Raw genomic sequence first — 54,825 nt, forward strand, 5'->3', positions numbered from 1 at the left:
GAAGTCTGATATATAGTTCTTGATTACTTAAGACGCCACAAAATTAAAATTTAAAGTTTAAAATTATTATAACTCTATGGATGAATGGCGATAAAAATGAAGGAAATTAATGCCCTGGAATGAAAATGTGTGTCATGCCAGTTAAAAATAAATCCTCAGTAAAATCAATTATGGTATGTTTGGTAAGAATCATAATTTCATTGTTCACAGAGACCATCCATTCGACTTTATTGCAAGGTGTAAATGCAGGGCCGGATCCAGATAATTTGAAAAGGAGTGGTGGCAAAAAATGTTGACCTTTCATTTTTTTATGAATATTTATGAGCTTGCCGGGAGTACTCTTTTTACCTTGCTTTTGATAAGTTTGCTTTGCCAATGAAGACAGGGCCACGTGGTCTCTTTGCTCTATATTGCAATAAAATATATTAACCAACAATATGTCCTACCTTTGAAACCAGATTATCATATTCCTTCCTGAAAATTAATTTATGATCGTCTTATAGGATGAAAGTAAATATTGCAACGTACATGTAAATCAAACAACTTATAGATACATTGGAAACACGGATTACATGTTTAACATTTCATATAATGCTTATTATGATCGTATTTTATAACAGATTAATTAAAGCACTCTTCATTCATCAATTCCATAGGTGTGTGGCTTATTATTTGGATCAGAACCAGTCTGACTATAGTGTGAAGTAAAATCTGGTATTTGAAACAATGTAGAATCCACTCTAAACAGCGTGTGTTGTTGGAAGACAGTACTTACCAAATCTAACATCAGCTATATCTGGAATTTAGTTTTGTTTACAAAAAACAGCTCGACGCAAGTTTTATTGTATTGGTAAACACACACTTCATACATAATCAAATAAGACTTACCCTTTCTATATACAATAATTGTACTAATCAGGATAAGTAATAACCCAGTAGGTAACATAACGTACAGGTACAAATCTTCATTGTTTGCTGTAATTAACGATATGAACATGGTATATCCAGGCACTTGTTTTACAATTTATTACAAACATTCTGAATAGTAACATCAAGTAAATTTCTCAAGTGAACTTCTTCGTGCTGGATTTGGCTTTATATTTCTATACTTTTTGAATTCATTTTTATTGGAATTAAATGGTGCTGGTGAGATGTTACTTCTCCCCACACATACACAGCATATCTAAATTTGCAATATTATATCATTGGTATTTTTGTATTGTATAATCATGAATTTGTATTTTTTTGCAAATGACTTCGCCAAACTATTATTAGCTTCAGTAAAATATATAAACAATTACTTCAATAATTATTTTTGCTCAAATATTTAAAATTACTTTTAATTCAAAATTGAAAATACTAATCTTAATATATGTTTAAAATAAATGTAGTCCAAACAGTTTTCTATTGCATTGAGAAAAAAAAAACACCTGTCCTTCCAAGGAAAGTAGTACTCATTCGTCACACATTATTCCATTACATTAATGAAACATGTATAACGATAAATAATTAGTGCTACCATCTAACCTGAAAGATGAATTGAACACACTTCTGAAAAATTACTCATCCCGATTGCGTTATAAGAGTGAACCCGAACGCAATAGTTTGTGTCTTGTTTGAGATCGGATATTCTGTATGTTCCTGTTTCTCCAAAAATATCATCTATATGCCCATCAAGCGTCCATTCATTTGCATCGCTTTTCCGGTATTTAATTACGAAAGTCTGTGGTAATCCACCGGAAAAACTACGTTTAAAACTCAAAACAATATCGGTGCCCTCCACATAAGAACTTTGAATTGTTGGAACTTGAGGAACATCTATAAAGGACAACATGAAGTGGGAAAATGTGCTTTTGTTACTTTGTATGTACGATTTTAGTTATTTTATGTTCTTTGTTGTGTATGTTTTCCATGTCTGGTCTTTGTCCCTGGATTACATTCTTTTGATTACCGCTATAACCTTGGTTCCCTTGATTACTCTTATCAATTAAGAATATAGAATAGTTATTTATTTTTTTCTCCACAACTTGGTTGGCATTTGTTGTCTATTTTTTTCGATCCGTGTCTCTCTCGATCGATCTCGATCACCAGTATTTTCAAACGGACAAATCATATATTGAAACGTATATGTTTTATGATAATGCAGACGAAATGATAAGGGCCTTTATAGATGTCTAGGTGTATTGAATAAGTTTTACAATTCATAACTATACAATAACACTGTTACTGGCATAAATCATGATATACGTTACCGGCGTATATATATAGATGGTAACTAAAATGAAGATGATATAAAAATTCCTCAGCTCATAAATAAAACACACCTGTTCGAATTTCAACAGTTTGGTCATTCCTATTTTAGTATGCTATGATATTTGGAAATGAGATAAAAGATCTTTCAATGGGCTTGATCAAGAATTTTAAGACAATTAAATTGCATTTAGTCGTATACACACATTCGTGTATCTCATGTATGTAAATATTTAGCTAAGGATTAAAGAATAAACTTACCTTTTGCAGTTACTCTCACCGTGTAGCGCTTTGACCCATTACTATTTACCAACAGGAATGTATAATTTGTGAAATCAGTCTTCTCCAGTTGTATAATTTGTAGACTAACTACATATCCTTTTAGGGAGACAGTTCTTTCGTATATGCTTTCTTCAATAAGATGCTTGGTAAGATTTGTTTTCTGAATTTCTGTTCCATTCTGTAATTTACATGTCCAAGTAAGGGTAGGTACGCTGTATACAAATATTGTCACATCTATAGACGCTTGGTATTTACCATACTGTGTCAGTTGGGTTCTAGGTAGAATTTCAGGATCACCTATAATTATGTTTGAAATGAGTACACAATTTACGAGATGATTTGTCGACAAATTCAGCTTATGAATCAGTGACAAAGCAAAAAATGGAGATGATTGACAAACATATCACGCAAAAATAAACGATAAAATGTTCCTTTTATTAGAATCATTTAAATATATATATATTAAATTATCAGCTACTTAACAGTATTTGATAACAAATCCTTTCTCTTACCATGTAGTTGAACAGAGCAGTTGCTGGATTGTATGACATTCCCAGCCATATTCTGTATACCATTTGTGACCTCACATACGTACAATCCATTCAGTTTGTATCTACTATAAGTTGAATTAAGAGTGAGATATTCTGAACCCCTGAATGATCTAAGAAAATCCCCTTGTTCGGAGAAGTGTTTCCAGGATACATAGCTGCAATTGTTTGGTTCTCCTTTAGCATCACAGTGTAAAGTATAGTTATCGAGGGAAACGATTATATTTGGAGGATCTGAAAATAATTATGAGAGTGTTTTAGACTTTTAAGTCAGAAAATAAATGTTACAGTAAGCATATATATGCACAGGTTATTTTAAATAAGAAAGTTGTTTTGATATAATTGATTTGGTTTGTAATTAGCTTCCTGATTGGTTGGTTTGATTTGGGCAACAAAGATAATTTTGTATAAATTAATTATATACTGTGATGTCAATAGCTCGATTATACCATAGTCCGCGATTCAAATTTTCCAAAGCTTAATAACGATCTGTTATTAATCGGAATCCCTTAAAAATTAGGTTATACAGATTGTTTTAAATAGAGATAGGTTTGAATAACCGATAAAACTTGATTATATCACGCAGAATTGTACCACGTAAGAAATGTTTTTAATCAAAGAGTAATCAAGGGAACCAAGGTTATAGCGGTAATCAAAAGAATGTATTCCAGGCACAAAGACCCGACATGGAAAACAGACATACACAACAATGAACATAGAGTAACTAACATCATACATACAAAGTAACAAAAGTAAATGAGCAACTCGGACTCCACTAAAAAACTGGGAGCATGTACCAGGTGCACCAGTAGGGTAAGCGTCCTCTGCTTTTCTAGATACACCCGCCGAGTTGCTCATAAACAGTCAAGTCCGGGGTAGACAAACGAGGAAAGGAAAACTATGACCCGTTGAATAAATCGATGATGGTGCCGATGGATACACCATAACGATCCACGAGTTCATGATGACGACCATAAAACTTCTGTAGTGATGACTTCAATCTTGTAGCAATATAACCCTGTTCCAGAAGCACTCACAAATCAGTTTTTTTTATTTTAGATAGCAACTGTATATGATTATGAACTCGATCAAATTAAAATTTATTTATGTCCGCATAAAGATTCTTTAAAGTACTATTATATAGATATTAACATAAAACTCTGACTGTAGTTGTGCTTTTTCCTTCTCCTATCTCATTTTCGGCTGTGCATGTGTATGTTCCACTATCATTGCGCAATCCATCTAAATTAAAATTGCATTCTGACGATTCACAACTTTTCAAAATAGAACCAATGCCATCTTTTTTTAGGTACACGTGTGCTGCAGGAGGAATACTGTCAGTAAAACACTTTATTTCGTTTGAGTAACCTTCAAACACTTTTGTTTCATTGTTGACAAAATGAACAATAGGTTTGTCTGTAAAAAAAGGAAAGTATCAGTTATCAAACTACTGTGGTAATAACCAACCTGCTCCACTCTTAGTAAATTTGATCAATATAGACATTTTCAAGATAAGGCTCCCTGAGGAACTCAAAAGCTATCGGGACAACATTTGTTGCAAATAGATTAAAGTCACCATTTGGACATTCTACGGTCATCACAGTGATTTCAATTTTTCATACATATCCATCCTCAGTCATGGCATTAACGGTCATGAACAGTACGGTGGACGTTTTTCAATAATCAGAGAAGGCTTACCCTTAGACAACATCAAATTGTTTCTTGGTGTTCTATTTTTTTTTTATTCTTCGTGTAATATATATATATTGATCAGTCGGTGTTCCCACGTTTGCCACTTCTTAACTGGTTTGTATAGGACACACAATAAAGGAGCAGGTATGGTGAAACGCAACAATTGCGCCATTGTGTACATTTTATGCAAAATAGTAAATATTTACTGAGATATATAAAAGGTCTTCAACAAGTGTATACATAACTGTATGTAAGCTCTGAAAGACTTTTCGTGAGTATAACGGTTATAAAGATCATAAATAGTAATATTACCATATTTTAGGTAGATTTTATGCATTTAATTCTAAATTATGAACTTCCAGAAATTTGTTTGCATAAGGAAAATAATATGCACTTCTTTTGACAAAACAAACATGAGCAAAAGTAGATATCTTCCTTAATAGTTCCGCATTTAACAATGCAAAATTGTACTATTTATCAAGTTTGTTACTGTCATGTTTTAACATATCACATTGATTAAGGGAACGTGTGTAATTACATTTTATTTGAAGAGTCATCTTTTTTCTCAAAGGTTCCACAAGTGCATCTATCATCGCTACACAAGTCACTGACTTGTTGTGATCTTCACGTGTAGGGTAGAATTTGTAATGTAGCTTTCCTGACAGCCCATCTATAACAGTAACATTGTCTTTGAACCAGGATATTCTGCTCGGCTGTATTCCGTGAGAAACCTCACAAACAAGAACTAATTCTTTATCCTCAATTCCATAGATATAACCATCATTTGAGTTTTTAATGGTTATGATGAATGGATTACCTACAATCGGAGGAAGAAACTTTAAACATAACAAACTTAAGTTTTTACTAAACAACAAACTATATTGACTTATATTATAATGTAAATTTATAAAATTATAACTGTAAACAAGTAAATTCAAAACACAAATTAATTTATCTTTTGTTAGGGATGTCTTATTTGGTATACTTACGGTTATAGGAAAAAAAAACATTCGGGCTGTCACTAAAATCTACAAATTTCCTCCCGGAAATTACTATTTGTGACGATACAAAAAGAGGCATTTTTTTCTTATATTATATATGACTGTAATGCCTAGGCATGTTCTAAGATAAAAACATAATGCTATATTCGTTCCACAAACATTGAAATTATTCAAACAGGCTGTCTGAATGCTAAGTACGTCTCATAGAAAATGCATTTACGGACCTAATATACATACTTTTAAGCACGACAAGGTATCTCTTGTTACCAGTAATATTATATATTACACTATAACATTTATATATGCCTTCGTGGTCTTTGGAGAAATCAGAAACTATTAAATCATAATTTAAGTATCCGATTCGTTCATTTATTCCAGTCTTAAGCCTAATTGATCCTGGTAAATTCGGATATTTCATCAATCCGTGATAGTAAATGGTAGTACAGTCTGTAGAGCCATTAAAAGGTCCTTCCCATGAAGCAACTGTGATGTTATTCACAACACAAGGTAGTGTCACTGTCTCTCCATTATCTATATACACAGGCGAAAGCTTTGTAAACCTGGTCACTGGAATAAAACGACATTAGAGAATTCAAAAATAAAATCTATAAGAATTCGAAAGAACACAAAATTTACGAATACAATAAAAAGATATGTATATATAAAATGATCTGAAGTATTGTGTAGAATATGAATTTTGATAAATAAATGTGTTTACTTATCATTGTATAAGATATATAAAATCAATATCTAAGCGTACCAGTTAGTTGAATAAGTTGAAAATAGTTTCGTATAAAATCATTCCATTTAAAGAGATAAGGAAGTATTTGGTTGTCATGCGAAAAATAAAATAATGTGTAAATGTTCACTTTAAGTAATTATATGAGGAATTATATGTACAGTAATGGAATATTTTGAGCAATGAATGCATCAATACTCACTGCGAGAAGGACCGATGTTATTCATAAACGCAAGGAATATGATAACGACGAACCCAGCTGCAGAAAACATTTTATACAAATGTTACCACCATTGAAGCTAAAATAGGTTCAACAGCTCTTGGAAAATATCCGGTGGAAATAAAAGTTTCCGTCTGTATCTAAATTTGTTTTCGAATGTATATTCATAGACTTTGCACATTACAACGCATTTTAACGATGGTTTTAAAATGATACTGCTTAAAGTTGTTAATGTTTTACAAAATTGACATTTTACAAAGTAAAGTACAAAGTTACCATTTCTTAAAAAAAAATATTTGTTTCATTGAAGATCAAAATAAACATTTGCTGTATCAAGGACCTAATCTGAAGTGTCCTATTATGATGACCGCAGATAATGATTGTTTTATATACGATATTGGGCGTGATTGTATGAACAATGTCCAAAAACATGAAAAAAAAACGGGAAAATCCACAAAGTAGTTCTTGGACCAGAAGGTTTGAACAAACCATGCGTTTTGTCTTATTATAATGAAGCAAGGCAGTTCATAGTTATAAATAATGGGATGTTGATTGATTAATTGGTTGTGTTAAAAGCCAAAGCAGCAATAATTCAGATATATCCGGACGATGATCATAAACTTGATAATAAAATAAACAAGAAATGACTATGAAATGAAAAATGGGATAAAAAACAAGGATTATAGTGTCGACGAATTTTATACTGCGACTGGAAATAGGGAGAGGGGGTAGGATCGAGCAATTCAACCTCCTGTGGAAGAGCGCAAAGGTTTCACCAGAGCAGGCTGCACATTACATAATCAATGGAGCCTTGGTAATGTGACCATCTACACCAAAGGTTAATAAATATCCTGATTTAAACCTGGAAACTGATCCAGAGTCAAGTCTTTATTTTTACATATGGATGTGAACGTACACTTTATGGTATGTATTTTTTTTTCTATGGCACCATTGCCTTATCGTAACAAATATCACACGTGTTGATGCCTGAGTGTTAACATCTATCAGATGAGACCAAACGTTGAAAAATATAAAGAAAGCCTTAGATAAACTGTTCCAAATGTATTCCAATATTAAGTATGCAATAACTTTTTTCGGTACAATTACCAAAAATGTTTTTTTCTATCATAGTGAGTAATAGAAGTCAGAAAAGGTCTGGAATTATGATGTCATAAGTAGATAATTTCATCCATATTCACAACTAAAGCTGAAATCAATTTTACAATTAGTAATTGAGTCATTTCCTGCTGCATAATTCAATCTTGTCATTTTAAAATACACGTCTTAACCGATAAATTCAAAAATATTATTCTTATAAAACACTGAGCCAAGTTATGATTAAAGAATGTACAAGTCAAATTTGTTTTTAATTTAATGACTGTCATCTGATTGTCAATATAACAATGAGAGATGTGTATTCTAAACCGAAGTGTACAGCAACAGTAAAAGTAAGTTATTAAAGAGTATACGATATATGCAAGAAACACAAAACATTGAACGCCGAATGAAATATAGTACTACAATAACAAAATGGCAATCAAATAAAAAATATATATACGAAGACTACACCTGTAAATACGTAACACAGATATAAATACATGTACAAAATTAAAAACTGACGTATAGACAGACACAAAGGATGAGCAAACCTTAGGATGGATACAAAAAACAAACTGAGAATATTTCGATCAGACGGACAGATCAAAGTACGGATGATATTAACTGCTATAAATTGAAAGGCAGACAGTCCAATGGACGTTTATACGCCGCTCTAACAGACACATAGACAGGTAAGGGTGAAGAAGAGTTTGATTACCGATTTGTTATAATCCTTTTGTGCTGTGCACACAAAATCAAAAATGGCATCTTTCAACAACTCCGAATTATTTACTTGCTGCTTAATTAAGTACTGTTTTTACTTATATGAAAGTGATGTATCTAACAATATTCAGCTAATTTCATCACCAGATGGGATATTTTTCCTGGTATCAATAATAATCAACTACACATTTAGTAGAAGGGAATGTGTAGAACGATTCTTTATATCGTGCTACGTTGGCACAAAAGTATTTAAAGATTCCTATATTATCACGTGTCCTACTGAAGACGGTAAGTCCGATTTTTTGATGCATTAAAAATGGTTAAAGGCAAAGTTTAAAGAAATTGTTTTCGACATTTGGTAGGTAGTAAGGGTAAGGACAAAATGAGTAGTCGTACATATTACCAGAAAGGTTTGATGCCAAAAGTTTCTGTGGGAAGAATATTATTGTCACAATTCTTTTCAAACTAATTAACACAGAAATTCAGGACATTTGGTAGGTTTTAAGGACACAGTATCTATTTTGGCATATTACCAGTTACGTTCTATCTCTCATTTTTTTCGTTTTCGATCAACATACAATACTTGATATCTGTCATCGATCTGTTAATGATCATTTCTCCATCTTGACATTGTGACTCTGCTTTTCTAGAAACACCCGCCGAGTTGCTCATAAAAAGTCAATTCCGGGGTAGACAAACGAGGAAAGGAAACAATGACCCGTTGAATAAATCAGTTTTCATGGTGCAGATGGATACACCATAACGATCAACGAGTTCATGATGACGACCATAAAACTTCTGTAGTGATGACTTCAATCTTGTAGCAAAATAACTCTGTTCCAGAAGCCTATTTGTTAGAGTACTAGTGCGATACAAAATATATTCGTAGTTTCGGCAAGCTCTGGCATAACGTATGAGTTGTGATATGAATAGTCCATACGCAGGTGCTGAAGGGATGAAAGGAAAGTTGACAATTTTGAATGAAAAGTCATCACGTTTTCGTAACGTTTGGTCAATAGGTTTTCAACAAACTTACATGTATAGTAGACAATGTTTTTGCTACATCAGGGTCTTCAAAAACTGAAAGCCTTGACATTCATTGACCTACTTAAAACTTTGTTTTAAAATTAAATACCTCACGGCCTTTAAACACTGTCTACCACCACGTCTAGGCCATTCATAGTATTTTAGACAATTTTTATGAAAATACCAATCCTACAGCGTCGGTATTCATTAGCTACATCTATTTTTTTTTTTAGTAGTAGAATTGCCAATATAGATTGGTGTTAAGAAAATATTTTAAAATGTATCGGTAGTTTTTGAAATAGTGTGTGATTGAAGCGTACATTTATTTATAACAAAGAAATCCCTGTTATCTTACAGAAAATAGAAGTTGTTCCTGTAATAACAGATCCTGTCACCAACCAAAGCAGTCCAACGAAATTGCGATCTCTGAACCTCACGTTTGTGAATGAAAGTTTTTTTTTGTTTTGTTTTGTTTTTTTTTTTTGTTTTTTTTTGGGGGGGGTCCTCTTCTTAGGACATGTATTCAAGAAAACATTTTCATTCGTGCATTTTGATTATAATAAATAAACAATGTATATTTTAGTTTTTTATATGCCTTATCGATACAAATTTTCATCGATTTTTTTATATGACCGCATTTTTTTCGTCATCGTCGTTTTCATCGTCGCCGGCGTTGTATTTTTCTCTCTATGCGATAAATTTAGAAGTAGTCCACCAACTGTCATGCAATGTTGATGTATTGTTAAATGCGGCTCGAGTAAGCTAGCTATTTAAAATGGGGTCACTGGCCCCTACCGATACGCATAAAAGTTTCTTAAGGCGTATAATAAGTCTTTAAAACTTATGTTGAAAGTTTATTTCTCATTCATTTCTAAATTTCTTTCTTATTTAGTAATAATTAACAAATGTTAAAAAGAATCCAGCATTGTCAGTCAGTGAGGCCAAATATGGGGCCATATCGTAGACTTTTTTTATGTCTGGTTTTGAAGTTATTAGATCCCTATTGAAAATCACTGCTTTCATTTTGCAATCAGATTTAGAATATTTTTTATGTTTTTCGTTTTATAAAGAGCCCAAATGGGACACGCCCAAAAAGCTGACTTTTTCATTTTTTTTTCATGGAAATATGTGCCTGCATTGTCAATCACATTTAAGATAGGATAGCTATTAAGGAGTATAAAGGGGTCAAAGGGGATATCCCCCAAAACATCGACTTTATTTTTGGTGTGATTTTCAAGAAAAGAAATCTTGAATTCCTTATGAAAAGCTCTGCCTAAATACAAGAGATTTTTGAAGAAAGCGTTCTTAGAAAATTCCCATCCTGTATACAATTTATTTTGAAATCTTGAACTTTTCTTAATATTGGATTTTAATGCTGCTGATGAGAGGTTACTCCTTGAAATAGGTGTACAGCATACCGATGTGGTTGATAATTTTGTAAACAAATTTGATCTCGTTTGTCAATTCTATTCCTTGAAACCGGCTTAATATTCTTCAAAAATCTTTGGCGTCCGATCGAAGAGTTGCTTCTTATATCGAAGCTCCTTGTAAAGTTTACTTAATATATATTGCTTAATCGGTTAGTTATTTCTTATCAAATGCGATGTGCGACTATATGTTAGTTTTGAAAATCACATCGTAAAATCTTTTTTCGTTCTTTCATTGTTGTTTTTGTGATCAATCTACTTGCATAATTTAAAAAGAAGATAATAACATCAAGACCCATGAATTGTCAACTCTTTATTATACTACATTTTGTATTCCAAATATTCAGATAAACTTTAATATACCCGAGAAGATGTCAAAATGCAGAAATGTTTCTATCAACAGCATATTTACCCAGTGTTGTGAGTATGAACAGGATTTTATACATTGCATCTACCTCATAAAACTTACGATAAGAGACGCCACAGATACTTTAAAGTCAGTCGTATATATGCACATTATTTAAGAGATCGATTGAAATGAAACTTAATGAACAAATATACTACAAACGCAACGACTTCTCATTTCGTTTCGTCAACTTTCCTTCATCAATTGCAAGATAACTTAAACACCCACCTACGTCTGGAGTTTTCATTTTTTTATTCTAGAGCTTGCCATAACTACACGGATGTTTTGAACAGTGCTAGACTACTGACAATTTAGCATCGTCATCATGAACACATGGATCGCTATGGTGTATTCATGGGAACCAATTTGTTCACACTGTCTTAGTTTTCTTCCTCTTCTGTCTACACAGGTCGTCACATTTTATGGTAAACTCGGCGGGTATTTCTAGCAAAACACAGACCACGCTGACTCTATCGATGCATATTGTCCATCTTCCCGGTTTTCAGTTGATCAATTGTAAACTCCTAAATATATCGTGAACCATGTTCCATGGAATTAAATTGGAATTGTCATTTTTAAATGTTAGGGATGATGTGGAGAAATATGCAAGAATGAATCAATTAGTGGGAGTTATAAGACTAATACTACTATTGCACTATTTACACGAGGAAGAGTTGACAACTGAAATGTTAATTCATGTTATTCTCTTTTTCGTTCTTTTTTTCAAAAGGCAATAATTGGGATAACTATGATTTTCTAAACCCAACAATTATCATAAGTAGATCTGCAAAATTCACTACCAAATAATTTTCGAAATTATCATATAATTATATGTATTGTATCTTTAATATTAGACACAATGATGCAGCCTAATATTTGGACCTGCATGAGATCGATGTCAATGGAACATGCATGAAAAAACCGTACGAGAACGCAAGACATTCTTGTTTCGTCTTGTGAACTTTTCATCCATTTGTAGCAACATTTCATTATCACCTATCTATGGAGTTTACATATGTTAGAACGTGCCCTGAGTTCTGGTTGTTCGGGTATTTATTGGTGCTTTGTGTATGTTTAATTGCTTTCGTTTTCGTTTTAAAACAACAGTTTAAATCTTCAGCTTTTCTATATTGATGCTGAAACAAATTGATATCTAATGAGCAGTATTTTTTTACTATTCAGAAAAAAAAACAAAAGTACATCTTCTTTCAAAATATACATACATTTCAACACAACAAAATAGGATTGGTATAATACATAAACATCTCTTATACTGTGGCATTTATATATCCCCTCCTTATCTATTGTGAAATTGGAAACAATTAGATCATAGTTGATGTTTCCCAGTTGTCCTTTTACAATCTTCAGACTTATTGAACTTGGTAGATTTGGATACTCTATCAATCCGTCATAGTACGGTGTACCAGAAGTACAGTTCCTTAATTTAGGACATGGCCCTTCCCATGCGGCAAGGGTGGTGTCGCTAACAGTGCAAGGTAGAGATATATTACCCCCATACTCTAAAATCTACGGCAGTAGGACTTGTTGAATCGGTCACTGAAAAAAAAAACCTAATATAATTGTTTTTCTCAATCATTTCATGGGTTTATTAAATCAATTTATAGTGAGACGGGATCGACATGATTTAGGTGTCTCGTATGCAATTGCGATTGAGTGTTTTAATAAATGTTTATCTATGTTCCATATTCCATTGGTTGATTTGTTCATATGTTAACCAACACAATACCTTAGAATGTAATACATAAGCTTTTATGACGAACCACATTCTACCATATCAAAATGTGGTATAAAAAAATGCAAAACATGCATCATTCTTATTACCGACTCTTACTTGTCCAGTTCCCTTACAAACAAAACCTTCTATACAAGAAGTCACGATGACTTAAGTTGCAAATCAACAAACTTAATATATGAATGCAACTTATGTTGTTTAATATATGTCGGAGAAACTCAAGAAAGATTAAATAAAATAATGTACGGTCATCGTTCGGGACGCCACGACATTTCCGATAGTTTATCAACACTTTAATCAACAAGATCATTAAATCCTCTCTATGAAAGTAAGATATTTTAGAAACAAAATTAGGGAAAGAGAGGAGTACTGGATACGCAGACCAGATACTACAATGCCTTACGGATGCAATGACAACATCAAAAGCAGAGGAAATCTTTTCAAGCCAATATAACAATAGCATAAATGTGATGAATTTATTTGACAAAAATCCAGTACCGGTAAGGAGTCATGGCCATCGCCACTATACGTCACCTAAGTTACATGATGTCTCCATAGATGGTTTCCTTCCTTTCATACAAACACCTCTAGGACTTCATCACATCAGAACCGAACTTTATTCTATACCTCTCACTCTACTACACTCCCTTTACAAAATAAGTCTTGACATTCCTGTTTCTGACCCCACCTCATCATTATACAGACTTGTTGCCATCATTTTGGATATTGGTTTCCAAAGGCTCTTTAAACCAGTTTATGTGAAAAGTCAAGATGAAGATAAACGATCATTTCTTCCACTACAGTTTGTCAACACAAGTATAGATGCAATTGATTTGACTAACATTCTCCATCACAAAAACGTTACCAAAAAAATCCCCCATATTTAAAAGACAATCCATACCAATTATTTCATATTCCTTTTCGTCACCCATGGCATCCAAAATTTTCAATTATGAAAGGCTATTGCAGAACCTCGAGATTGAAGACTTCAAGACTAAACCACCTGACAGTTGTTGCAAAAACTCTCCATTCAAATATGGTCCTTCTGGTCACGCCGTTACAGGAGATTTAACCATCAGAGAAAACGAATCTCTGCGTAATATCCTTGCTGAAGGTCCCAAGTACCGTGAACCACACTCCATAAATTGGGATTATAACTTTAAAGTTCTTATAGATGCCGTCGATGACTATGCAAGAAAATGGATAAAACGAGACATTGATTCTCCGTCTGAGTGTAAAAAGGCCGCGATGTCTTTAATTTTAAAACGAATGAAAGTTTTAAGTAGGTCAATGAGTGTCAAGGCTACATCGGTTTTCCAAGACCCCGATGTAGCAAAAACGTTGTCTACTATACATGACAAATATGTTGTCGTACCAGCAGACAAATCACAAAACAACATTGTTTTTGCTTGAAACACGTTTTACATCCAATGTTTATTTTCAGAGGTAGACGTAGAATATAGTAGCAGTGATAAGACCTATACTGCTACCACACTCTCCAAAGAAGAGATTGTGGAAAACCATAAATCTGTGCTATCCTCTGTTGGTCTCTCTACCAAGGACGATGATTGTGATTTACCGTCGATGTACTGGATTCCAACCTTTACGGTCTTTTTTAAAGTGTATGTATGATGCAGGTGGGTTACCGTCTGCAAAACACCATATGACGTGAGCGTTGCCTTCGTTTAATGTGATGTCTGTTTCAACAAAGCTGACAACAGGACGGTCTAAAACAAAATATGGTAGGTATATATGCGGTATTTAAACACTTTCAGTTTACAGATATAATTAATTACAATGCAATTTTATTTTAGCAGTTGACATAATTTTCTGTCGTGACCTTAAGCATATTTGTTCCAAAGTGTTATGAAGATAGAACCCGAAATTGGCAATCTCAAATGAATGAAACTTGACTTCACTTAAATATGACATTTAGAATTTTAACTGTTAACGCTGTATAGATTATTTATATATAGCGGATGGTCGAGTTGCGAATGTTAAATTTATCTCAACCAACTACATCTACCACAGACATATTAACGTCACATAGAATATATAATGTGTGGATAAGTCAAAACATATGATCAACAACAATGAAATATGTTATTGTCAAACAAGTCGCTTGCTTATTAGTTAATATTACATTTTACATTAAGAGTGACAGCTTTCCTCAAAGGTATGTCAAGACTTTTCACCGAAATCGCACAGGTAAATATCTTTGTATGATCTTCTCGCCTTGGTTTGAATTTGTAACGTTATGTTCCAGTAATTCCATATTTGACATTTAATCCGTTCCTATACCAAGACATGTTCTGAACAAATATATTGTTTGAAACGTTACAAACAAGTCCTATTTCCTTATTTTCAGTTCCATATAGTTTGCCATTAGTTGTGTTACCAATATTTATGATGTTTAGATTTGCTAAAATTAAAACAATATATATTTAAAGTATCAGTTCCAAAAAAAGTATGTACATCACGACTATAGTACAAACAGTTTTGTTCACGTGGTTTCTAAAACAAATTTCGTACCAATAATCCCATTTTTACCAACTAAATTCAACATTTTCAACCACAAAAGCGTATAACAAGACCTCATGGCTTACCCTGACCTTTCCCGTAACCATTCTATGTTCATATATTGTCCTTATGATCATGTCATCGCAGCTGTATGTGCTGTAGAAAACGAATCTTCGTAAACTCCTAAATATATCGTGAACCATGTTCCATGTAGTTAAAATGGAATTATCATTTTGTAACTGTATGGATGATGTGGCGAAATATGCCAGAATGAATCAATTAGTGGGGTTTATAAGATTTATACTGCTATTGCAATACCTAAACGAGAAAAAATTAAGCATGTACTTTCGTTTTCTCCTCTTTCGTTCTCTTTTTCAAAGGGGGATAAACGTGATAAATTTGATTTCTTAACCAAACAATTATCATAAGTACATCTGCAAAATACACTACCGAATATTACCCGAAATTAACATATAATTATATGTATCGCATCTTTGATATCTTACATGATAATGCAGTCTAAAATCTTGATCTATATGAAATCAATGTGAATAGAACATGCATGACCAAACTACACAAGAACGTGATAAATTTACGTTTCGTCTTGTGAATTTTTCATCCATATGTATAACATCCCTCCAGCACCTATGTATGAAAATTTATCATATGTTATGCCAGAACGTGTCGATCGACATGTAATTTTTGTTCTAAACTTCCTTTAGTTATGCTTGTCTTTAGAAACAGAGTAATACTAATATACGATTAAAGTCATTACTACAAATATTTTATGAAAATCATCATGGATCTGATTGGTGTATCAATCTGCTTAATGGGGTACGATTTTTTTCCATCTCACTTTCCCTTTGTATAAAAGCAAACGATAAAATTGTTTACGATGCACTTGGCTTATTCACCTGGTTTTCACTGGTGTTCGTGTTGTTGGTGTATTTATTGTTGCTGTGTGTATGTTTGATAGCCGTCTGTTTGTGTTTACAAAAACAGCAGTTAGAATTATCAGCATTTCTATATTGACGCTGAAACGAACTGATATCTGGTAAACAGTAGCCAAATATTTTAAATATGCTTCAGTTTTTTAGATTTTTGCGACAACGTGATTCGAAAATGGAAGGTATAAGGATAGTCGAAAAATGGTTGATTAGTGGGAAGTGCATGGAGGTTATATCAGCCCACGTACTATCTTGAAATATCAAATCCAAAAAATACAACTAATACATCTTAAAAAAATATCCGATTTGTTATGTACAACATTGACATTATTACTGCTTTGTTTTTGTTGTTGTTGTTGTTGTTGTTGAAAACCACCAGTTGCAGACAGTTGTTTTTTATTCATTCACTCTTATTAGACTGACTTTGTAACTGATCTGATCAAAAAGAAGATCCGTTAATCTCAGTTTCTTCTATATTGATGATGTATTATAGTTAAACTATCCTAGATTCGAGGATTCGGTACATCGCATCTACCCGCAAAGAAATTGAGATAAAAGATGCTAAAGACACTGTGAAGTAAGCATCATAAAACGTATAACAACAAATAGTCAAAATAACACATACTAAGAAACAAATGTAACAAAGACTCCACTTCAAACAGAATGAACCGGTAGGGTAAGCATTCTCTGTATATCAAAATTAGTAACGACAGCTTTTTAGTATTTTTTTTTCATCACAAACGATCTTTTGTCCAGCATTGCCGATATACTCTCTATTTATTGATCCATATTTACGCTTTCAGACAGAGATTTGTTACCGCCGAATACATACGACATTTCGTAAGCATTCGTGCTTGTCAGGGCAATTGCCGTAAACAACACATTTCCATATTTTTTTTTATTACTTTTGTTTTAGTTCCAATTTACAAACAATCATTTATCTATATATTTTTCGCCTTCATTGGATCAGTAAATCTGTTTGGATTTTCTTGTATAACGTTTTTGCCACACTGAGCCTCAGTATTATTATTCCTACATTGAAGTATTTCATGATTATTTTTTTTTCTGAATGGCTCTATTACAAAGATATATATTAGTTGTACATAGGCTTCTTAGAAAGCTTAACAGTACGCAAATCGAGTCTTAAAGTATTGACAAGAACACTATTCAGTCGGTGTCTCAGGGAAAGTCGATGTCATTTACGTGAAAACTGAACAAGGGATAATTTATTTAACATATATCTGTAATAAATCGGTTCTCTATAATTATAGTTTGAGTTAAACTGCATTGATTAAAAGTTTATACAACAACATCGATACATTACTAAATATACCACAATTAAAATGTGGGGAATTGTTATTTTAAATGCAGCATATCGGAGGATTGGGAACAAAACGTATAGAATAAAGAAGAAAACCAAGAAACATAGGAAACTAATATAAATGTACAAAAAGACCAATGCAGCGGTTACTGTAAAATAATAAGCACTTATTATAACTAACACATACTATTTAGCATCACAATGTAACTCCTGTCAATTTCATAGCAATCTCTTATCCTTTGGCATGTATGAATACCAGCCGTCCAATTCTTTAACACAATTGAAATCACTAAATCATAGTGACTTTTTCTTTGTTATTTATATCTTCCCGTCTGAATTCTAACAGAGTTTGGAAGATTTAGATACTCCATCAGTCCGTCAGAGTAAATAATGAACACAATTAACTTCATGACTGAAACAGCGCAATGCCAATCGTCTAAAAGTTGAAAACTTGGCAATTTCACACCGTACCCTCAAGAAATAGAAATAAACAAGTATATTTGTATCGTGTGCGTGTCTTTGTTTATGTCTATAATTTCCGTTTTCTGTATCGGCATAATACAAGTATTCAGGTTTCTTGTACATATTGAGTGATACAAATAATGTTTATAAATCATGCAGTGACAAACAAAACAGAGAGCAACAAAATTTAACCAAACAAAAAGCATGCTAACACGAAATATATTCGTCTTAAAAGGTTTAAAAAAAACTGGGCTAAGGCAATATATATGTTCGAATAAACACAAATATGTGATGCACAATAGAGAATGATTTCCGTCGTTTACAGATATCCGTTTCATCAAGACTTAAACCCTGTTTTTGTGGAGTTCGTGTAGTTCAATCCAATGTATGTGTGTATTTTGTTTTGGATTCTACGATTTATTGCTCGGGCTTTCTTTAATGTTCCAGGAATTGTATATGAATAATTCCCCCTCATTCATACTTTCCAAATGTCGCTTCTTGGTTTGCTTGTATAAGGCTTGTGGGAGGGTTATTAAGAATATATTAAACACAAACGATTTTTTGGCCTATATTTTCTCTAGTCTAATTACTGATTCATATTTAGGTTTTTTATATAGAAATTCGTTTTAACCGAATACCTTATTCACATCTCATAATCTATTTAGTTGATAAGTTGTTATGTTCAGGTTATTGATTTTTATAAATTTATTATTTCGAAACGTGTTCATGAGCGGAATTACCACTTATTGCATTTAGTTTATTACAAAAAATCAATCGGAACAGGATGTTAACATTTTCTATATATCTGGCATTCCCGCGATAAATATTTAAACAAATTATTCCGGGTTACACATATATTTTAATTGGTTTATTCCATAGTTTACATTGTGATACGTGACTTGATGACATACTTCCTCAAAATCTGATATGATTTTCATTTCTTATAATTCCTTAAAAAAGTAATAAATTCTTCACCAAAAAAAATATAAAGCTGTTTAGGCTGAATTCTATAATATTTGTTTTCGATTCATAGAATTTCATTTGAGTCTAAATGGTATAAATAAAGTTAAATCTTTATTTCCGAGGTTTTCTAGGGGGGTAATTTGTTTCGTTTTGTTGTTTTGTTTTACTGTGTTTGTTTTGTTTTTGCTTTTGTTATTTTATCATTATCATTACTATTTATTAATATATTCCTTTTGTTCATTCCAAACTGATTTTCCATACCCCTCGAAAATTCCTATAAATAAGTATTTCCAGTGTTTAGATCCCATGTATATGTGTTCTTCGAAAAAAATGACTGAATTGGTATGGATATATATGATTTGTTGCAATGTTTTCCTAACCATATCAAATTCAAAATCAGGCATAATCAGAAGTACAAAATTAATATAACAAAGAACAGATTTCATCATTATTACATGCTAAGAAAAAAAGGGAGGTTTAAAAAACCAGACTTATGTGGGTAAGCAATCTTTCAAGCAACAAGCAAAAAATAAATAAGACTTGTTGATGTTTTTGAATATTTTTTTGCGAATGATGCTAATAATGCACGTGATAACAAAACTTATTATAGAACAATAGATTGCTCTAAAATTTATCAGCGTTGCTGGAAACACCAAAGTATTAATGAATGGCGACATAAATAAATTTAAACCCCTAAATTAGGTTTGAATGTTGACTGCAGTAACGTGGTAAACAGTTATTCACTGCATATTTGCTTTCCTGTATTTTTTTAGATTTTTAAATTTTGGTAGTGAGTACCAGGGTTGCCTTTTTTTTAAGTTCATCATATGTGTAGGTTCCATTTTCTTCTGAACTTCGAACCACCAAAGACTGATAGAAATGATACTCCTTTGATATATTCACATACGAATTTCTTTGTGCTAAGACTAAGTCTTCACTGTTTGAGCTTGAGTCGTCATATATAGCAGGAGTGTCCTCATCATCGTTGTTGTCAGAATTTCTGTTGTCGAAAATGTTTTCTCTGTCATCGCCCTCCTCATCGAATATTTCATTGCGATCTTTTGGTTCTGATTGATCAACAATGACTTCTATTGATTGGGTAATAGGGCAGTCATGTTCATGTCTCCCTTGGCAAATGTTTTGAGGTCGGTTAATCCTCGTTGATACTGAGTTACTAGCATTCATGACTCCATACTCTGATATTGCATCTCTGATTGCGGTTTCCGTTTCAACTTGTTGATTTCTGTATGACAGTCTATCTAATTCAGTTTCATTTATTTCATCATAGTGAGTTTCATTATCATTGTGTTCATTTTGAGGAACTACGAGGACATTCGACCTCGTCTTTCTTAATCTATATAAGCAAAACACAAGGGTGGTAAAAATGACTCCGAGAAAAGCTGTCCCGACAGACCATGCGACAAGATGTAGTGGTTGAAAAGTAATGTAGTTATTGTAGCTTACTTCGTAAATTTCTACAATAAAGAATTGAATAACATATCCATAATCATCATGTAATGCCTTTTTCTTTGAAAATGCATAATATTTAAATCGAAGATAAGTTTATGCTTAAAAAGATTAGGGGTAATTCATTTACAGTTAAACAATGTTCATTTCTCTTAACATAACTGCACTCAAGCGTCCATTCATTTGCATCCTTTTTTTTTGTATTTTATTACAAAAGTCTGTGGTAAGCCACCCGGAAAACTATGTTTAATACTCAAAACAATATCGGTGTCCTCCAAATAAGAACTTTGAATTGTTCGAACTTGAGGAACATCTGTAAAGGAAACATGAAATGGAAAAATGTGTTTTTCAATCAATTTAGAATATGGAATTGTATTTTATGTATTTCTCTGAACTTTGTCGGCATTTGTTGTCTATTTCTTTTGATCCGTGTTATTCGTCTGTGACAAAAGCAATTGTGTATTCAGTCTCTCTCTCTCGCTTTGTCTCTCTCATAAGTGAAATTTAAAATTATGAATGCGAGTTATCATCAGTATGTACACATTTAACACCGAAGTTTATGTGGAAAGTTTTGAAGACAAAAATTCAAAAGATATAACCAGAAAAAATGAGGGCAAAAAATATAAGTTACCGGTGTATATATCGATGAAGATGATGTAAAAATACCTCAGCTCATGAATGAAACCCACCTGTTGGAATTTCATCAGTTTGGTCATTCCTATATTAGTATGCTATGATATTTGGAAATGAGATAAAATATCTTTCAATGGGCTTGATCAAGAATTTTAAGACAATTAAATTTCATTTGGTCGTATACACACATTCGTGTATCTCATGTATGTAAATATTTAGCTAAGGATTAAAGAATAAACTTACCTTTTGCAGTTACTCTCACCGTGTAGCGCTTTGACCCATTACTATTTACCAACAGGAATGTATAATTTGTGAAATCAGTCTTCTCCAGTTGTATAATTTGTAGACTTACTACATATCCTTTTAGGAAGACAGTTCTTTCGTATATGCTTTCTTCAATAAGATTCTTGGTAAGATTTGTTTTCTGAATTTCTGTTCCATTCTGTAATTTACATGTCCAAGTAAGGGTAGGTACGCTGTATACAAATATTGTCACATCTATAGACGCTTGGTATTTACCATACTGTGTCAGTTGGGTTCTAGGTAGAATTTCAGGAACACCTATAATTATGTTTGAAATGAGTACACACTTTACGAGATGATTTGTCGACAAATTCAGCTTATGAATCAGTGACAAAGCAAAAAATGGAGATGATTGACAAATATATCACGCAAAAATAAACGATAAAATGTTCTTTTATTAGAATCATTTAAATATATATATTTTAAATTATCAGCTACTTAACAGTATTTGATAACAAACCCTGCTCTTACCATGTAGTTGAACAGAGCAGTTGCTGGATTGTATGACATTCCCAGCCATATTCTGTATACCATTTGTGACCTCACATACGTACAATCCATTCAGTTTGTATCTACTAAAAGTTGAATTAAGAGTGAGATATTCTGAACCCCTGAATGATCTAAGAAAATCCCCTTGTTCGGAGAAGTGTTTCCAGGATACATAGCTGCAATTGTTTGGTTCTCCTTTAGCATCACAGTGTAAAGTATAGTTATCGAGGGAAACGATTATATTTGGAGGATCTGAAAATAATTATGAGAGTGTTTTAGACTTTTAAGTCAGAAAATAAATGTTACAGTAAGCATATATATGCACATGTTATTTTAAATAAGAAAGTTGTTTTGATATAATTGATTTGCTTTGTAATTAGCTTCCTGATTGGTTGGTTTGATTGGGGCAACAAAGATAATTTTGTATAAATTAATTATATACTGTGATAGTCTCGATTATACCATAGCCCGCGATTCAAATCTTCCAAAGCTTAATAACGATCTGTTATTAATCGGAATCCCTTAAAAATTAGGTAATAGAGATTGTTTTAAATAGAGATAGGTTTGAATAACCGACAAAACTTGATTATATCACGCTGAATTGTACCACGTAAGAAATGTTTTTTAATCAAAGAGTAATCAAGGGAACCAAGGTTATAGCGGTAATCAAAAGAATGTAATCCAGGGACAAAGACCCGACGTGGAAAACAGACATACACAACAAAGAACATAAAGTAACTAAAATCATATATACAAAGTAACAAAAGCAAATGAGCAACTCGGACTCCACTAAAAAATTGGGAGCATGGACCAGGTACTCCGGTAAGGTAAGCGGCCTCTGCTTTTCTAGACACACCCGCCGAGTTGCTCATAAAAAGTCAAGTCCGGGGTAGACAAACGAGGAAAGTAAAACTATGACCCGTTGAATAAATCAGTTTTCATGGTGCTGATGGATACACCATAACGATCCACGAGTTCATGATGACAACCATAAAACTTCTGTAGTGATGACTTCAATCTTGTAGCAATATAACCCTGTTCCAGAAGCACTCACAAATCAGTTTTTATTTTAGATAACAACTATATATGATTATGAACTCGATCAAGTTAAAATTTATTTATGTCCGCATAAAGATTCTTTAAAGTACTATTATATAGATATTAACATAAAACTCTGACTGTAGTTGTGCTTTTTCCTTCTCCTATCTCATTTTCGGCTGTGCATGTGTATGTTCCACTATCATTGCGCAATCCATCTAAATTAAAATTGCATTCTGACGATTCACAACTTTTCAAAATAGAACCAATGCCATCTTTTTTTAGGTACACGTGTGCTGCAGGAGGAATACTGTCAGTAAAACACTTTATTTCGTTTGAGTAACCTTCAAACACTTTTGTTTCATTGTCGACAAAATGAACAATAGGTTTGTCTGTAAAAAAAGGAAAAGTATCAGTTATCAAACTACTGTAGTAATAACCAACCTGCTCCACTCTTAGTAAATTTGATCAATATAGACATTTTCAAGATAAGGCTCCCTGAGGTACTCAAAAGCTATCGGGACAACATTTGTTGCAAATAGATTAAAGTCACCATTTGGAAATTCTACGGTCATCACAATGATTTCAATTTTCCATACATATTCGTCCTCAGTCATGCCATTAACGGTAATGAACAGTACGGTGGACGTTTTTCAATAATCAGAGAAGGCTTACCCTTAGACAACATCAAATTGTTTCTTGGTGTTCTATTTTTCTTTTTGTTCTTCGTGTAATACATATATTGATCATTCGGTGTTCCCACGTTTGCCACTTCTTAACTGGTTTGTATATAACACACAAAAAAGGGAACAGATATGGTGAAACGCAACAATTGCGCCATTGTATACATTTTATGCAAAATAGTAAATATTTACTGAGATATATAAAAGGTCTTCAACAAGTGTAATCATAACTTTATGTAAGCTCTGAAAGATTTTTCGTGAGTATAACGGTTATAAAGATCATAAATAGTAATATTACCATATTTTAGGTAGATTTTATGCATTTAATTCTAAATTATGAACTTCCAGAAATTTGTTTGCATAAGGAAAATAATATGCACTTCTTTTGACAAAACAAACATGAGCAAAAGTATATATCTTCCTTAATAGTTCCACATTTAACAATGCAAAATTGTACTATTTATCAAGTTTGTTACTGTTATGTTTTAACATGTCGCATTGATTAAGGGAACGTGTGTAATTACATTTTATTTGAAGAGTCATCTTTTTTCTCAAAGGTTCCACAAGTGCATCTATCATCGCTACACAAGTCACTGACTTGTTGTGATCTTCACGTGTAGGGTAGAATTTGTAATGTAGCTTTCCTGACAGCCCATCTATAACAGTAACATTGTCTTTGAACCAGGATATTCTGCTCGGCTGTATTCCGTGAGAAACCTCACAAACAAGAACTAATTCTTTATCCTCAATTCCATAGATATAACCATCATTTGAGTTTTTAATGGTTATGATGAATGGATTACCTACAATCGGAGGAAAAAACTTTAAACATAACAAACTTAAGTTTTTACTAAACAACAAACTGCATTGACTTATATTATAATGTAAAATTTATAAAATTATAACTGTAAACAAGTAAATTCAAAACACAAATTAATTTATATTTTGTTAGGGATGTCTTATTTGGTATACTTACGGTTATAGGAAAAAAAACATTCGGGCTGTCACTAAAATCTACAAATTTCCTCCCGGAAATTATTATTTGTGACGATACAAAAAGAGGCATTTTTTTCTTATATTATATATGACTGTAATGCCTAGGCATGTTCTTAGATAAAAACATAATGCTATATTCGTTCCACAAACATAGAAATTATTCAAACAGGCTGTCTGAATGCTAAGTACGTCTCATAGAAAATGCATTTACGGACCTAATATACATACTTTTAAGCACGACAAGGTATCTCTTTCCAACAGTAATATTATATATTACACTATAACATTTATATATGCCTTCGTTGTCTTTGGAGAAATCAGAAACTATTAAATCATAATCTAAGTATCCGATTCGTTCATTTATTCCTGTCTTAAGCCTAATTGATCCTGATAAATTCGGATATTTCATCAATCCGTCATAGTAAAGGGTTTTACAGTCTGTAGAGCTATTACAAGGTCCCTCCCATGCAACAAGGCTGATGTTATTCACAAGACAAGGTAGTGTCACTATCTCTCCATTATCTACATACATAGGCAAAGGCTTTGTTAACCTGGTCACTGGAATAAAACGACATTACAGAATTCAAAAATAAAATCTATAAGAATTCGAAAGAAAACAAAATTTACGAATACAATAAAAAGATATTTATATATAAAATGATCTGAAGTATTGTGTAGAATATGAATTTTGATAAATAAATGTGTTTACTTATCATTGTATAAGATATATAAAATCAATATCTAAGCGTAACAATTAGTTGAATAAGTTGAAAATAGTTTCGTATAAAATCATTCCATTTAAAGCGATAAAAAAGGAAGTATTTGGTTGTCATGCGGAAAATAAAATAATGTGTAAATGTTCACTTTAAGTAATTATATGAGGAATTATATGTACAGTAATGGAATATTTTGAGCAATGAATGCATCAATACTCACTGCGAGAAGGACCGATGTTATTCATAAACGTAAGGAATATGAAAACGACGAACCCAGCTGCAGAAAACATTGTATACAAATGTTACCACCATTGAAGCTAAAATAGGTTCAACAGCTCTTGGAAAATATCCGGTGGAAATAAAAGTTTCCGTCTGTATCTAAATTTGTTTTCGAATGTATATTCATAGACTTTGCACATTACAACGCATTTTAACGATGGTTTTAAAATGATACTGCTTAAAGTTGTTAATGTTTTACAAAATTGACATTTTACAAAGTAAAGTACAAAGTTACCATTTATTAAAAAAAATATTTGTTTCATTGAAGATCAAAATAAACATTTGCTGTATCAAGGACCTAATCTGGAGTGTCCTATTATGATGACCGCAGATAATGCTTGTTTTATATACGATATTGGGCGTGATTGTATGAACAATGTCCAAAAACATTTAAAAAAACGGGAAAATCCACTAAATAGTTCTTGGACCAGAAGGTTTGAACAAACCATGCGTTTTGTCTTATTATAATGAAGCAAGGCAGTTCATGGTTATAAATAATGGGATGTTGATTGATTAATTGGTGGTGTTAAAAGCCAAAGCAGCAATAATTCAGATATATCCGGACGATGATCATAAATTTTATAATAAAATAAACAAGAAGTAATATAATAAATAAATAAAATAAATAAAATTAATAAATATCCTGATTTAAACCTAGAAACTGATCCTGAGTCAAGTCTTTATTTTTACATTTGGATGTGAACGTACACTTCATGGTATGTATTTTTTTTCTATGGCACCATTGCCTTATCGTGACAAATATCACACGTGTTGATGCCTGAGTGTTAACATCTATCAGATGAGACCAAACGTTGAAAAATATAAAGAAAGCCTTAGATAACTTAAACTGTTAAAAATATATTCCAATATTAAGTATGCAATAACTTTTTTCGGTACAATTACCAAAAATGATTTTTTCTATCATAGTGAGTAATAGAAGTCAAAAAAAGAATTATGATGTCATAAGTAGATAATTTCATCCATATTCACAACTAAAGCTGAAATCAATTTTACAATTAGTAACTGAGTCATTTCTTGCTGCATAATTCAATCTTGTCATTTCAAAATACACGTCTAAACCGATAAATTCAAAAATATTATTCTTATAAAACATTGAGCCAAGTTATGATTAAAGAATGTACAAGACATATTTTTTTTTAATTTAATGACCGTCATCTGATTGTCAATATAACAATGAGAGATGTGTATCCTAAACCGAAGTGTACAGCAACAGTAAAAGTAAGTTAGTAAAGAGTATACGATATATGCAAGAAACACAAAACATTGAACGCTGAATGAAATGTAGTACTACAATAACAAAATGGCAATCAAATAAAATATATATATATGAAGACTACACCTGTAATACGTAACACAGATATAAATACATGTACAAAATTAAAAACTGACGTATAGACAGACACAAAGAATGCGCAAACCTTAGGATGGATACAAAAACAAACTGAGAATATTTCGATCAGACGGACAGATCAAAGTACTGATGCTATTAACTGCTATAAATTGAAAGACAGACAGTCCAATGGACGTTTATACGCCGCTCTAACAGACACATCGACAGGTAAGGGTGAAGAAGAGTTTGATTACCGATTTGTTATAATCCTTTTGTGCTGTGCACACAAAATAAAAAAGGCATCTTTCAACAATGGTAAAAGGCAAAGTTTAAAGAAATTGTTTTCGACATTTGGTAGAGAGTAAGGGTAAGGACAAAATGAGTAGTCTTAATATTACCAGAAAAGTTTGATGCCAAAAGTTTCTGTGGGAAGAATATTATTGTCACAATTCTTTTCAAACTAATTAACACAGAAATTCAGGACATTTGGTAGGTTTTAAGGACACAGTATCTATTTTGGCATATTACAAGTTACGTTCTACCTCTCATTTTTTTCGTTTTCGATCAACATACAATACTTGATATCTGTCATTGATCTGTTAATGATCATTTCTCCATCTTGACATTGTGACGCGGATCAGTTAAGCTTTTGAATTTTGTTTTATTTGCAGGTCATGGCAATGTTCAATTTATAATAACTGGAGTTGTTATCCTGTCACTGCTATCTAGGGATGGTTTTTCCCATTCAGCCTATAAAAAACATGTTTATATCCCTGTACAAGCTTTTGATGAAGTGATATATTGTAACCCTGTAACTCATAGTTTAAATTACTAGCGTTTACCGGTGTTGGTAAATGACTTAGTACCTGTGTAGGCAACTGTTGTTTTATAGGAAAGTTGTGTTGCTGGACCTTTGGTGGTGTGAGCCTTGTATTCACTGCATTGGTAACGTGCATGGGGACCATTGCCGAAATGACAGATGTGTTTGTATGGGCAAGGTCTTTTGCATTGTTGTCCTCTGTTAAAAAAATGTTAAAAAGTGTTGACCCTTGGTGGAAGTGGTGTTTTTGTTCCAGCATTACGTTGGTGGTCAGACCTAGGTTTTGGGCAGATTGTTCTTCATTTTGTTGGCGAATCATTTCCGCTGCTAACAAGGTATAATCAATGTGCACAGCCTTTGATCTTTTCTTCTCTGGCTCCACAGCTGTCTCTGCTGAATTTGTTTGCTTCGTATTATTCCCTGCCATTCTTTAAAGACTGAATCACAATACTTTTTATTCAATGTATCATGGATGGGCACCTAAAACAGAATATAACAAGCTGAACATATTATATCTATGAATGTTCTTATGCACCTTTGATTTTATACATGAAAATAATGTGTGTGCATGTACATTGTACATGTACATGATTCATACATGAATATGCACGATGTGTTGCATCCTACATTAATATCTAATACCAAGAAAATATAACTCACACTGTGATTGTATTAAATTCATCATAGGAAATCATGAGTATGGCATGGAACATGTATGGCAATAAATATAAAAAAAGATCGCGTTTTGTTCTGTGCTTCCTTCCTGTCTACATTAGCATGTACTCTCCTCAAGAGTAAATAATATATTGTGGAATGCTTACACTGTAATCAGCTGCACACGGAGAGCTCGACAAGATATATTAAACTCTTTTGTGTCCAACCGTAAGTTGGAAAAATTGTCACATTAATTAGCAAAGCGTCCTAAACGACGAATAAAACTATGTCCAAATAAAACATTTACTTCAGAGACCGTGACACACCATATCCGGTTACTATTATAGCGCCACCTTCTGTCAAAAATGTCGCTAATTTTCAGCTACTACCATAAACAGATTACGTAGCGCAACGCATCAGAACTAACACCATATAATCCAAACTTTGACGTGCATATAAAAATCATTAGGTGTATATAAGAATGCTTAGTCTAAAAATGGTATCAAAATATGAATAGAATGTCCTAAACGATGGTAAACCATGTAAATGTACGCATTCGATGCACCATACGTTATACGAAACAGGATTGGTATATTCAGCGAATTCTTTGAATATTCGTTCATAAAAAGTAACAATTGTGTTCCAACTATCATTTATGGCACATATCAATAGAAAACGAAGTCGTCGTAACCAATATAAACATTTTTCCAAGCAAAAATAAATAAGACTTGTTGATGGTGTGGAACATTTTTACGAATGGTGCTATTAATGCACGTAATACGTGTAGAGCTATTTGATTGGCAAATGAACTTATTTGGTAACAAAACTAATTATAGAACAATAGATTGCTTTATAATTTAACAGCGTTGCTGGAAACTTTAACACTCAAGTTAAAAGTTAATAAATGGCGACAGAAATTAATTAGGACCCCTAAAGTCGGTTTGAATTTTGCTTCAAGTAACGTGGTAAACAGTTATTCACTGCATATTTGCTGTCCAATATTTTTTTTAGATTTCTATATTTTGGTAGTGAGTACAAGGGTTTTTGGTAAGTTCATCATATGTGTAAGTTCCACTTTCTTCTGAATTTCGAACCACCAAAGACTGATAGAAATGATACTCGTTTGATATATTCATATACGAATTATTCTGTGCTAAGACTAAGTCTTCACTATTCGAGCTAGAGTCGTCATTAATAGCAGGAATGTCCTCGTCATCGTTGTTTTCACAAATTCTGCTGTCGAAAATGTTTTCTCTGTTATCGCCCTCCTCCTCGAAAATTTCATGTTAACTCAAAGATAAGTTTATGTTTAAAACTACGAGACTGAAGGTGATTCCTGGGACTGGCAAATCTGATTTTCAAGTGCGAGAACTACGGAAACAAAGACTCATAATCTTTAAGAATGTCAAAATTTGTTATACCTTGTACATACATATGAGCTCCTACTAATCTGTAACTAGTTAGATGATAAAAGGAATGCCGTAGAAATGAAGGGATATTGTTGCCAAAAACAACATATCTGGGAATAATTAAAACAATATAATAAGAGAAGGTTGAACCTGTGAGATGACGGAGTGCTTGATGTGCTTATCAAAGATTATGCCACTAATCATAATTTGATTTTGTCCTTGTAGACTTGGTTCATATGTTAAACTGTCGAAGACTAGCCGTGATCGTAACACAAAGTAAACAATGAATAAAATACTGGTTAATGTACATATTTAATTTAATTTTTGCTAAATGTTTGCTGCTGAACTTATTGATGAAGACCTCGTCAATAAAGCTTTAAAAACATTTAGTATCACGTATAACCGTGTATTATCTCATTCGGAACTTTCATTTTGGTTGCATTTATACCAACGAGTTCCTCAGGATAAATATTCCTTTGAGACTGACATTATGATTTCAGTGTTCCGAAAATTGTATCTGAAATTTGAAATACCTACTTTTATGAAGACTTCGTCATATATGAAAAGCTAGTTTTACATATATTTAATTATTGCTAGTACACACAGACTAAGCAGCACACACCAAACTATTATTCCTTAGTGAACTTAGGTGTTTTGGGAATGAAGAACTACTTCTTGTCAGACAAGGTTTAAGGCCACAAATGTAGAAAAAATAGTCTGAGAATATTTTTAACTTCCATGGTAATAATTTGAAATTCATGACGTCCCAAACAGTTAAAATTTTCTCAGACTCAAGTAATTTTTCAAGTTTTGTGGCGCTGGAGCCAGATACATTTTCAGAACCGTAATTCAATATATAGTCAACTCAAATCAGATCAGAATGACAGTATGCTCACAATTTGTAAAGGATAATCTAACCTTGTCTTTCTGTATAATTCGCTGTTGAATCATCTGCTTGATAAGTTTGTTCGGCAACCGGTACTTCGTGGACTTGATCTGCATAAAACATAATGTCCAAAACAGCGGTTGTCTTATGTTAAGTGGCCTTGAATTTTGTAAAATATCTTAATTCAACTGAATTGTCAAACAATCCATATGATTTAAAAGCATTAACAAATACTGCAATGTCTATTTTATTATTAAAGGTAGACGGTTACAGACTGAAATATTCCCTCAATACTGATCCATGTATTTATTTTGTGTTAAGTTTTAAATTTCTGTTTTAGTAACGAATCAAAACGTGTTAGCATACAATATTCTAACAAAACAATGTAAATGTTTGCATATGAAAACAATGTTTAAAAATGGGAAACGACGGAAAATATACCGCAGAACTTTGATCATTGTCCATTGGTTTCAAAATTACGTTTGTTTTAGAATATCTTGTTAAAGTGGGAGAAAACGGCTTTAGTTAATAATAAGATGTTCATAAAGCCTTCAATTACGTGGTCACCGTTATGTTTTTTATAAATAGTATGCAATAGTATATGGTCTATTATTTTATACTTTCCATAATGTCAATAGCTATTATTTTTATTATCTGCATAACAAACCATTTATCTGAACAACAAAAACATCTTGGGGTCCAATTTTCCTGTGAAGCAAATATACAAACATAATATGTTTATTCATTTGATTCCTTTCTCAACTCAACGTAGTTACGATGCCATTAAATATTTTGGTATATACAATCAGAAAAAAAATATATTGATAAAACACAATATGAAATGAATTTGTACATGTAGCAATAATCAACTACCATCCAAAATAATTTTTGCTTTAATTAGCGAAAGTCCAATAATTGCATTAATTCTTAAACTGTATTGGTATAATTAGTAAGCAAAAAGGATTAAATTACGTGCTTCAAACGCGTAATAATTTAACTTTTCTCACCTCTCAAAATTTCCAATTGATGAATTATCACAGTTGATAAACATGAATGTAAAAAGAAAGAAATCGTACCTTTGGCAAGTAAGCTAATAGTACAGTTTTGGGATCCATTATGATTTATCAACAGGAATGTATAATTTGTAAAATCAGCCTCGCTTAATAGTATTAAACGTAGACTAACTATGTATCCATTAAGAGAGACGTCCTTTCCATAGATTCTTTCTTTAATATGATGCTTTGTAAGATTTGTTTTGTGAACAATGGTTCCATTTGGTAATGTACATTTCCAAGTAAGATTTGCAACACTATAAACATAAACAGTCACATCTAAAGAACCGTGGTAGCTTCCATACTGTGTCAATTGGGTTATAGGCAGTATTTCAGGAACACCTGTAATTAAACAAACAAATAAAAGCAATCAAAAGAAGAAAAAAACATCTAATTGGGGAATATCTTTTTTTTTAAATTTAACATTATTTGTTCATGAACAGGTAGCTAGTTAATGAATAAAGCAAATCAAAACCACTTACTTTCAAACTGAACGGAATGATTACCAGACTGTTTGATATTTCCGGCAGTATCAGGTATACCATTGGTTGCCTCACACACGTACTGTCCATTCAACATGCATCTTTTATATGTTGAGTTGAGTGTAAGATATTCTGAACCGCTAAATGATCTAACAAAAGATCCCCGATCTGAGTAATGTGTCCATGACACGTAACTAATGTTCATCGGTTCCCCTTCAGCACCACAGCGTAAAGTAAAGTTAGCAAGAGAAACGGTTATAGCTGGTGGATCTAAAAGTAATGTATTTTGAACATAATAATTCAAAAACAGCTACAATGAAGCAATCATCTATTTTATTTTTTTATCGTTTTATATTTAACTTTTAAAGGCTACAATCATTTTGTCTTACCATACAACTTTACGGAGACACAATACATTGTCTCAAAGATATAAGATTTGTATATATGCTTACGTGTGATGTTATAACTGAAAGTTATAAGTGAACAGATTTGAAACAACGTGTTATAATTTGTACTAGGGTTAAATCTTGTTTCTTTTGCATTATAAAATATTAAGTGCTAAAAAAATAGCGTATTTTCTTTAACCTTTCTCTTACCCTTAAAATGTCCAATTAATAGAGTAACAGCTGATATATATGGAGGTAAATAACAGAAAACAAAAATCATAAAAGTTGACATAATTGTGATTATTATGGTTTTTATCTTGTAATTTTCTGTCGTGACCTTAAACATATTTGTTCGAATGTGTTATGAAAAAGAACCCAAAATTGACACTCCTAAATGAATGAAACGTGGCTTCACTAAATATGACATTTATAACAGTTACGTACTATTCTTTATAAGAATCAAACAATGAGTGGTACATCATTTATTTCGATTTGGTCTTTTATGACTAAAATATATTCAATACAACTAAGAAGTTATTTAAATTTATCCTAAAGCAATTGTGAAATAGATATTTTTTTACTCTTCGTAAAGGGGAAAAGTGCGGAAAAATTTTCCCGCCATTTTTCCCTACTGGATTTCAACTAAATTTTACATATCTTAGATTGGTATTTCTGGAGAGTATAGGTTATGAATACTAGGATAATGCAATAAAATTTCTGCGTTTTGTATTCTTCATGTGCCAAACTTTATACATATTTTGCCTGATTTTTAGACAGAGAATTACTTAATACTGCATAAACCATTTTAATGTACAGCTGTAGGTCATGTTGCGAATGTTAAGTTCATATCAACACACTACATCTACTGCAGACATATTAAACTGTATGCTCGATGTGATCTAACATCCCATAGGATGTATCAGGTGGGGATAAGTCACAAGATATGTTCAACAAGAATGATATATGTTTTTGTCAAACAAGTCTGTTGATTATTAGTTAATATTACATTTTACATTAAGATTGACAGCTTTCCTCAACGGTTTGTTAAGACTTTTCACCAAAATCGCACAAGTAAATATCTGTGTGTGATCTTCTCACCTTAGTTTGAATTTGTAACGTGATGTTCTTGTAAAGCCATGTTTGACATTCGATTCGTTTCTATACCAAGAGATGTTCTGAAATAATATATTGTTTGAGACTTTACAAAAAAGTTCTAATTCCTTATTTTCGGTTCCTTATAGTTTGCCATCAGTTGTGTTACCAATATTTATGATGTTTGGATTTGTTAAAATTAAAACAATACAAACTTAAATTATCAGTTTCAAAAAGTATGTAAACAACGACTATATTACAAACAGGTTTCTTCACTTTGTTTCTATAATAAATTTCATACCAATAATCCAATGCTTTACCAATTAAATCCAACATGTTCAACTACAAAACCGTATAACAAGACCTCACGATTTATCCCGGACCTTTCCTGTAACCAATGTATGTTCATATATGGTCCTTCTGGTCACGCCATCCCCTTAGCTAATTGTTTTGTAGAAAGCTAATCTTCGTAAACTCCTAAATATATCGTGAACCATGTTCCATGGAATTAAATTGGAATTGTCATTTTTAAATGTTAGGGATGATGTGGAGAAATATGCAAGAATGAATCAATTAGTGGGGGTTATAAGACTGATACTACTATTGCACTATTTAAACGAGGAAAAGTTGACAACTAAAATGTAAATCCATTTTATTCTCTCTTTCGTTCTCTTTTTCAAAAGGCGATAATTGGGTTAATTTGATTTTCTAAACCCAACAATTATCATAAGTAGATCTGCAAAATTCCCTACCAAATAATTTTCGAAATTATCATATAATTATATGTATTGTATCTTTAATATTAGACACAATAATGCAGCCAAATATTTGACCTGCATGAGATCGATGTCAATGGAACTTTTCATCCATTTGTAGCAAAGAATGAACAACTGATCCAGGTTGATTTTCTAAACACCTGTCCTTTGACCAGAGTTCCGTTAGTTATAATTATGTTTGGCTGCGATTGTCTCGTTTCATTTCTGTCTATATGTATTACCTTTATCTCTGGGTAGCTGTAAACTTGTACATCTATCTGTACAGCAGAACCAAACTTTCCATACTGTGTATTACTACTATTAGACACAATTCCAGGAACGTCTACATAAAAAAATAAGTTTTGTTTACTATTCATTTTGCTTTCAGGCAAGAAGCATCACAATTATAAAGAAATATAGTAATAGTTACCGTTCCGTTTTACATGTACTTGTTTTGGAAGTTTTGATTATCTTCATTTATCATGTGTATGTACCCATGGAACTGAGTTTAGTTTTATTTTCCGGCAGGATGGTTTTTTTTTTTGTCGTTTTCATAGAAAAGAAGAGGTTATTGATCTGATAGACCAACATTTAAAAGTGGTTACTCCATTTTGTTTGGCTGAATACAGCTGAAATATAGCTGCCCGGGCATTAAACCCCAACAAACAAACATATCCATTGAATGTATAGTTGAAAGGATTGGATGATGTGAATATCATATCTACAATATACCTGATAGTTTTACCAAAATATTACCAGTTTGTTTTTTGCTTCTTCGATAATCGGGTATACCATTAGAAACGGCACATTCATATATTCCTGATAGTTCATATGCTTTTGTATTACTTTCCAAAACGTAGAAATATTTTGACCCATGAAGTGTTCGAATAAAGTTTCCTGGTTCTGTGTAATATTTCCAACTAAGAAATGTAAAGTTTGTAGGTAAACCCTCCGGTTTACATTCTAGGTGATTGTTTCTTTTCACCACAGTAACATTGGGAGGATCTAAAATATATTACAGAATGACAATTTAAGGTATTAAATGAACGCTTATTTTGTTTGAAGGTTGCATAGTGCATGTACATAGACAAAATTATGATACAGGACAACACCTGCATAAATATGACGTTGAAAAAAATCACGACTGAAGTAAGGAGCAAAATAATGTACATTGTTTACTTGTTGTCAGACACCCTTCTCTGGTTGAATTTTTTTCCTCACTACAACTGCACTAATAAATGAATACAAAAAAAATACGGTTTAGTTTTAATTTGTATTCCACTTCCTTCAGATTCTGTGCACACATAAGACATTAATGGAAACTTTATTGCAAAGTAAACATTTTAATTTTACGTTATATTTTTTCAAACACAGATTATAAATGCACATACTTACTTCAAAAACTTTTTACTTCTTAGTATGTACAATGAATATAGAAAAAAATCATATTTAAATTAAAAAAAATTGTTTTTCATATAGACTTTTGTAAAATATCAACACGTGTAATTTTGCCTCCATTAGTTTATATATGAAACGTAAAAAAATACAAAAAAATGTATTAATACTTACAGTATACGATAACTTTAGTTTCCGAGACTTCTTCCCCCAATTCATTTCTTGCTACGCATTTATATATTCCACTATGTTGCCGTAGGGATTTAAAGGTGTAATCACAGAAAGGTGAGTTGCACATTTGCAAAGTATTGCCTTCGTGTGACCAAACACTATCAGTAGTTTGTGGATTAGCATCTAATAAGCATCGCAGTGATATTGTTTCGTTTCTTCCAGATCTTGAATCTCCACCTGTGGTTTGTCTGGAGAAAATGAACAACTAAATGTTAAAACAAATCAGTATTGTACTTTTAATATTATGACTACAATTAAGTACATGCCTTGTTTGAAGTTTATTGTATTCTTTAATGTACTCAAAGTTTGTGCTGAAACTTGAAAGAGTAATCAAGGGAATCAAGGTTATAGCGGTAATCAAAAGAAAGCAATCCAGAGACAAAGACCAGGCATGGAAAACAGACATACACAACAAAGAACATAAAGTAACCAAAAACATACATACAAAATAACAAAAGTAAATGAGCAACTCGGACTCCACTAAAAACTGGGAGCATGGACCAGGTGCACCAGTAGCGTAAGCGTCCTCTGCTTTTCTAGAAACACCCGCCGAGTTGCTCATAAAAAGTCAAGTCCGGAGTAGACAAACGAGGAAAGGAAAACTATGACCCGTTGAATAAATCAGTTTTTATGGTGCTGATGGATACACCATAACGATCCACGAGTTCATGATAACAACCATAAAACTTCTGTAGTGATGACTTCAATCTTGTAGCAACATAGCCCTGTTCCAGAAGCCTTCAATTAAAATCCAGATTTCGGCAAACTCGCTTTAAACAATTACATGTATCTTGTAAGACGAATATAAAAAATGAAAGCTATGTGACAAATATGTATGAAGAATGCCTACACTCACAATTCGTTCCAGCTTGGTAACAAGGTTTGATAAACAATATAAGCGTAACCAAAAAGTTAACATGCTGGATTATGTCGCTGTGGTAACATCCTGTTGTAAAGACAAATAAGTGTGTACATATTAAAAAAAAGCAACAACAATTAATCTCAATTATATTCAATTGAAAGAATAAGAAACCAAGGTTCTAGCACAAATCAAAAGAAAGCAATCCAGGGACAAAGACCAAACATGGAAAACAGATACACACAACAAAGAACTAAAATAATACACACAAAGTAGCATAAAACAAATGAGCAACTCGGACTCCACTAAAACCTGGGAGCATGGACCAGGTGCACCGGTAGAGTAAGCGTCTTCTGATTTTCTATAAACATCCGCCGAGTTGCTCATAAAAAGTCAATTCCGGGGTAGACGAAAGAGGAATGACAAATTATGACACGATGAACAAATCAGTTTTCATGGTGCGGACGGATACACCATAACAATCCACGACCATACAACTTCTATAGTAAGGATATAGCCCTTTTACAGAAGCCTAACTACAAGTATTCATTGTCCATATATACTGTACTCTTTTAAATACTAATTTTACCATTTTGGACCTGTCGCAATGCTGCCGATGCGTATTACAATATAATATAACGGAAATAGTAGTGGGGGTTTAGCGCGCTATAAAAACTATTATAACCACCATAAATTGGAAATGATTGTAACAAGTCAAGACGAATGCCATGGTTTTTTTTTCTTTTTCTCCCTTGATATTGGCATTTGTCACTTTTTTTTTTAAATTATTGCCTAGAGTTCATCAGTTCTGTTATTTAGTTATTGCCCTTCTTTATCTAGAAAAAGAACGAATAACTCCAATCCTGCCAGTTCGCTCAAATATACTTCTTTAAAGTGTATTTAAACATACTTTTCACCGACAATTGTATACATCAAAACGCTTTGCTACAGTTAGAATCAAAGCCATGGTTCCATTTTCCTTGCCATCAAATGTGTTTTCATCTTTGCAGAAACGGGGAAACACAAATACCACATTGATAATTGAAGGCTAGAAATGAAACCTTAGTTTACTTTATACATCATAATCAAAATGAAGTGATAACTATTTACTAAATAGAAACTAGCAAAAAAGCAGCAAGAGTTAGGTGCAGCCGATTGAAAATAAAATGACCTGAAATCCACAGACATCAAGCAAATAACATGAAAAGAATATACTGAATAGTTAACATCTAAAAATGCCATGAATATGAAATATAAGATCCCCTTATAGTATTCTGGTTGTAAGATTCTTATAAATGCTAAATCAAAGAGCAACCAAGGGAACCAAGGCCACAGCGGTAATAAAAATAATGTCATCCAGGAACAAAGACCAGACATGGAAAAGAGACACACACAACAAAGAACACATAGTAACTAAATTCATACATACAAAGTAACAAAAGTAAATGAGCAACTCGGACTCCACTAAAAATTGGGAGCATGGACCAAGTGCACCGGTAGGGTAAGCGTCCTCTGCTTTTCTAGAATCATCCGCCGAGTTGCTCATAAAAAGTCAAGTCCTGGGTAGACAAACGAGGAAAGGAAAACTATGACCCGTTGAATAAATCAGTTTTCATAGTGCTGATGGAAGCGTTTTACTTAGCTTATTCCGTTATCCATTGTCGCTGATGCTTATTTACTACATTTTCAACATAGACAAAAGATATGTATTTTGCTCATACTTTCGCAATTGCGGAGCCGAAAGGAATCCGGGGTTTGGAAACCCTTTATCATTGGAAAAAGTTGCTAACTTTTATGCATAATTAGGACAAAACAAGCTATTCATACCCTTGTATCCCGCTTTTTCTCCCGTCCATCCTCCCTAAAAAGGAACCGCACAGAAAATGATGAATCAATATTGTTGATCTATAATGTACTGTGAAATAAATATGAACGTTTCTACGATTTTTTAACGCCCGAGCAGCAATATTTCAGCTATATTCAGGCGATGAACATGACATGGATGATAAAATGGACATGAAATGATGGTGATAAAATAAAAAAAAGGATGGGACACAAGGATAATAGGGTCGAAAAATTTTAATTGCTACAAGATAAAAGGAAGGGATGGGTAGGGTCGGGCAATTTAGCCTCCTGTGGCGAAGCGCAAAGGTTCCCACTCCTACTAATATCACAGCAGGGTTCTTTAACGTGCGAGGAACGTGGCATCTTTCCCAACACGGTGCACCACTATGGTTTGCTGTCAGGTTTTCCGTATTATAGCCTGACAACCCAAGCATGTAACACACCAGGAGAACCCCATTTCACCACCTGGGGCACACATCCAAGTTAATCTGTGGGCAGAGCGCCTATCCTGTAATGGATTTACTATGGTCTGTTCTATTTGACCAATCGCTAATAGGTTCAATTTGGAACGTCAGCAATGACTAAGCCATTTCTTATTTGCAATTTATGCATAAATGCATATGCATTCTTTTAAGCACCTTAATGTAAATTCAGTAAATTTTATTGCAATCTCTTTGGCAGGTATAAATACCAGCCGTCGTTTTCTTGAAAACATTTGAAATCAGTAAATCCTGGCGACTTTTTCCTTGTTATTTATGTCTTCCCGTCTTAATTTTTACAGAATTTGGAAGATTGAGATACTCCATCAGTCCGCATAGGTACCGATGATGCACGTTCTGGACGAAGGGCAAGGTCCCTTCCAGCCAGCAAATATAATATCAAATACTGTGTACTTATTGTCTACAAATTTTAAAAGGGGAAAGTTCAAGCTAAGAAAATATCAAATACGGGTTCCATATTATTACATGAATTATATCACTTTACCTCAGATTTCGTATCAAATCAACACAACTGTCCCACAAGAGAAAGAGGCCTCCATCTTTATCCGCCACTTAAACTTCAAATTGATGACAGTTTTGTTAGTGTTTATTAGTTGCTGACAAAAGTAGACCAAAAAAAGAGACAGAAAAATATTCATATAGACAGGAGAATGCTTATTTTGATAAAAGCCAAATACAGTTGAATTATTCAATCATTTTTTTCAGCCATTATGAAAATTATATTAGTCCAAGTAATTATTCAGTCTGATCATTTACATATTTTTCAAAATTTAAACTCCTACCGGCCTATATCCGTTACATATTTCTGTAACAAAATCAAAAACAAAATTAACATGATTAACTTCATGGCTGAAACAACGCTGTTCCAAGCTGCTAAAAGTTGACATCTTTGCAATTTCATTTCGTACCATCAAGGAATAGAATTAAACAATTAGATTTTGATCGTGTTAGTGTCTTTATGTCTATAATTTCCGTTTTCTGTATCGGCATAATGCAAGTATTTTAGCTTCTTGTACGTATAGAGTGATATAAATAATGCTTATAGTTCATGCAGTGACAAACAACACAGAGAACAACAAAATAAAACGAAAAAAGCAATCGAACACAAAATAAATCCGTCTAAATGTTGTTTTTATTAAATTGAGCTAAGGCAATATATACATTAGAATAAAACAACATTTAATCACGAAATTAGTTATGACAGTAGTAATAAAAGCCGGTACCAACTGACTCAGTCATAACCAGCCCGTTTGCCGGTCATTCTATGTTATATGTAGACTGTATCTGTTAGTGACGACTGACTAGTGAATTGACACTTTTTTGTACAATTGAGAATTATTTCCGTCTTTTATAGATATCCGTTTTATCAAGACTTGAAATTCAATGTACGGCAGAACCGCTGTGATATTGCAAGAAGCAGAAACTGTTCGACTTCCCTATGCATCAACGTTTACCCTGATCTTTTTGTGGAGTTCGTGTTGTTCAATCCAATGTATGTGCATATTTTGTCTTGGATTATACGATTTGTTGCTCGGGCTTTCTTCAATGTTCCAGGAGTAGTATATGAATAGTCCCCCTTTTATTCTTTCCAAATGTCGCTTCTTGATTTCCTTGTACAAGCATAAAGCATTTATTCATAACAAACTATTTTTATTCCATCAACACCTATATTTCTCCAATCTAATTACTTACTGATCCATATTTATGTTTTAGATAGAAATTCGTTATTACCAAATACCTTGTTCATATCTCATAATCTATTGATAAGTTGTTAAGTTCAGGTTTATTGACTTTTATAAATTAATTTCTAAATTTGTTCATGAGCGGAATAACCACTTGTTACATTTTGTTTAATTACGAAAAAAAACAATCGGAACAGGATGTTAATATTTCCTCTATATCTGGCATTCCCACTATAAATATCTAAACAAATTATTCCGGGTTACACATATATTTTCACTGGTTTATTTCATCGTCTACATTATGATACGTGATTAGATGACATACGTCCTCAAACTCTGATATGATTTTCATTTGTGGTCATTCCTTCAAAAAGTAATAAATTCTTCACCAAAAAATATAAGGCTCATTAGGCTGATTTTCAAAATATTTGTTTTTCATTTCATAGAATTTCATTTGAGTCTAAATGTTATCAATAATGTTAAATCTTATTGGTTTTATTTCATTTTTTACGGCGGGAAAGTCATCCCGCGGTCGTTCAAAATCTCTTCTATCTGTTCAAGAGTCATAAAATCATCTTCATTTTCGTTGTCCCTGTCATCGTCAGATTCAGATGACTCAGGAGCAGGAGGTCCGATTACTGAGTGATTGATCTCGGTGTAAATCGTTCTGTCATCTCCATCTAAATGGAAGCTGTGTGATGCCGGGTTTAATTCCAGCTCTATATAATTTAGATTAGGATTTACCTGGAAAAACACAACAATACTAACTAGGCATAAACATACGGAAATGTAAGTAACCCTTCTATTTTACATCTTAAAAAAAATATTCCAATATATAATTCTACTTTGACAAATCGACAGACTTATTTTAACATCACATCATTCCTTAATTGTGGTTTTAATAGACAACTTTCTGATTCGTTTTAAAGCATACTTTCCTTCCTCTCCATTACCAGTAATCTAACAAAAAACAAATCCGGTGAGCAGTTCACATGTGTGTTTTCAGAGAATAAGAAAGTATGTACCCTGAGATTTCTGTGTCTGTTGCTTTCACGACTCATTGACAATATTAATCCTAAAATACAGAATCTATTTTATATACAATGTCTGCCCGCTTCCATTAAACATATCTAAACATAGCATACAAAGTCATAGTGACTTGAATACAAAACAAAAATAATTGTGATTTCGTTCCTAATGTTATTTTTTATATAAAAAAACAATCTTACAATGCATAAATCCGACAAGTATATGAGCACGTCATATTAACTTAAAGCTTCTCCATCAGCCATTATTTTTTTTCATATCTTCCTCTTTATGCTACATTTTTATTCAAAAATTTGACAAGACTTTCCAGAATACCCATTCATGTAAATGTATAGGTTTCATAATGAGTGAAAATTGAATATCAAAAAATATAAACTCAAGTTGTTTTTTTCTTAAATTCAACACCACAGCAAATTTTCCTAAGCGAGTTAATGCTGTTAAACTTAAATAACTGTTATTCATATTTTGAATACCGTATAGCGGTGGTTTTATTTTCGCTTATTTTCGCGGTGCGACGGAAATCGCGAAAATAAATCCCGCGAAAATATTCATCTATCGGAATACATATTTTCAACTAAATAGCAAGGGGACTTTCCATATTTCCTAACGGTAGACGGATCAATATGTATTTAAATTGTGAATACTTTTTAAGATCGATCAACCCCGACATTCTAGTCCGACGTCATGAATGAATCTCACTACATTTCACACAAAATAGTATTACGACAGGAATGCTAAGTAAAAGTTGAAAATGAGCCTCTTAAATTTTTTCAAGCCAAAAACCTTTGTGCCTTCCGAAAAATCAGAATTGGCTGATGTATTGGGTCCAAGTGGTTTGAAAGAAGCAAATGAGCGTGTGATTGAAATCATAGGAAGTCCGTCTATTAATGCTAGTTAAATAAATTCTATTAATAATGATACATAATTAATTGTCATAAAATAAGAATAAGTGTTGATCACACATAACTGTAAATACACACCTGTCATGACATCGGTAGATCAAAAGGTTGTTTATGTTTTCGATTGACAGAACACTCCAAGCGTTGAAAAATTAATCCGATTATAATTAACGGTGAAGACAAACAACACATAATTGATCCTATTCACAATCTTTTACTTTTAATCTGCTATAGATAGACGGCTATGTAAACATAATTTCGTCCATTTAAATATCATTTAAAGTATATTTACAAATAGATCTAAGTCCTTACTATTACTTTCCCTTTTAGGTGAATTTCTACCACCCCAGATAATATACGGAGGTAAAACTGACAAGTGTCACCCTGTTTATAAATTCCCGTCTGACTGGGACATAACCCATTCCGAAAATCATTGGGCAAATTCTGATACACAAATGGACTATGCAAAAAACATTATTGTGCCGTACATACGAAAAATACGACGAAAAGAGAATTTGTCAGTAAATCAAAAGGCTCTATGTATTTTTGATGTATTCAAAGCCCAAATGGGAGAGGATTTTCTCGATTTCCTAGAGGAGAAACATATCAAAATAGTCTTTGTTCCAGCTTGCTGTACTGACAGACTGCAGCCCATGGATGTTAGTGTACAGAAGGCTGTAAAAAATCACATGCGTGGTTCTTTCGAACAATGGTACTCAAATGAAATCGTCAAAAAATTAGATAAAAAGGAACAAATAGACGAGGAAATCATTAATCCTGTGGATTTGTCACTTAGCAGATTAAAACCGCTTTCCGCAAAATGGCTGGTTAAAATGTTTCAACATATCAAAAACAACCCGGAGATTGTCCGAAGTGGATTCCGAGAAACCGGAATTAGTGTTGTCTTGGGTGACCCTCTCGAGGACGAATTCGAGGACGAACTACCACTTGCTAGGATGTCACGCTCAAAATGATTTGATTTTATTTTAATACCGTATTATCTGTATATGTTTTATTCTGACTTTGTCTTTCTTGTCATTCAATAAAATATTTTATCTTTTAGTGTTTCGTACTTAAAAAAAATTCCTTTTAGTACTGAACATTTCCGTTTTTGCAATGATGCATCTTTTTTTTATTTCCCACAAAAATGCAACAAAAAATATATGTACACAACACACTTACCGCGAAAATATAACCCGCAAAAATTTTTTACACACTTTTTGATACAGAAACCGCGAAAATTTACCCCCGCGAAAATAACCCGCTATACGGTATTCAAATTTCAAGAGTTATGAAATCATTTTCTCTAAGACTCCTTTGAAATGTTTGAATTTGCACCTGCAACGGCGTAAATTTAACGATTGTGACATCACCAGTTATCTTCGACCAATCTGTTTTTTTAGAAAATAATACACAACCACACAACAACCAATCCAAACGGCGAATTGGTCATATCAATTGCTTCGTGATATCGCAAATATCCAGCGTCTAATGAGATTATAGAACGACCAAGTCATAATAAAATATTTCTATCAATTATTTTCTAAATGTATTAGATTGAATATGTTTTCATTATATTTATGAAAGGACAGACTCAAGTCGTTTTTTATATTGTTCCTATCTTCACGATACATTTGTGTACTTACCTTGTTCTGCTTGTACGACTGGTATCAACTCTTGTAACTGGTAAATCATAGATAGTTAACTTAAAATTGATAGGGCAGGAGCAGGGGGACATTGGTTCTCTGTGGTTGGGGGCCGTGGGGTCTTTGGTTTTGGGACGAATGGAGGTTTTCAATAGGTCAAGGAGTGCTAAGGCTACATCAGTTTTTTTAAATACCCCGGTGTAGCAAAAACATTGTCTACTGCTCATGACAAATATGTTGTCGTACCAGCAGACAAAGCCCAAAACAACATTGTTTTTTGTCTACAAAATGTTTTATATCCAATGTTTATTATCAGAGGTAGACGTAGAAAATAATAGCAGTGATAAAACCTATACTGCTACCACACTCTCCGAAGAAGAGATTTTGGAAAATCATAATTCTGTGCTATCCTTTTTTGGTCTCTCTACCAAGGACGGTGATTGTGATTCACCGTCTATGTACTGGATTCCTAAACTGCACAAGAATGCAAACAAACAACGTTTCATAGCTGGATCTGCAAAATATACCACTAAACCTCTTTCAAAACTTTTAACTTCTATACTCACAACTGTCAAAGAGGGTCTGAAGTCCTACCACATCACTTGTTACTTCCGTAGTGGTATTAATTCAATGTGGATCCTGAAAAATTCGAAAGATCTTTTGGAGACAATCTGTTCAAGACTATTATGAAAAAATATAATAGCATTAAAACCTATGATTTTTCAACACTATATACTTCTATTCCCCATATTCAGTTAAAATCCCCATTTAAAACATTATACATCGTTGTTTTTTTTTTTCAAAAAAGATGGTACACCTAGATACAAATATATAGTTCTTGGCAGAGATTCATTATACTTTGTAAGAAATAATTCCAAATCATCTTCCAAATATACAGAAGAAGATGTTTACAAAATGCTGGAATTCCAATGGGAACAAATTATGCTTCTTTACTTGTTGACCTATTCCTCCACTCTTTCGACGCTGACTTTATACCTGATCTGATCCGAAAGAAATAACATCTTTTAACTAGATCCTTTCATCGCAGTTTCCGCTGTATAGATGACGTTTTATCTTTAAACAATCCTTATTTAGGAATTTACATTGCATCTACCCCATAGAAATTGAGATACAGGATACTACAGACACTGTGAAGTCAGCCTCTTATCTTAGAAATCGATGGTCAGGGAAAACTGTTGACCAAACTTTAATACAAACGTGATGACTTTTCATTCAGAATTGTCAACTTTCCTTTCATCTGTGGCAACATCACTTGCGTATGGAGTGTTCATAGCACAACTTTTACGTTATCCTAGAGCTTGCCGCAACTACGCAGACTTTTTGTATCGCGCTAAAACTCTAACAAATAGGCTTCTGGAACAGGGTTATGTTGCTACAAGATTAAAGTCTTCAATACAGAAGTTTTATGGTCGTCACCATGAACTCGTGGATCATTATGGTGTACCCATCTGCACCATGAAAACTGATTTATTCAACGGGTCATAGTTTTTCTTTCCTCATGTGTATACCCTGGACTTTACTTTTTATGAGCAAATCGGCGGGTGTTTCTAAAAAAGCAGAGGATGATTACCCTACCTGATTGTCAACAGCACCTTCGTGGACTTGATCTGCATGAAAATATATATAAGTCTAAAAGATTGTACAACGATACCGATAAAGATGTTTCTACACTAATATAAAATATATAATGAGCAAAATTTTCAGTCAACAAAAGACCTTCTTCAGTGCTTTAAATAAACTGAGTGTGTATGAAAGTAAATGGTCTGTGAACACAACTTACTACCTAATCAGGTGAATACCTGTGACGTATAAAATTTTATTAACAGTTAACAAAGATCATACACACTCAGTGACTTATATAATTTTTTTGTTTGTGCTGCATCGTCATCGTATCTGTATATATATATATACACATAGATAGATAGAAAGAGAGAGAGAGAGAGAGATCTGAAAAATTCCCAACGATGTTAGAACTGTCAAATTTGGTCGTCCCCTCCGCGGGACTCGAACTCGTACCGCTGTGATATCTATGGCAATATCGCTTGCACTAAGTCCAGCGCCCTAGACCACTTGGCCATCTAGGCTATAAAATATAGCTTTCGCTGGCCGGGTCATTCCTCCTCGTGGGATTAATCTAGGGCTGTAACCTAGTACACGATGTATGGAAGTACGGGACTGTTCATTTTAGATGTTATTATGTAGGATAGAGGATCAAATTAATGATACATGTCACAACAAATCAATATTATACAAACGTCTCAGAATGTGACGATTCTATTCGCTACACTGTTGCCATAGATGTCACAGCGGTACGAGTTCGAGTCCCGCGGAGGGAACGACCAAAAATTTGCATCGCAAATTTGACAGTTCTAACATCGTTGGGAATTTTTCAGACCTTTCTATACGTTTATGTATCTTCCCTGTATCAATTTGATTCGATCGAACAGTGTAGCGAATAGAGTCGTCACATTCTTAGAAGTTTATATATATATATATAAATATATATATATATATATATATATATATATATATATATATATATATATATATATATATATATATATATATATATATTTATATATATATGGGTCTGAAAAATTCCCAACGATGTTAGAACTGTCAAATTTGCAAAGCAAATGTTTGGTCGTTCCCTCCGCGAGACTCAAACTCGTACTGCTGTGACATCTATGGCAACACCACCTGCACAAAGTCCAGCGTCCAAGACCACTCGGCCAGCTAGGCTATATAAAATATAGCTTTCGCTGACCGCGTCATTCCTCCTCGTAGGATTAATCTAGGGCTCTAACTATGGTAGTACGGGACAGTTCATCTAAGTGTTTTATGTAGGATAAAAGTAAAGATACATGTCACAACAAATCAATATTATACAACGTCTCAGAATGTGACGACTATATTCGCTACACTGCTCCATCGGATCAAATTGATACAGAGAAAAAAATGTAAACGTATACATCGTGTACTAAGTTACAGCCCTAGATTATTCCTACGAGGAGGAATGACCCGACCTATTTCAGGCTGTAAGTAACTATGACTTTATTTTCTCAACAACAAACCATTTATGTAAACAACAGGAACATCTTGGAGGCCAATTGTCCTGTAAAACAAATATCAATAACTTATAATCGGTTCAAGGAAGTCTGATATATAGTTCTTGATTACTTAAGACGCCACAAAATTAAAATTTAAAGTTTAAAATTATTATAACTCTATGAATGAATGGCGATAAAAATGAAGGAAATTAATGCACTGGAATGAAAATGTGTGTCATGCCAGTTAAAAATAAATCCTCAGTAAAATCAATTATTGTATGTTTGTTAAGAATCATAATTTCATGGTTCATAGAAATCATCCATTCGACTTCATTGTTAAGTGAAAATTTGGGGCCGGGTCCAGACAATTTGAAAAGGAGTGGTGTTGACCTTTCATTTTTTATGAATATTTATGAGCTTGCCGGGAATACTCTTTTTACCTTGCTTTTGATAGGTTGGCTTTGCCAGTGAAGACAGGGTCACGTTGTCTCTTTGCTTTATATTGCAATAAAATATATTAACCAACAATATGTCCTACCTTTGAAACCAAATTATCATATTACTTCCTGAAAATTAATTTATCATCTTTTAGGATGAAAGTAAACATTGCAACGCACATGTAAATCAAACAACTTATAGATACATTGGAAACACGGATTACATGTTTAACATTTCATATAATGCTTATTATTATTGTATTTTATAACAGTTTAATTAAAGCACATTTCATTCATCGATTCCATAAGTGTATGGCTTATTATTTGGATCAGGACCAGTCTGACTATAGTGTGGAGTAAAATCTGGTATTTGAAACAATGTAAAATCCACTCTAAACAGCGTGTGTTGTTGGAAGACAGTACTTACCAAACCTAACATCAGCTATGTCTGGAATTTAGTTTTGTTTACACAAAACAGCTCGACGCAAGTTTTATTGTATTTGTAAACACACACCTCATACATACTCAACTAATACTTACCCTTTCTATATACAATAATTGTACTAATCAGGATAAGTAAAAACCCAGTAGGTAACATAACGTACAGGTACAAATCTTCATTGTACTCATTCGTCACACATTATTCCGTTACATCAATGAAACATGTATAACGATAAATAATTAGTGCTACCATCTAACCTGAAAGATGAATTGAACACACTTCTGAAAAATTACTCATCCCGATTGCGTTATAAGAGTAAACCCGAACGCAATAGTTTGTGTCTTGTTTGAGATCGGATATCCTGTATGTTCCTGTTTCTCCAAAAATATCATCTATATGCCCATCAAGCGTCCATTCATTTGCATCACTTTTCCTGTATTTAATTACGAAAGTCTGTGGTAATCCACCGGAAAAACTACGTTTAAAACTCAAAACAATATCGGTGTCCTCCACATAAGAACTTTGAATTGTTGGAACTTGAGGAACATCTATAAAGGACAACATGAAGTGGGAAAATGTGCTTTTGTTACTTTGTATGTATGAGTTTCGTTATTTTATGTTCTTTGTTGTGTATGTTTTCCATGTCTGGTCTTTGTCCCTGGATTACATTCTTTTGATTACCACTATAACCTTGGTTACCTTGATTACTCTTATCAATTAAGAATATAGAATTCTGTTTTTTTTTCTCCAAACTTGGTTGGCATTAGTTGTCTATTTCTCTCCACCCGTGTCTCTCTCTATTCTCGATCGATCTCTCGATCTCTCGATCTCCAGTATATTCAAACAGACAAATCCTATATGAAACGTATATGTTTTATGATAATGCAGAAGATTTGATCAGGGCCTTTATAGATGTCTACGTGTATTGGATAAGTTTTACAATTCATAACTATACAATAACACTGTTACTGGCATAAATCATGATATACGTTACCGGCGTTTATATATAGATGGTAACTAAAATGAAGATGATATAAAAATACCTCAGCTCATAAATAAAACACGCCTGTTGGAATTTCAACAGTTTGGTCATTCCTATATTAGTATGCTATGATATTTGGAAATGAGATAAAACATCTTTCAATGGGCTTGATCAAGAATTTTAAGACAATTAAATTTCATTTGGTCGTATACACACATTCGTATATCTCATGTATGTAAATATTTAGCTAAGGATTAAAAAATAAACTTACCCTTTGCAGTTACTCTCACCGTGTAGCGCTTTGACCCATTACTATTTACCAACAGGAATGTATAATTTGTGAAATCAGTCTTCTCCAGTTGTATAATTTGTAGACTAACTGCATATCCTTTTAGGGAGACAGTTCTTCCGTATATGCTTTCGTCAATAAGATTCTTGGTAAGATTTGTTTTCTGAATTTCTGTTCCATTCTGTAATTTACATGTCCAAGTTAGGGTACGTATGCTGTATACAAATATTGTCACTTCTATAGACGCTTGGTATTTACCATACTGTGTCAGTTGGGTTCTAGGTAGAATTTCAGGATCACCTATAATTATGTTTGAAATGAGTACACAATTTACGAGATGATTTGTCGACAAATTCAGCTTATGAATCAGTGACAAAGCAAACAATGGAGATGACTGACAAACATATCACGCAAAAATAAACGATACAATGATCCTTTTATTAGAATCATTTAAATATATATATATATATATATATATATATATATATATATATATATATATATATATATATATATATATATATATATATATATATATATATATATATATATATATATATATATATCAAATTATCAGGTACTTAACAGTATTTGATAACAAACCCTTTCTCTTACCATGTAGTTGAACGGAGGAGTTGCTGGATTGTATGACATTCCCAGCCATATTCTGTATACCATTTGTGACCTCACATACGTACAATCCATTCAGTTTGTATCTACTATAAGTTGAATTAAGAGTGAGATATTCTGAACCCCTGAATGATCTAAGAAAATCCCCTTGTTCGGAGAAGTGTTTCCAGGATACATAGCTGCAATTGTTTGGTTCTCCTTTAGCATCACAGTGTAAAGTATAGTTATCGAGGGAAACGATTATATTTGGAGGATCTGAAAATAATTATGAGAGTGTTTTAGACTTTTAAGTCAGAAAATAAACGTTACAGTAAGCATATATATGCACATGTTATTTTAAATAAAAAAGTTGTTTTGATATAATTGATTTGGTTTGTAATTAGCTTCCTGATTGGTAGGTTTGATTTGGGCAACAAAGATAATTTTGTATAAATTAACTATATACTGTGATATCAATAGCTCGATTATACCATAGTCCGCGATTCAAATTGTCCAAAGCTTAATAACGATCAGTTATTAATCGGAATCCCTTAAAAATTAGGTTATACAGATTGTTTTAAATAGAGAGAGGTTTGAATAACCGATAAAACTTGATTATATCACGCAGAATTGTACCACGTAAGAAATGTTTTTTAATCAAAGAGTAATCAAGGGAACCAAGGTTATAGCGGTAATCAAAAGAATGTATTCCAGGAACAAAGACCCGACATGGAAAACAGACATACACAATAAAGGACATAGAGTAACTAAAATCATACATACAAAGTAACAAAAGTAAATGAGCAACTCGGACTCCGCTAAAAACTGGAAGCATGTACCAGATGCACCGGTAGGGTAAGTGTCCTCTGCTTTTCTAGAAACACCCGCCGAGTTGCTCATAAAAGGTCAAGTCCGGGGTAGACAAACGAGGAAAGGAAAACTATGACCCGTTGAATAAATCAGTTTTCATGGTGCTGATGAATACACCAAAACGATCCACGAGTTCATGATGACGACCATAAAACTTCTGTAGTGATGACTTCAATCTTGTAGCAATATAAACCTGTTCCAGAAACACTCATAAATCAATTTTTATTTTAGATAACAACTATATATGATTATGAACTCGATCAAGTTAAAATTTATTTATGTCCGCATAAAGATTCTTTAAAGTACTATTATATAGATATTAACATAAAACTCTGACTGTAGTTGTGCTTTTTCCTTCTCCTATCTCATTTTCGGCTGTGCATGTGTATGTTCCACTATCATTGCGCAATCCATCTACATTAAAATTGCATTCTGACGATTCACAACTTTTCAAAATAGAACTAATGCCATCTTTTTTTAGGTACACGTGTGCTGCAGGAGGAATACTGTCAGTAAAACACTTTATTTCGTTTGAGTAACCTTCAAACACTTTTGTTTCATTGTCGACAAAATGAACAATAGGTTTGTCTGTAAAAAAAGGAAAAGTATCAATTATCAAACTACTGTAGTAATAACCAACCTGCTCCACTCTTAGTAAATTTGATCAATATAGACATTTTCAAGATAAGGCTCCCTGAGGTACTCAAAAGATATCGGGACAACATTTGTTGCAAATAGATTAAAGTCACCATTTGGAAATTCTACGGTCATCACAATGATTTCAATTTTTCATACATATCCGTCCTCAGTCATGACATTAACGATGATGAACAGTACGGTGGACGTTTTTTTCAATAATCAGAGAAGGCTTACCCTTAGACAACATCAAATTGTTTCTTGGTGTTCTATTTTTCTTTTTGTTCTTCGTGTAATATATATTGATCAGTCGGTGTTCCCACGTTTGCCACTTCTTAACTGGTTTGTATAGGACACACAAAAAAGGAACGGATATGGTGAAACGCAACAATTGCGCCATTGTATACATTTTATGCAAAATAGTAAATATTTACTGAGATTTATAAATGGTCTTCAACAAATGTAAACATAACTTTATGTAAGCTCTGAAAGACTTTTCGTGAGTATAACGGTTATAAAGATCATAAATAGTAATATTACCATATTTTAGGTAGATTTTATGCATTTAATTCTAAATTATGAATTTCCAGAAATTTGTTTCCATTAGAAAAATAATATGCACTTCTTTTGACAAAACAAACATGAGCAAAAGTAGATATCTTCCTTAATAGTTCCATATTTAACAATGCGAAATTGTACTATTTATCAAGTTTGTTACTGTTATGTTTTAACATGTCGCATTGGTTAAGGGAACGAGTGTAATTACATTTTATTTGAAGAGTCATCTTTTTTCTCAAAGGTTCCACAAGTGCATCTATCATCGCTACACAAGTCACTGACTTGTTGTGATCTTCACGTGTAGGGTAGAATTTGTAATGTAGCTTTCCTGACAGCCCATCTATAACATTAACATTGTCTTTGAACCAGGATATTCTGCTCGGCTGTATTCCGTGAGAAACCTCACAAACAAGAACTAATTCTTTATCCTCAATTCCATAGATATAACCATCATTTGAGTTTTTAATGGTTATGATGAATGGATTACCTACAATCGGAGGAAAAAAATTAAACATAACAAACTTAAGTTTTTACTAAACAACAAACTGTATTGACTTATATTATAATGTAAATTTAAGGAAAACTGTAAACAAGTAAATTCAAAACAGAAATTAATTTATCTTTTGTTAGGGATGTCTTATTTGGTGCACATACGGTTAAAGGAAAAAAGACATTCGGGCTGTCACTAAAATGTACAAATTTCCTCCCGGAAATTATTATTGGTGAAAATACAAAAAGAGGCAATTTTTCTCATATTATATATGACTGTAATGCCTAGGCATGTTCTTAGATAAAAACAGAATGTTATATTCGTTCCACAAACATTGAAATTATTCAAACAAGCTATCTGAATGCTAAGTACGTCTCATAGAAAATGCATTTACGGACCTAATATACATACTTTTAAGCACGACAAGGTATCTCTTCTCATCAGTAATATTATATATTACACTATGACATTTATATGTGCCTTCGTTGTCTTTGGAGAAATCAGAAATCATTAAATCATAATGTAAGTTTCCGATTCGTTCATTTATTCCAGTCTTAAGCCTAATTGATCCTGGTAAATTCGGATATTTCATCAATCCGTCATAGTAAATGGTAGTACAGTCTGTAGAGCCATTAAAAGGTCCTTCCCATGAAGAAACGGTGATGTTATTCACAACACAAGGTAGTGTCACTGTCTCTCCATTATCTACATACACAGGCGAAAACTTTGTTAACCCTGTAACTGGAATAAAACGACATTACAGAATTCAAAAATAAAATCTATAAGAATTCGAAAGAAAACGAAATTGACGAATACAATAAAAAGTATTTATATATAAAATAATCTGAAGTATTGTGTAGAATATGAATTTTGATAAATAAATGTGTTTAAGATATATAAAATCAATATCTAAGCGTAACAATTAGTTGAATAAGTTGAACATAGTTTAGTATAAAATCATTCCATTTAAAGAGATAAGGAAGTATTTGGTTGTCATGCGGAAAATAAAATAATGTGTAAATGTTCACTTTAAGTAATTATATGAGGAATTATATGTACAGTTATGGAATATTTTGATCAATGAATGCATCAATACTCACTGCAAGAATGACCGATGTTTTTCAAAAACGCAAGGATTATGGCAACGACGAACCCAGCTGAGGGAAACATTTTATTAAAATGTATCCACCATTGAAGCGACAAAAAGCTACAACATATTTTAAATATATATCCGGTGGAAATAGAAGTTTCCGTTTGTATGTAAAGTTTATTTCGAATGTATATTCAGAGACTTTGCATCTACAGAAAATTTAATGATGGTGTTAAGATGATACTGCTCAGGGTTGTTCATGTTTTACAAAATTGACATTTTACAAAGTGTTTTTGTCATTGAAGATCAAAATAAACATTTGCTCTATCAAGGACCTAATCTTAAGTGTCCTATTATGATGACCGCAGATAATGCTTG

The 54,825-nt window shown here is 32.7% G+C and overlaps 3 protein-coding genes across 6 annotated transcripts; all 3 read right to left on the bottom strand.

The window, feature by feature from the left end:
* Positions 1-144: 144 nt before the first annotated feature.
* Positions 145-8,031, bottom strand: LOC148599354 (neural cell adhesion molecule 1-A-like). Of its 2 annotated transcripts, XM_088557046.1 has the most exons (9): positions 6,715-8,031; positions 6,011-6,340; positions 5,311-5,589; positions 4,233-4,496; positions 3,045-3,314; positions 2,512-2,829; positions 1,528-1,818; positions 889-975; positions 145-474 (listed from the first exon to the last, which is right to left on the bottom strand). In XM_088557046.1, exons 1-9 carry the CDS (start codon positions 6,782-6,784, stop codon positions 443-445), a joined length of 1,941 nt encoding a protein of 646 aa, XP_088413172.1. In that variant the 5' UTR covers positions 6,785-8,031; the 3' UTR covers positions 145-442. The 2 variants fall into 2 exon arrangements, with proteins under 2 accessions (XP_088413172.1, XP_088413173.1); XM_088557047.1 differs by lacking the exon at positions 1,528-1,818 and having other exon boundaries at positions 146-474; positions 6,715-8,030.
* An 11,539-nt stretch (positions 8,032-19,570) lies between these two features.
* LOC148599355 (synaptogenesis protein syg-2-like) lies at positions 19,571-54,572 on the bottom strand. Of its 3 annotated transcripts, none has more exons than XM_088557044.1 (7): positions 54,458-54,572; positions 53,769-54,098; positions 53,076-53,354; positions 51,998-52,261; positions 50,810-51,079; positions 50,177-50,494; positions 19,572-20,853 (listed from the first exon to the last, which is right to left on the bottom strand). In XM_088557044.1, exons 1-7 carry the CDS (start codon positions 54,525-54,527, stop codon positions 20,156-20,158), a joined length of 2,229 nt encoding a protein of 742 aa, XP_088413170.1. In that variant the 5' UTR covers positions 54,528-54,572; the 3' UTR covers positions 19,572-20,155. The 3 variants fall into 3 exon arrangements, with proteins under 3 accessions (XP_088413171.1, XP_088413170.1, XP_088413169.1); XM_088557043.1 differs by lacking the exons at positions 50,177-50,494; positions 50,810-51,079; positions 51,998-52,261; ... (1 more) ...; positions 53,769-54,098; positions 54,458-54,572 and adding exons at positions 21,722-22,039; positions 22,253-22,522; positions 23,437-23,700; ... (1 more) ...; positions 25,216-25,545; positions 25,924-26,397 and having other exon boundaries at positions 19,577-20,853; XM_088557045.1 differs by lacking the exon at positions 51,998-52,261 and having other exon boundaries at positions 19,571-20,853.
* LOC148599356 (uncharacterized) lies at positions 41,509-45,022 on the bottom strand. Its single transcript, XM_088557117.1, has 3 exons — positions 44,974-45,022; positions 42,407-42,456; positions 41,509-42,125 (listed from the first exon to the last, which is right to left on the bottom strand). Exons 1-3 carry the CDS (start codon positions 45,020-45,022, stop codon positions 41,889-41,891), a joined length of 336 nt encoding a protein of 111 aa, XP_088413243.1. The 3' UTR covers positions 41,509-41,888.
* Positions 54,573-54,825: the final 253 nt, after the last annotated feature.

The sequence above is a fragment of the Perna viridis genome, chromosome 13 (genome assembly GCF_037379345.1).
Source record: "Perna viridis isolate PV_CMFRI_1.1 ecotype Kerala chromosome 13, ASM3737934v1, whole genome shotgun sequence".
In the NCBI taxonomy this organism is placed as follows: Eukaryota; Metazoa; Mollusca; class Bivalvia; order Mytilida; family Mytilidae; genus Perna; species Perna viridis.

Bases quoted from the DNA above. Each gene is read 5' to 3' on its own strand.
- LOC148599355 (XM_088557044.1), bottom strand. From the start codon at position 54,527: ATGTTTCCCTCAGCTGGGTTCGTCGTTGCCATAATCCTTGCGTTTTTG. The intron at 53,355-53,768 runs GTATGTATATTA...CTCCGATTGTAG, and splicing joins ATACCTTGTCGTGCTTAAAA to GTAATCCATTCATCATAACC. The intron at 51,080-51,997 runs GTTAATATCTAT...AATTATTTTCAG, and splicing joins AACTACAGTCAGAGTTTTAT to ATCCTCCAAATATAATCGTT.
- LOC148599354 (XM_088557046.1), bottom strand. From the start codon at position 6,784: ATGTTTTCTGCAGCTGGGTTCGTCGTTATCATATTCCTTGCGTTTATG. The intron at 6,341-6,714 runs GTGAGTATTGAT...GTTTTATTCCAG, and splicing joins TAACATCGGTCCTTCTCGCA to TGACCAGGTTTACAAAGCTT. The intron at 3,315-4,232 runs GTTAATATCTAT...AATTATTTTCAG, and splicing joins AACTACAGTCAGAGTTTTAT to ATCCTCCAAATATAATCGTT.
- LOC148599356 (XM_088557117.1), bottom strand. From the start codon at position 45,022: ATGATTTACCAGTTACAAGAGTTGATACCAGTCGTACAAGCAGAACAA. The intron at 42,457-44,973 runs GTAAGTACACAA...TCTGTATTTTAG, and splicing joins AGTCGTACAAGCAGAACAAG to GATTAATATTGTCAATGAGT. The intron at 42,126-42,406 runs GTACATACTTTC...GTGTTTTTCCAG, and splicing joins ACAGACACAGAAATCTCAGG to GTAAATCCTAATCTAAATTA.